Source organism: Pseudochaenichthys georgianus, chromosome 23 (assembly GCF_902827115.2).
Source record: "Pseudochaenichthys georgianus chromosome 23, fPseGeo1.2, whole genome shotgun sequence".
Classification (NCBI taxonomy): domain Eukaryota; kingdom Metazoa; phylum Chordata; class Actinopteri; order Perciformes; family Channichthyidae; genus Pseudochaenichthys; species Pseudochaenichthys georgianus.
Window position 1 is genome coordinate 20950863 of NC_047525.1, and position 72089 is coordinate 21022951.

Consider the following 72089-nt stretch of genomic DNA (forward strand, 5'->3'; position numbering starts at 1 on the left):
CTGCATGTAAAACAGCATTTGTCAGAGTTTAATTTGGTATCCGCTCAACAATGCGATGCTAGAGCCTTGCCCTGGGCATCTAATTAAATGAAAGCTAATTAAAGTCATTTAGGCAAAACAAACCTATACAACACAGGTTGCTTGTACATAAACAAAGGGGGACGGTGCGCTGCCTTTGTTGGTTTTATCACCATGGTAACAAATCCAGAAATCCCGACCAGTGAAAAGGTTGACTGTGCTCGGCATGAACTACCTTATTGCAAGGGATCCAAACAAAGGTCCCTTGTATTTACGTATGATCATGTTTATTGGGGAAGATGTTGGTAACCTGACTTCCTATAAATGTGCAGATTGAAGTAGCTGCTTTTTGGATGTTTCCCTTACCTGTAGTGTGTTATATAGCTTTTGGTGCATGTCAATTAACGTAAGTGCCTTTCAGAGTGAGTTTCTCTCCTCAAACATGAAAGCGTGTAAGCATTTCACAGAAGAAGTTTCATTCATTACTTCAAGCATTACTTACTTCGAGTTCAATATGAAATATAAGTAGGTAGATGAAAGTAATAATACAGCACACCCCAGAAGCCACTTCATCCCCTATAGAAGTCACCAGGCAGCCTATATCCATATCGGGGATTTAATAATACATTTCTGCCGCATGCTAAAAATACATGCACTTATGGCACTGCATGTGGCTTTGGATAGCATATATTTGCCAAATGACTGCTATTAAGTTGTTAGCCTTCTAAGTGCAGCATTTAGCTATAGAAAGACTGAAATATGGGGCATTATCATTGCCTGTCTTTGTGTCATATATGCATTCATCCTGTTGTGGTATAAATGATACTGTATGGATAGTATATTCTGGGCAGGGATAAGTATTTCAACCTTATGCGAAGGGCTGTTTTAAAAGGAGGAGAACAAATGATACATGGCAGAAGGAGGAGAGAGGAAGAGAAATATAGAGGAAAAGACAGTCTGCGAGTTTCAGCACGGTGGATGCTGCAGCCTGCTATCCAATCTGCGACACTGCAAAACGCATTAATGCCTATTGAAAATATCCCGGCCGCCTGAAGGGATCCCATAGGAGATATGAACAGTCGTACCTCAATATCAGCTTTTGATCTAATTTGACAAATGGATGCCTATTATACAATTTCCAATGATAGGTGTGTTAGGCAGTGGAGTGCGGGCTGCTGCCACTTTGAATTTAGAAATAAAACATCCCCTTCTAAATTCCTCCTCTCCTGTTCCTGATCCTCTAGATCTGCCTGGATTTGTATGTTATCTCGAGGACGTACTTTGATTAAATTCACGGGAATGCTGGCTGTGCTAAAAAGAAATCTTCAATATCTCTTGACATGTTCCCTTTGTCTGAACCTGCTGTTGGCCTTTCAATGAACTCAACGCGGTGTGGACACACATGATTCACATTAATACTTTAACCGCCATTTTACCATCAAAACACACCCCCACACACTCTTTGTTCATCACACATATCTTCCTCCCAAACGTAATTATCAATTCTGAGTAAAGAGTGGTGTCGTGTGTGACGGGGTCTCTTTATTTTTCCTTCCTTAAGATGTGAATTTACGTGGAGATAATGAATCTGTTTTAATTAGACTGACCCTCTCAGTGAAAGTGTGACAACTGGATTTCATTATAGTCATGCTATTTTCTAAAACTAGTGAAAACAGGGTTGACATTAGGGTTGAATTAATTCTTTCAGTGGCATAATTGTCTTTTTAACAGTTAACATAATCAAAAAAGGTTCCATTCAAGTTATTGGTTAACAGGCACAATTGAACCTAGAGTATTATGTACTGTGTTTAATACCCCACTGCCCCCACCGCCATTTTGCTTTTTTATAGAAATTAAACCCTTTAGTTCATTTAACATTTCAGTGCCCATATTTACCAAATATTATTTGTAAGGCACTCAACATGTAATTTATACTTAGTTGAACAACAGATGCTAAAATTATAAACTGAAAACGTCTCTGTACACCGAGGCCTTGACCAATAGGCTGTAGGATTTGGTGTTACAGTATTTAAGATTTCAACCAATGCTAGTAACAAAGTATAATAGCAAATATATGAGGTTTATAGAATTAGGTATATATCTATCAGTTTTATCAGTATAACAACACAACTTAAAACTACACTGTAAAAATGACTTCAAGGCTCTACTTGTCTCTCCATTGAGACACTGATTAACTTCTGAGACATTTAATCATTTCCCATAGTTTCTTCCATCCGAGCAAAGAGTCTTGTTTCCAAATGAGAATACCCTCTCATGAAAAGATCAAGGGTAAATAATGCACTGCCCTTGTAGATAGTAAACTTGAAACAGGTGTTTTTACATATACAAATAAAAGCAAAGATTGTAAAAAATAAGCAATACAAGTAATGATACGGTAAACTTAAAATAAAAGCATGTACATAAATGAATGTAAACAGGTGCTAAAATTATGATGAGCCTGCTGGCCTGAGCTACAATTACAGACCTTTACGATTAAAGTCTTAAACCAAGATTTCAGAAGATTCAGTTCTGGCACCGGCTCTTAGGTATGGGCTCAGAACAGTCTCATAATACACAAATGCACACAGAAGGATTCACACTTGTATTTCCGGATCCACACTTGTGTTTTTCAATGCACACACAAATGTGTTCCGTTTCATATACATGTAAATAAAATCCAAATACAGACAAAAGTTTTACATATGTATTTTTGATCCACACATATTTGTTTTCCGTTTAAAACCGCTGCACCTGCAAACACAAACCGCTTTCTGTGCACGGATCGCTGTGCATTCGTGTGTGGGTATTTTGAGACTCCCCTGACGGTCAGCCGATTCGTACTTGTAATTTTTTATATCTATAGCCAATCAGATGTCTCCTCAATTCTAAGCCAATCACATGAGCGCGCCCCTACGAGGGTATGATTTCTTGCGTTCATAACGTAGCGCTTCATGTACGCATTTTGCGCTGTCCGGAGCTGACAGGTCCATGGAGCCTGCCTGCAGGCGCTAATGTCAGGATACCTCCACTCTCAGTACATTGCCACTTTCCGAACAGGAAATGCACGCAAATACAAGCCTAAAGTTATATTATTAAGGTACAGTGACACTTTCCGAACCATTGATGAATGCTTGTGTAAGGCAAGGCAAGGCAAGGCAAGTTTATTTATATAGCACCTTTCAACACAAGGCAATTCAGTGCTTTACAAAAAACGAAAGACATTAAGAAAATGGCATTTAAAATCAGTCATTAAAAAGAAAAGATAATAAAAGAAATATTAAAAGAAAAAATTCATGGATAAAAGTTAAAGTGCAGTCTAAGATATGAATAGTTCAATTAAAAGCAGCGGCAAAAAGAAAAGTCTTCAGCCTGGATTTAAAAGTAGTCAGAGTTGCAGCGGACCTGCAGGTTTCTGGGAGTTTGTTCCAGATATTTGGAGCATAATAACTGAACGCTGCTTCTCCATGTTTAGTTCTGACTCTGGGGACAGAAAGCTGACCAGTCCCTGAAGACATGAGAGATCTGGATGGTTCATAATTTAGCAGTAGGTCAGAAATGTATTTTGGGCCTAAACCATTCAAAGGTTTATAAACCAGCAGCAGTATTTTGAAATCTATTCTTTGACACACAGGAAGCCAGTGTAAAGACTTCAGAACAGGAGTGATCCACTTTCTTAGTGTTAGTGAGGACTCGAGCAGCAGCGTTCTGAATTAGCTGCAGCTTTCTAATAGATTTTTTAGTGAGACCTGTGAAGACACCATTGCAGTAGTCGAGTCTACTGAAGATAAAAGCATGGACAAGTTTTTCCAAATCCTGCTGTGACATTAGTCTTTTAATCCTAGATATGTTCTTTAGGTGATAGTAGGCTGATTTAGTAACTGTTTTAATGTGACTGTTGAAACTCAGGTCAGAGTCCATGACTACACCTAGATTTCTGGCTTTATCTGTTGTTTTGAACATTGCAGACTGAAGCTCAGCGCTAGCTTTTATACGTTCTGCCTTGTCTCAAAAAACCATTACCTCAGTTTTATCTTTGTTTAATTGGAGAAAGTTCTGACACATCCAGTCATTGGTTTGTTCAATGCACTTACTCAGTGTTTGAATTGGAGCATAGTCTCCTGGTGAAATTGTTACGTAAATGTGTGTGTCATCCGCATAGCTATGGTAACTTATGTTGTTGTTTTTCATTATCTGAGCCAGTGGTAGCATGTAGATGTTAAGGAGGAAGAGGCCCCAAGATGGAGCCTTGAGGTACCCCACATGTCATATTTGTCAACTCAGATGTGTATTTACCTATAGAAACAAAGTTGTTTCTGTCCTTTAAGTAGGATTCAAACCAATTTAGAACTGTTTTCGAAAGTCCCACCCAGTTTTCCAGTCGGTATAGTAATATGCTGTGGTCAACAGTGTCAAACGCAGCACTGAGATCTAATAATACTAACACTGAAGTTCTGCCACTGTCTGTGTTTAAATGCAAGAAATTACTCAACTGTTGAAAAACAACTTTTTCAATGATTTTACCTAGAAATGGGAGGTTTGATATGGGCCTGTAATTGTTCATTACTGAAGCATCTAGATTATTCTTTTTTAAGAGCGGTTTAATGACTGCAGTTTTCAGGGCCTGTGGAAAAATACCTGAGTGAAGAGATTTGTTTACTATATGAAGTAGTTCTGAGGCCATGCAACGAAAAACATCTTTGAAAAATCCTGTTGGAATAATATCAAGGCAGCAGGAGGAGGATTTCAGAAGTTGAATAATGTCCTCTAGGTTTTTATCATTAATCTGATGGAATTGTGTCATGGTGTTTGAATTGATATTAGGTGGACATAGGTACAACACATTTGCTGTACCTGATGCAGAGGCACTGACTGCTTGTCTGATTTTCTGAATTTTGTCAGTGAAGAAGGAGGCAAAATCATTGCATGCCCTGGTGGATAGAAATTCAGAGGCTACTGACACTGGGGGGTTTGTTAGTCTGTCGACGGTAGCAAACAAGGCACGTGCATTGTTTTTGGTAATGATGTCAGAGAAGAAAGACTGTCGTGCGTTTTTCAATTCCAAATTATAAAGGCCAAGTCTCTCTTTATAGATTTCAAAGTGAACCTGGAGATTTGTTTTTCGCCACCTACATTCAGCTTTTCGACACTCTCTTTTTTCTGCTTTCACGCAGATATTTTCTGCTTTCACGCGGAGATATTTTCTTCCCAGTCACTTCCTTTACCTTAGTTGGAGCAACGGCATCTATAACATTTTTAATTTTTTAATTAAAATGATCTACTAGCTCATTTACTGAGATGTTAGCAGGGGCAAGTGTGGAAGAAAAATTCTGAGTAAATATTTCCCTAGTATTTTCAGTTAAATAACCTTTTGTGGTTACCTCTTTTTGAACATTTTTGTGAACAGAAATAGAGCTCTCAAAGAACACACATGAATGATCAGAGAGTGCAACATCAGTCACCACAACCTTAGAGATATTCAGACCATTTGAGATAATTAAGTCCAGAGTGTGCCCCTTATTGTGCGTGGGCTCCGTCACATGCTGAGTCAGTCCATAGCTATCAAGAGCACAAAACAGTTCTTTAGCCCCTCTGTCCTGGGGGTTGTCAACATGGATGTTAAAATCACCAACAATGACTAGACGATCAAAGTCAATACACACTATAGACAGCAGTTCAGTAAAGTCATCACAAAGCTTGCACAGTATTTGGGTGGTCTATAGATATTTAGGAACAGAGCTCGAGAGGAGCATTTCAGGTGAAGGGCCACATATTCAAAAGAAGCAAAGTTCCCATAAGATATCTTCCTGCATTGAAGGGAATCATTGAACAAAATAGCAACTCCACCCCCTTTCTTATGCGTTCTTTCCTGACTCATAAAACTAAAGTTGGGAGGGGTTGATTCGATAAGAACAGCTGCACTGTTATTTTGTTCAATCCAAGTTTCCGTTAAAAATCAAGATTGTGCTCAGTGATAAAATCATTGATTAAAAATGTTTTTCCTGCCAAAGACCTGACATTTAATAAAGCTAGTTTAAGTTTGTTAAACACACTATCAGTCATGTTTTTTGTAACAAGCTGTGGCTGACATGGAATCACTGCTAAATTAGATAAACTCACACAAACGTTTGAGCTCTTCCTGTATCTCAGATGATTCCCCGCTCTTAATCTATTACCTATCAACACAGATATCGGCAAAGCTACTGGCAGGCAGGGCCCCGGCATGTCCTGGAAAGAGTTGAGAGTGCCATATGCCCTTGAGCCTGGACCCAGCACATATCAGTAAGAGTTTGTTGCGTTTTGTACACACACATCCTTATCAGGCTTCGGAGACTGCAGATGCTTTCTTGAAGGGAGGGGAGGTGGTTGACGTTGGCACGGTGATGGAGACGGGGGAGATGGTGCGGGGGTAGAGGACATGCTGCCAGGGGGGGGAGGTGGTTGACGTAGGCACGGTGATGAAGACGGGGGAGATGGTGCGCGTCTCTGCAGTGATTTTGGTGGGCGTCGTTGAGGAGCGGGGGTAAAGGACTGCTGCCAACCCTGCGTATCGCCTTAGTTTGGTCTTTGAACTCCAGGAAGGAATCGGTGCCAACCCTCTGTATCTCCTTTGTGTGTTCAGCGATCTCCAGGAGGGTGGGCGAGGGTGAAAGGGTGAACGGAGAGTAGAGAGAGCTGTGGAGTGAAGGAAGAGTATCCTCAGAGGTGATAGTGGGGGTGAAGGGCGGTGGAGACTCCTCCATTTGTCTCCCATAATCAAGACATTCCTCAGGCGGGTGCAGTGATAGATTTTCAAGGTTTTCTGAGCGATGTGTTGTGTCTTTCTCTTATTTTGATTCCTCTTGTTGCTTGTCCTTGGCAAAGGGAACAGATTGATGACGTAGGCAGTTGAATACGTTAGAGATAAACAATTTCACTCCTGACTTGTTCAGAAAAACTCCATTTGCCTTGAAAAGATGTCTGCGGTCCCAGAAAAAGTTAAAGTTGTCAATAAAATTGACAGAATGGTCAATACAGACAGTTGAAAGCCAGGTGTTCAGTGTAAACAATCTGCTGAATCTCTCCTTGTGTACACAAAGACGGCAGGCAAAACCGTTTTAAATGTGTGTTTCCTGTATGGCGAATACAGCTGCTTTATTTATGTCTGTATGAAGTTGTTGTGAGTGTGGAGGGAGCAGCTACAGATTCGCTTAGCCTAATCGATCAGTGCACTACGAAGCCAGTGCTAGACAGTGAACTGTCAATGGGGGGGAGCCCCGCCGGTCATTATCGGCCAATATTCACTCTTAATAGTTTGATCGGTGCTCTCTATAAAGGCCGATCAGGAGAGCTGGATCTGATCGATATGGACTTAAACGCGAGTGAAGTATAACCGGACGCGAGAGAGAGATCAGATCAGCTGCTGAGTCTGACGGAGACACACAGCTCTGCATGATCACCTGAAGCTCCGCCCTCTGTTTAGCGAGCTGAATAGGCAAAATGTGTATATGAAGTGTCATGAACGCAATAAATCATACCCTCGTGGGGGCACGCTCATGTGATTGGCTTAGAATGAAGGAGACATCTGATTGGCTATAGATAGAAAAAATTACAAGTACGAATCGGGTGAGCGTCAGGGGAGTCTCAAAAAACCCACACACGAATGCACAGCGATCCGTGCACAGAAAGCGGTTTATGTTTACAGGTTCAGAGGTTTTATACGGAAAACAAATATGTGAGGATCAAAAATACATAATGTAAAACTTTTTTCTGTATTTGGATTTTATTTACATGTATATGAAACGGAACACATTTGTGTGTGTATTGAAAAACACAAGTGTGAATCCTTTTGCGGATCATGAAATACAAGTGTGAATCCTTCTGTGTGCATGTGTGTATTATGGGACTGTTCTGAGCCCATACTATGGAGGTTAAAAACGTTTACAATACATCTTTGGACCAGACCCAAGTGACTCACATTTGTTGTATTTTACTCTGACTGTGCTACTTGATATCAGAGCTGCTGCAAAATAGAGTAGAATATCCTAAACATTAAGGGATATAAGCATGAGTGACTTCCTGCAGATTACTAAATGGTGAAAATGGCCATGGCAGTCACTGATAATGTCAAACTGTGCTTCTTTAAAAAAACAAAAAACTAATCAGAATAGTCCACACTTAAACTGATAAATGTCTTGCGTATCCCAAAACTGATTCACAGCCCGCTCATTTATCAGCGCGATAAGGGAGTAGATGAGGGACTGGCATGGGTCTGGTTGATGGATCGGCACGGTTCACAACCATTTCCAAGATATCCAACAGCGAACGCAACATTTTTCACTGTGTCCCCGTGCCAGAAGCTCTGACTAATGCAGGAGTTGTCGGAAAGATTATCGTTGCTTTAATGTAAGGAGGTGAACCCACACTAAATCTTGATAAGAGTGGCAGGCAAATGAAACTTCAGTTGTTATCCTCCCCCTGCTGTTGATGGTCATGTTTCACAGTGTTCTTTGTTTTTTTCTTTACCTTCGAAAGAGCTTTAATCCCCTGGTCGCTCACAACTTTAAACCCCACCGACGGAGCTAATGGGCTGTTTATTTGCTTAGTGCATATGGTGTTTTAATCTTTAATCTGAATTTCAATTAGCTTTCTTTTCTCATCTGTACAGAGGAAATTGCCAATGCTAATGAGCGACAAAGGAGAATTATTCAGTTAGAGGCTAAGCCAAAATAAATAGTGTTTCATTTCTCAGATAAATTAAGAGTATGCGTCCGCTGCTGCTGCTCTTCTGGGAAAATGACATGTTAACCATCAGCTGAACATAAAATCTTGATTAAAAAGATCCCTTGACTAGATAATGAGGTTTAGCTAATTGATAAGCTATCCAGCCCACAACTCTACTGTTCACTCTCACCATCCTAAGTGTTTCTCAGGAAAAGTTCTAAAAACCATTGTATCCTCAGCATCAACAGACAGAAACAGCTAGCATCTAGCAGATAGCTGTGTGATATTGTGGAGCATTCAGCAGCTAAAGAGCCAGATATAGGGTATTTCCCAAAGAGAGTGCTGCTGCAAAAATTACAAAATGGTGTTTGTATTTGGAGATTATCTTGCTGAACTAAACGTGTAGGTATCATACTTTTTTTCTGAAAAATTACGATATCTAATGGAGAAAACAATAGCTTTTTGTCAAGTGAGCCCTTGCTACGCTAGCGAGTACAACTCTAGAAAAGAAAATACCTGTCTATGCTGCCCCAGAACGCCTCTGGAGATTTTTATTTCCCCATTTTTTTCTTCCTGAGTATGGTGACGTAACCAGGGGGGGGGGTAGGAGCTCCAACAAGGCGTGTAGGACAGAGAGTGAATACACATACTATACAGAGATGCTGTATGAATATGTGATTTTGCAACATTGCACAATGTAAATCTATTCTAGTAGACCTCAACATTGGAATTATGATCAGTAGGAATGGCCATGTCATGGGACCTTTAATGTCATATTGTGTTGACCACCTATTAATACACTGGGACATAATTCATACATGGAAGTACAGTTGGGGGTATTGTTCCCACACTGACATGTTATGTGTTTACTATATATGTTGTGTGCCCTCCTGACTTCACTCTCTTCTTCCCGGACTGCAACCGGACAACATGACCTTAGTTGCTGTTACGTACTCCCCCCCTTTTGTTGTCCTCTTTGTTCTCTCTGCTGTGCAGGTACACCTGGCTCCGCCTTCCCCAGGTGTTCCCAGTTGTCACTCAGCCGAGCTCGGCGCAGGTGTTCCCAGTTGCCAATCAGCCGAGCATAAAAGAGGAGACTGAAGGAGAAGGAGGGAGGCCGATCACTACTCCGGATGTCTCTGCTGTGTCAGAGCTCTTTTGCCTTTTTGTTGTGTTTCCTGGAGGGCGTGTTAGTATTAGGTTTTCGCGGCTTTATTTCTCCCGTTAGGTTCTGTTGGATTTTGGGTAGCGGAGGAAGGCTCTGGATCCTACAGCCCTTGGTGTGGTTGGCCCAAGTCCCCTCCGTCTGTTTGTTTGTTTTACCTGTCCTCCAGTGGAATGATTTAGTATTGTGGCAATAAATGTATGATCACAGTTTAGTGCCTACGTGTTGTGTACTTTTGTTTTATGTTGCGGACTGCCTCACGAGCCACTACTATTGAGTAGGGAGGCGGGTCGTAACAGTTGCTCTCTAATAAAGTACCCTTTTGTACCTTCCTTGCACCGCCTCTCACTCCCTATCTCTCGGCACTACAATATGCACATAAACTACAGTGTAGATTATGTAATGGTATAAGGAAATGATCAAAGTTAGATTCGACAAATGTGCCACATCAGAAAATGCTCTTGTACATGGTTTTGGAAGGGTAGGACAACCAAACTATTTTGTGTTTGTGTTAAGAAGCCTAAAAAACGTTTCTATTCCTCTGCTTGATGAGAAGGCGTCAGAATTAATGGATGGAGAAATTGGTTTGCTGGCTGATGTCGAAAGCCTGCGGGGACAAAAGTTCAGAATCTAAATGAAATGCATGGTCTTGGTTTCCCTCCGTCGCTTGCACAGCTAAAAGATGACAGTTGGCTGAGCCAGCGAGGCGAGTCGAGACGACACTCGTTTCTCACTTCAAACAACGTTAATCAGTAAATTAGCTTTCAATATAGATGTTGGCACTTCCACGGGAGGTTATGATGATCGGCTTTGTGGCATTTCTCGACAGATCTTTCCAGAAAGAGCTGCTGCGCGGCTCAGACTTGCATGAATGCTGCTGGAGTCCCTCTGTGATCGCGCTCCGATGCACACTGATAATAAGCAGAGTCTTTGAGATAATACCATTTCCTCCGATAGCAGCTACGTAATATCTGCACAGCCAATAGATAATAAGATAGCTGGTTGTACTGGATGTTAAGATGTGTGCTATTCCCTATATTTGACGGTGGTTTAAAAGAATAAGGCCCGTGAAAACTCGGATTCATCTACCCTTGGGTGTTACCTTCTGTGGCAATGTCATTGACGAGGTTTTAAATATTTATCAGAGGTATCTGTTAATTAAAACAGAGAGGGGCTGCACTCTAATCCATTTTAACGAACATCTGCCAGCGTTGCATAAGAGAACATGTCATTAAATTTAGCTGCAAAAGTATGCTGCTTTCTAATCTCCTCCCAACTAAAACCTCTCTGAATTATTGAATTTATTTTGATAGCCACGCACTTTAAAGGAAAACTACTGAATATTCTTCGCCCAGAGCATCTTATCATTTTGTAATAAACAACTTATAGTCTATGACTTCTTATATAGAAATAAACATTTGGTTCTGAAAAGTTTTAGTGTCTTTAAAGTGCAATCACAACTTTTAAGTGAAACAATGCTAGAGCACAGAATCTTCGAACAATCGCCATAAAAACAATTTTGTTAAATTCTTCAGTAATTCCTGTTTGTTTTTCAGTGCATCTGATAATCCAGTGTAGTGCCAGGCAACTGTAAGATTTACCAGCCTAACCTTTCCACATATAATTCATGAAAAGAAGCAATTATAGATTGGAACAATGCATGAAAGAGAGCCATGACCACATTGCAAGACTCGCTTCTTTCTCAATAATGGAGTAGATAATCCTATCAAAAGTAAGAAACATTTCTGAGGTCAAACTCTCAAACTGGAAACAAGCGAAAGGTCTTTTCTGTGCTGTGTTCACAAAAGAGACATGTTGAGACAAGTCGCAGCTTTTTCATTCATTCCTAAAATGTTGTGGGCTCCTGAGTTTTGGAATTCATTTCACACAACTAGTTAGTCGAGTAAACGATGCTTCAAACCCTCCATTTACAGTAGCCCATCAACATCGCAGTTCTGAAACAATAAAATATCAACTAAACGTTCAATTCCCCCGAGCACTGTGTGTTTGTCATGTAATTTATGAGACTGCAGGATGTGCTGCTACAGCTGACGATAAGTGAAGCAAGGTTTAACAAATGAGAGGGAGGGAGGAAGATAGGAAGACGGGGAGAAAAATCCTCTAACTTTGATTTACAACTGGAATGAAGAGCAAAATGAATGTGAGGCTGAGAAGCTGAGACCACCCATCTGCTGTGCTGTAGGACAGAGGCGAGCCATCTGTGCCTGAATCTGCTTCAATATTTACATTTAGCTGTGAAAGATTGGCAATCTAGATAACAGGCCCGAGATTATACAACCTGCTATTACATGTAGATGCATACTATATCTTAATATACCCTACTGTGGGTGGGAATTTCTGCCATTGGTAAGAGGTCATTTCATTTTTCATTTGCAATGCACAACATATTCTAATAACTCTCCGAGACATTATTTCATAATAAATGTAGTGCTGGTTATTTCATGAACTCGGTTATGACCATGATCCAATCCCATTCATTTCAAATATTAGCAACTCCATACATTTCAATTGCATGAACCAGTGGCGTTCAGATTTGAAATGATAATTTCTCGAGAAGCAAATGTCAGGACTCTACTTTAAAAATCTAATCACATCTTTCCTGCCACCTCCACTGGACCTTGGGTCTATGACAAATGTCTCATATTTGAACACTTGCCAGACATCACTCTCAGATTCTGTCTTTGGCCACACAATGTACAAGGACAGAGAAAGAATTGAGGCTAGATTAGAAGAGATGGATAGACAGAACAGATTTAACTTGTGTTGCTTTGAATTATCTTTAGATTTGTCAGCCTTTAACCCTTTATAGGCCTACTACGATGACCATGTTAATTCAAACAAATACATAAATGTTTTTCTTGCAGAGAAAACAATAAGAAAATGCATACATCTTGGAGCATAATCATGTAAAGATAGAGACAGCTACATAGATATTAGATTTGAGAAAGATAGCTACAGTAGTTAGCTAGCTACACCAATACTGAAGATGTGGATAGATAGATGAAAAGATAAATACCGTAGATAACGAGAAAGCTAGCAAGTTGTCAGTTAGATAACTAGGTAGCTGGCATTATTGACAGCTAGCTTGATAGCTAGTTGGACTGTTAAAAGATATTTGATAGCTAGTTGGCATGAAATATAGGTAGCTTGATAGCTAGTTGGAATGTTAAAAGATAGTTGATAGCTAGTTGGCATGATAGATAGGTAGCTTGATAGCTAGTTGGAATGTTAAAAGATAGTTGATAGCTAGTTGGCATGATAGATAGCTAGCTTGATAGCTAGTTAGTACCGAACCCCAGGAAGTGCGACAGCTGTTGATGCAAATTTTCGTGGCAAACGGTGATACTACTACAAATCAAATATTTAGTAGATGATTCGATAGTTAGTAGGCATGATAGATAGCTACCTTGATAGATTATTAAACAATTATTGAAAGAGTTGAGTAGCTTTGCAAAGTTAAACACAATTTAATAAAATAATTGAACCAAATTCAAGTTTGGACCTAGTTTGGAGTAAACATTATTAAACCCATATACATTCATTTTAAGTAACAGGATGTTTAACAACCAATGACTTCAGAGGACGGACAACATCTATCTGCAGAGAGAGCATGAGAAGGACAGGGAGAGACAGATAGGGGGTGACTTTAATGCCACATATCACCCGGTCGTTGGATTCAGAGGGAGCCACCCCGTGCAGATGATTCACATTGTGAGATGCAATTACCAGCATGACATTTCCTTTTAATTGGGTTACCAATGACTCCTCTCTGAGGCAAAGGTCATTTTCTGGCACAAGTCAAAGTCTTCTTCCGCCTATACTGTATTTCAATGGAGGGCTGATGAAGGATGGGTGTAAAGAATGACAAACTCACACGGGTGCTGACAGTGATAATAATAACACATAATTTACAAGCTCTTTGGTGATAGCAATTACAAAGGCCATATCTCATATATCAATCCCTATGGAAATAACTTACTGTCATGTGCATGTGCTACAGCAAACACATGATGTAGGCAAAGGTCAAACTCTTTTTATGAACATGTGCTTTACAACTGGGTAGTGAAATTACAATAAATACAACTTCATAATAGATGTTAATGATTGCAGTGTGCTTCATTTCCACCTTACTACTTCTATGTTTCTCATCTGGTGAGATTGATTGTGCTACCAAGATAGTAAACGTGGTTAATTCATCATTCAGGCATTGTAAAAAATGTTGTTAAAATAAATCTGCCTTAAATCATAATTTCTAAAGCAGTTATAATTAAATTGTTCAACATGTCATTTCATTAACGGTGTATTTTGGTCATGCTTTTTGAAAACTGATATGTTTTCAAGGTTAGAAAACAAACTTAAACTCAAATTAACTGCAGTTAGCTACTTTCAAATTTCACTTATGCTGGTTATGCTCAAATTAGAAACATAACATACATTAAGCCAATGTTTGTACTTTTATTCCTAAACTAATCTAAGGCATGAAAAAAGTCCTATTTTGTAAAAAGAAAACACAAAAGTAAAGTAGTTTGACACTGTCCTTTAAGGAGAATATGTATTCAAAAACATCTTAAATGTATACTTTCTGTTAAAGGGACATTTCAGGATTCAAGTTAACCCAAATCAAAGTCTTACAATTAAAGTGTTGACACCTACTTTGAGACTGTTGGTAGCTTCCTACATGTATTTCCCCTGACCTTGTTAACCGTATAATACATTTGAGGTGAAATATATACCATTGTTCATCCTTCCTTTTTTCTTGTATAATTGTCAGGGTTGGACTTTAAAGGTGATCTACAGAAGCTTTATGGGGGTACTGCAAATACAGACAATCGGTCTTACCAGAAAGACATGGAATATATGCAGTCATGCTAAGGTAAATAATTCCAAAATGATTTATAGATTTATTTAACCTACTATCATCTACTGGTCTTTAGCATTTAGCTATCCAAACAAGATAAGCCCCAAAACTATTTCACATTGGCATAAACACGTTTTTGTTTGGAGTACACCAAAGTTATATAAATTAGTGAGGTTTAGATTGTTCCAGTCGTAGTGCTAAGCTAGTGTAAGTGAACCCACTGCTGGCTGGTATTAAACAGACAGATAAGAGGAGGTCATAGTCTGCTAGGCTACACACACTTTCTTATCCATGTGTTCAAACAGGCTTACTAAGGAAGTGGTTTTAAACAGTCATCACCTGCTCAATACTCAGGAGTTACAACCTGAGCGAGTCGATGACAGTTCGAGCAATTTTGCCACTTGGTCACTTTTTGCAATTAACTAATCAGGTCAGATACTCAGGACGCTGGCCCCAAGGTGTTTCCTAGCAACCATGTCGCTGCGGTCGACCTGCAGCGTTGGTATGTGTGTGTGTGTTTCTGTGAAGAGCGAGAGTTACTGCCGCAGTAAAGCTGTCTCTCGGCCCATAAGTGATTTGTGACTTCCCTCTCTTTGCTATGCCAATGTAGTGGAAGGCACGCTCCGCCTTTTGTTTGAGCAAGCACCCTTTTATTACGAGGAGGAGATTGGCAGGTGGTGCAGGATCCTACTTACAGTACAACCATGCTTCATCAAAAGGACAGACCGGCTCCTTCTCACTATGAAATTAAGAAGTTTAGGTGCATTTCAAGCAAGCCTGCGCAATATATTCTGCTTTTATTGTCTTTGGCACATGTTCTTTATGTGGTAAACACATCGCAGCGGGGCAATATCACACTCGGTCGGATCAGAGTGCCGGTAAACAAAGTTTCCATGTGGCAAACAAAATAACAGATGTGCATACTCACATTCAGATTGCATTATCCTTTTATCTGGGATCAAAATCACAGTGTTTGGGTTTTTTGAATAAGATTTAACTTCAGCTATACTGTGGTCTAAATGGAAATATCTCGACTGTGGAAATGATCGGATTCCAAATAAAAAGTGTCATTCATGTCACCCTCAGAATGAATTTCTAAGAACTTTACATTTTAAATTTAAAACCAATACATTAGTTTATGACACAATTCCTGCAAAACAGATATTTACCCATCAACCATAACTGTGTGTATTCCTCATAGCAGGACGCAGGACTTGGATGAAACACAAACTCAATTTCAAATACTTATTACAATATGTAACCACTTAATCACTCACTGCATATTTCCTACATCTCATTTTCTGTACAGGCTGAAAGGTCTTCCATTCTATCTCTCCAGATGAATCATGACATCATTACAAATGTAGCTGTCTTGTAAACTAAGCCATCAAGCTACTGTGTGAAATTATGCAATATCAGGCATGCAGTGTTTCAATGGCCTCCCTGCATGTGCTGAGTGCATGAGTGCTGATCAACCTTAAATTAATGGACAATTACAGTAGCATTTTATTGCACATCAACAATATGGCCAAGTGGACCGCTGGGGATGGCAGGCTGGTCACCTCGAGGCATGACAACAGTACAGATAATGTGGGGGAGAGATTGTGTGGCGGAATTAAATGATCCAAAAATAAGGAAACATTGATTTCCTTGCTTGTTGTTTTCGAGAGAGACTGTGAAATCACTTCCCCCTATCACTTCCTGCTGCTGCTCAGCTTTGTAAGACAATACTGTAACAATGTTATTCTTAGAATTAGCTGTGAACAACACAAAAAGCGCTGTCAACTTCATTAGCTGCCGCCTGCTGCTGATCTCGTTAACTGTTCGTGAGCTTAAGAAGTCGAAAGTGATCCTGACTCGGGACAAAGCTTGGCTTTGATCAAAATCAGTCATCCCGGGAGGAGGCTGGCTCTTTGTCTCCATGATATCTTGACAACAAACCCCACAAGTCTGTCCTCTGAAGTGCTCACATTGGTGCTTGTGGATCTGTCTATTGAGTGTTTGAGAGCTGGGTAGAGTAGGAGTGTACGTGTGTGTGTGTGTGTGTGTGTGTGTGTCAGTTTGTGGGCGTGTGAACTGACATATCTGAAAGTGCCTTCGATCTCCCTTCGGCACCGGCTCCCGCTTGCAGCTCTCTGTCTCCGTTGTGTTTTTAGATTACAGAGGCCGTTGATTTTGGAATGTTTCTCTTTCAAACTTCAAAGTTTGACTGCTTGCAGTGAGGGACTGAGCCACTTCAATCTTTCATCATTATTTTCCTCCCTTCCCGTTTTCTCTTAACATCTGTCCGCAAACGCAAACAACGTGTGTATAGCTGCTTCCATGATAAACTGGACAGTTCAATCAGGCTCATACAGCTTTGGAGTGAGCGCTAATGCGAGGCAGCGAGCGCTAACCCCCTAAACGCACCAGGAGCGTCTGCGCCGCGTTTAGGCGTCTGCGAGTTGCCGCAGCAAAGTAGCCGCATTAAAAATCCATCCGAAATTAAATAGAACAACTCGAAAGCCTTTTAAGAGAGTTGAGAGTTAGAGTGCATTACTCTGTGTAAGTAAGTAAGTAAGGGCTGGTTAGCGGTAAATGACATTAATCAGGCACCCACTCAGTGTGTTGTCATGGAACCTTTTTGAAGAAGTGTTGCTAAGTAAACGCTTGGAGAGGAAAGGACACTGAATAACACTTCCTGTCAATCACAGACTAAAACCTTAATTATATTTTCTTCCAACACTAACGTGGAAAGGAGTTTAATGTTCAGTATTTTGCTGTGATCAATGCTTCTTGTCCTGCTACCTATGTTTCTATTCTGCATGTGCTTGATTTATTTAGCCTATTGCACATTAATGATGCCTCTGTGACTGTTCTTAAGCATCCGCTGGTGGTAATTAAGTAACACCAGATGCATCAAATGCATTACAGATCAGACTGAAGCTACACATTAGCATAATTGCTACATTTCAGTGGTTGGAGAATTGATGTTTAAAAGCCATTGCTGGTGGTGCAAGTGTCAGGTTTGACATGAAGTGATTGAATTAACGGTACGAGCTAGGCCTTGTGTTGTTGTGTAATCACGCTCATTATTTTCCTAATCCTATTGGACCTCTAGATTAGAATCACGTTCCTCTGATCAAGTCAGAAAATCAAAGTGGGATTACTGCGGCCCTATCATTGATTTCTAAAAAGATTAAGGGCTGAAACACTCATTATAATCTAAGAATATAATCCATTTCACTGATTCATTTTTGATAAATGCGGAAAATAAATGTGTTTTTCAAACCGACAGTGTCCATACAGTAGCAACAAAACCCTGCAAGTGATGCTCTTGAAATCTGACAGCTGAGTGGTGTGAACATTTTGGATTTCACAGTCTGTCTGTCTATTATTCTTCTCCGGAGAACAATCAGGTTTGAGATGATCAGATTTAAAGCTATCGTGTTGATTTGAGGAGAGAAGGATTCGGGAAGCATAGAGAGAAGAAACAGCAGTGCGATGTGTCAATCAATCAATGTTTATTTATATAGCTCAATATCACAAATGTTACATTTGTCTCAGTGGACTTCGCAGTGTGTACAGAATATCAGTATGACAATACGACACCCTCTGTCCTTAGACCCTCACATCGTACAAGGAAACACTTCCAGAGAAAACCCACAGTTTAAAGGGAACATGGGAGAAACCTCAGGGAGAGCAACAGAGGAGGGATCCCTCTCCCAGGACGGACAGACGTGCAGTAGATGCTGTGTGTAAATTGAAGAGATAATACATTTGACAGCGTAGATAGACCAAATATGTATAAATGAAGCAGATCTGTGTTTGCATTCATCTCGTATTACATATGTACATATAATTTCCTCCACCCTCGGAATCGGTCTCCCGGCGTGCGTAAATCAAATTAGCTGAAGAAATCGGTGTCGAACATCCTGCAGAACTTGTTAAACATGCTTCCCAACAAACTTCGGGTGTGTGTAATTAATCATGTGGAAATTAAAATACCGGGAGAGGGCTTTGACCTTGTCCTCAGAGAGTTAACCCGAGTCCTCGGCTCACGACTATTTTTACATTACTTTCAATTATCGTCTGAAATGGACAGGGACCCTTGAGGAAGGTAGCCTCGATTTTTGCCAAGTCCCTGTCATAGGGTCACATTACCACGTTCTTTATATAGCCGCGCTGTGGAAACACTGTCAGCTGCAGGAAACAATGTCCTTCACTTCAGTGCTGCTTGAGATGTGAGGCTTGATTCGACAGAAATGTTGGATTTGAAACACTAGATCTGAACACTGTAGACAAAATGGCTGATGAGTTAAGTATCAGAAACTAAATTACATTCAGGCTTGGGGAGTAACAGATTACATCTAACGATATTACGTAATCAGAATACAAAAAAAGGTAACTGTATTCCCTTACAGTTACATTCAATCAGATTACTGGGGATTACACGGTAACTAATGAACTATATAGGTTTGTTGTAAAAGGAGCGGATTGTATTTATTCTTTGTAAACTGTACTGTTCTGTAGGCTAATAATTAGTGGGCTAATACTCTCAAAAATTCAGTAGGTGAACCTATATGTTCATACAAAAGTGTGTGTGAGTTTCACTGTATGGATTAAATTAAAACGGCGCATTTTCTGTCAACTCAGATTTTATATCTGGTTTTTTTGTACTGTAGTATGTGCTAAATATCTCGGTTTCTTATTTGCTACGGTCACATTGTGCTGTTGTCTTGCATTAAAAACCTAAGTATTCTTATTTGTATTCTTATTCTTATTATTCTTATATGTGCACTAAACGCTGCTAATATTTAAATTATATAAACCTTCCGTGCAATACGAGGGGAATCGTGCAATTTTAATTTATCTATTATTTATTTATGTACATATTCCCTTTTTTTAAGTCCCATTTATTGTTTGTATAGTGTCTTGTTGTTTTGATAGTGTATTGTTGTTTTTATATTGTCTTGTTGTTTTTATATTGTCTTGTTGTTGCGTGTTGGCACCTTGAGTCTGTTGTAATTTCGTTGTACTTGTACAATGACAAATAAAGTTCTATCTATCTATCTATCTATCTATCTATCTATCTATCTATCTATCTATCTATCTATCTATCTATCTATCTATCTATCTATCTATCCATCCATCCATCCATCCATCCATCCATCCATCCATTTCTTGTATTTATAGGCATTGCATTTGATATTGATGCGATCCCAAACTAAGAAAGTAATCAGGTTGCATTTCTTTTATATCGTGATACTCAGATTATGTTACAGATTACTAGTAACCCTCCTGATTACATACATGAGCAGAAAGACCAGCGTCGACAGGTACATCCCCAGATGATGATTTAATAAAACTACCTTGCCTGAGAAACGTTGTAAACAATTTCACTTGAGTAATAACATAAAAGCACTCCGCTACCCATGTAGTGTCCAGGATAATGACTTTAGAGATACTGTCTTGTTATGCACCAAATACTTCTTCGTTAAGTGTGACAGCCTCTTAATTAATACACACTCTGGGGGTGCTGGAGTGGACTGGGTGCTGTGGTGATTGACAGATAGATTAATATTGTCAGACCCTCGAGACAAGTGTCACATTCCACCTGAAGCTATTATTACTTGTTTCAAGGACGATTTCCCCACCTCGACTTCTTTTGTATTCCACTGTTGATGCACTGAGAAAGTCAGTATCATTGAAACCAAAGACAAATGCAGAAGTCAAGTAGCACCCACGGGAGAAGGTGCACTTTGTATAAAACATACTGACACGACACCTCAGTATTCTGTGAAAACTGCTTTTACGAGAAATAAAGTCAGCGTTATGAAGTGAAGCAAGAACCCTCACCATCTGCTCTGCTAACTAGCTTCTACAAGGTGTTGGTGTATTGGTGTTAATTATGAATGAACAATTCACTAAGCCCCTCCCCCAAACACAGCTTAGCAACCGTTACTGCAGGCCTGCGAAGACTTCAACATGGAAGAGTGGCGTTAAGCAAGGCAGATCTACAGTGTCAGTAAGGCCATTGTGTTGCCTTTCTGCATCCAAACCTACATAAGAGAGTATGTAACAATAAGCATCAAAACAGGAAAATGTAACTAATTTACTGAGTGTATACTATTTATTGAGTATTTTTCAATGTATGCTACTTTAAACTTCTACTCTATTGATTGAACTTCATTTGTTTAATACTCAGAGTTAATAGCTACTCTTTACATATAAAACACATTGATGCAGTACTGTACTATCTATCCAGTATTTTACTCAATATCTAAAATTGGGTCAACATTGACAGATTACAAATCAAATTAAATCAAGTTTTATTTATATAGCACATTTATAAACGATAAAGTGCTGTACATAAAATAAAAATAGCCTACAGTAGAGACACTTTACAGCAAATACAACAGCACAGATTGTTCAGAATATCAGTATGAGAAAAATACAACAACATTAAAATAATGATATTTACACTAGTTAGTGATAAAAACATGGTAATATAATGTTCAATAATAATATAGAAATTGAAAGAAAATGCTATTCTGCATATTTAGTGCTATTACTTTTGGTACTTTAGGAACATTTTGTTGATCATACTTCTCATCATACAAAAGGGGCCCTATGATGCCCATTTTAGGTACCTTGAATTGCCTGGTGCTGAAAGGTGCTATATAAATAAACTTGCCTTGCCTTGCCTTGCCTTGCCTAGCCTAGCCTAGCCTAGCCTAGCCTAGCCTAGCCTAGCCTTGCCTTGCCTTACATATTTGTATTTTGTGCCCCTTTTGTGACATGTTTCCATGCTTTAATGATCAAAAAGTGCTTTATTTTGCTCATATAGCCGTTCTTTCACCCTGTCTGAAACGTACAGTCTTAGGGTGCGTTCACACCTGCCTTGTATAGTCCGGTTGAATCGAACCCTGGTGCGTTTAGCCGCTTGGTGCGGTTCATTTGGGTCGGTGTGAACTCAGTCCGAGACCTCTTAAGTGAACTAAACAAACGGACTCTGGTCCGCTAAAATAGGTGGTCTCGGAGCGCTTGCTTGCGAATTCTGGAGCGGTTCATTGCTGGTGTGAACGCAGTCCGCACCAAAACATAGGAAGCGCAGTATTTACGTGTCACAAGAATGCGGATATCTTCAAAATCTTTAGCGAAAGAGTCTTTCAAGACATCCGCGGTTGTTTAGTTAAAGAGTGAAGCAGAATTAAGTGTTGAACAGTGTCGTGTAAAGTAAACATTCTCCGTCAGCTACATAAAAGTAAGAACACCTGTCGTCGGTGAAACACCCCTCCTCTGCAGGACGTCTCTCATGGATAAGCAGGAAAAGAACACCGACAGGCTGATCAGGAGCCCGACGTGAAGCGGAGGGATCTAGATCGGCATGAAGGTGTTCTTTTCCCCATAATGACCGCGCTGCTGCACATTATGCTGCTTATTACATGGCCACATTCTCAACAAAGTAACGACATGACTCACAATATTAATTGAAATGCTTTTGTCGATTTAGAAAATTATTTTATTGATTTAAAAAATAGTTGTAGCCTATGTATTTAAATGTACATGCATCCGCTAAGAAAAATAGTCCGTTGTTACTGTTTGAACTAACGTAGCAACGGCAGGAACTGCTTCGATAGCGTTTTTGAGGAGCTTTCTGATTACAGATTTGAAAATCGTTGCTTGCTTTAAAAGTAGCACAATTCATTATGTCAAACCTTGGGAAGTATCTAGATATCCATATCTATAAGTAACTGGCAACTGAATATGTGTCGCCGTCTAACCTATGTCTGGACCGCTGCGTAAAAAGGAGGGTTTCTACCCGTTACTTCTCCGCTGTTTTCTTGTCGCTCTTGTCTTGTCAGTTAGTTTCAGCCAAACTGTATACAGTTAAATCGAACGGACCGATGCTCCATGGCGGAGGCTCCGCTAGAAATTGCCGGGATTTGCGTTTGTACCCCCTTAATGTCTGACCAATGGTTGAACAGCATTTCCGAGCACATGACTTGTGTTTAAAGTTTATAGTCCCTTTGAGTTTTTGCCAGTGTGAACGCAAACCGAACCTTCTGAAAAATGAAACAATGTAACAAACTGTGGTCTGGTGCGCACCAGAGAGCGGACTATTAGGTGTGAACACACCCTTATAGTCCTGCTGTACTTGAATGAGAGGTGGCAAATTATTCTTATCCCGAACTAATTTAGATGCTATCATTGGAAGTTTGTATTTGCAAGCTGCAGCATTTAGAGGCCAGCGTTAAAATAAGCTTTGCAAGGTTGACAGCTTGTGAGTGGCAAATGCTGGGCCAGAATGAAAAGCTAGACAGTGATATGTATTAAGATTGAAGGTCGGAGCTTGGCTTTAGTTTTACAGACACACTGTAACTACTGGGACAGAATAGCATTGCTTGCTTCCAAACTGTGGGATTTCTGTCTAATGTAGCAACATTTAGACTAAATGTGACGAATTGATTCACCACTGATAAGCATTTTCGAGGTATCCTTCTTGTTTTCATTGTTTTTGAGGTGTTCAAATAAATAAAATCAAAGACATTTCGCACACTTTAATTCCACCTTGGGCTATGTTTCACTTCTCGGACTCCACATTTATTTCCTTTTTTTCCCCCTTTACCTTGTTCCTTTCCCATAAGGGTTCTCCTTCATGTTTGTACTCTGCTTCAACTCAGCCTTAGGCCCAACTCTAGAATGAGTCTGTCTCTGAGAGATGATTGGCGGTTGGGTTGCAGCGAGGGACAGCTGGGCTTTAAGAAACTGTCGTGGTGTTTGGAATACATTGACGGCCCCCACACTCAAGGTGCCTTGAGTTAGTTGAAGAAGTCAGGCTGCCTTTGTCACTCCATTTTCTTTCAATATCTTGTTTGACATTTGGGATGTAGATTTATTTATTTCAGGAATTTATTCCATCGAGTTATAATTTCCCCCCGCCCTGTGCTTCTGCGGCGCATTAGAATCCTATTAACACATGCATCTGTCACTCACAGGCAGACGCATTTCTCTCGTTTGTTATGCGTTCGTGGAAAGCACAGGATTACTTAGCATCCCCCACAGTCAATACAAACATTTTATTTATCAGGGACTGACAGATTATGCCCCAGAGTTTTAATGCCGCATTTGCTATCATCACTTGATTGCAGACTACATGTTTCACACTCCACTGGGCCATGGATGATTAAAAATGGCTTCATTTAAAATGACTGCTGCGCCAGTCAATAAGGGAATCCACACTCTCTTCTGAAGCGGCATTCTCAGAATTCAAAATGATAAGGAGAGTGAAGGGAGGATATCATTTCCAAAGACGTTCTTCCTGAATATCACTGCATGTCCCTGAGTATCATAGTTAAGTGTCATAGTAGTTAAAATGCAAGAATGTATTTATAGTTTATATGATACCGACAGTGTTGTGCAGTAACCCATTAATGTGTTACAAAAATAGGATTGTTTTTCTCCGTAATAAAAGGAATAAAGTCACTCGTATAAACTCTATCTTTCAAAATGTGTCTTATTTACATGTTTTACCTTCTTAGCTAGCTTGCTAATGTTAGCCACTGATAATCCTACATTAAGGAGTGGGGTTTGTGTTCAAAGTGGCAGGGTTTCTGAATGTTGTAGCTTTGACAGGACTTTTAAAGTGCTAGCAATCTTTGGAGCTATTACTAGGCTTACTGTATAAATGCTTCGAAACCATAGGCTGGCTGCTTGTTGAGACCGTGTATTTTCTATTTCTAAATAGTTGTTCAATTGGACATGGGTTTAGACGTTGTTTAAAGGTACCTTTGAAAGTAATGAGGAAGTAATGTTACAAGTGATCTAGGTGAGTCATTGCCCCCCTTGTAATTAGTTTTAAGTATACATTGTGAGTAATTTGCCTGGAAACTAGATACTAACTGGACCACCATCAAAGAAAGAGAACTAGCTGGCTACGGTATGTGCAACACATCTTCTTCATCTTACATTTTCAGTTTGTTATGTAGACGGTAAATTGTTTTTTGCAAGGTCTTGCCAATGGGAATAGCATTTCACAACAGTAATCAGAGTTATATGTAACTGTCTGTTGTGAAGATGACATTGTTGAATGCATTGCAGTCAAGGACGCCCCCCCCCTTTGCTCTGTAGCCATGTGCTGCCCGGCTTATTGAAGTTGCCTTTGCTGCTTGGCAGGTGAAAGTATATGTGTGGCCAAGTCCCACAGTGAATGACCTCCGTGTCCTCGACCTGGCCAGAGCTGCCATCTCTGTAATGGCTATCATATCTCAGCCCCACTGTTCATGCTCTCCAATTGTGCTTTACTTTCTCTCCCTCTCCTTTTTCCCTATCTCTGCCTCAAGTTACTGTGAATTTGGTGTTATTAAACATCAGCCTGTTGAAGATATAGAAAATGACAGATTTTGTTCCCGCACAAACCAATTTTAAAGTGAAATGTGTGTTTAAGACTCACTTAAGGGGAATTTAACAGCAACAAATAGTCAATATTAGCGCTGATATTTTGTCTCTGTAAAATAACCACCAATTGCTTCAGTGATAATTGAGTTCGCGTGCTGAAAGATAGCTAGGCCGAACAATAGAGGTACACACTCGCCAGAGGCAGACTCGTCAAGTCAAATAATGTTTTAACGATACATTTAGTTCTTTACAGTACATTAGGCAATTCGGTTTCCCTACCCGCTTTGTAAATATACCAAAACAGTATCATTCACTGCAAGCAGCAAGAAACAACTCAGGATCACTAATGCAAATCGAGTTAAGTGACCTCTTTGTTTCGAAAAAAACTAAGCTGTAACAGTGGGCTGTGGTCTGTAGTGTTCCTATTCCCCTTAGGAAAATAGTTATGTTCTCCATGGTTGTGCAAATGGTTTCACTACTGCAAGGTTAAAGACTAAAACACTGGATTGATAATAAGTGACAATAAGTCAGCTCCATTAATATATGTTTGCTGCAGCACGTGGATCAATGCGGTTGCCCTCTTGAAACAACATGTTCTGTTCACTGTTTGTGTCTGGTTTTTGAGTGACTCGACTACACTTGTGTTGACGTGGCCAGATGGCGTTATTTGTTTGCTGCCTCTGAGCATTAGTGAAAAAAAAACCCTTGCACTGTAAAAGGCTTGGTCCATTTTTTGGCAGTGTACTGCATTTGATACAGATCCAGAATAATGTTCAGACGAGAATTTTGTGGTACAATGACTTAGTCATTCTTCAGTGTTTTCACAAATTATTTGAAGGGAAACTTATTTAAAGTGTAAAATGTAACTGTCATAAGATCTGAATATCAATATCAAAAGTGACAATTGGGTAAAGCACACTAAAATGGCTAAGATTGTTTCTGCCAATATAATGGTGTAACCGAACATGGTCTGTAATGCAAAGTACTACATAAGCCGCTTTCACACCAAGTACTTCGCCGGTACTTGTTCCCCTCGAACTCTTTAGTCCCTGGAACGGTCCTAGTAGATCGCGTTCTCACCGGAATAAGTCCCTGAGGGAGGATTAGGCAAATGAAGCTGCTGACATCACTTCTTCTTCTGCTTTGGGTTCACAACACTTTTCGGAGTTTTACGGGGCGTGGTTTGTAAATCTCCCAGCCAATCAGAAATTGTTAGTGTGGCCGACACACCCACGAACCATTTCCTCCCCCGGAAAGTATACCTCTCTAGCAGGGACTATCTGGGGGTGAAAAGGTTCGCACGAACTAGGGACTAGTTCCAGATCCTTTTTGGTGTGAAACCAAATCTTCCCCCCATCGGCCTAGTTCGGGGGGAAAAGTACTCCGGTGTGAAAGCGCCTATTGTAATAATGGTATATCCATATACTGTGATTATTTTTGACTGATATTGAAATGCGGTGATTCACGATAATGGAGGGGTGATTATTCTTGCATCATTATTCTCATTGTCATTCAAAGATATAAAATCATATCATATAGTGATATTTTTAAGAGGATCTGAACCAAATAAAGACATTTTATTTAGTCTGTGTAATAAGATTTGCACAACAGGACTCCTGTGCAACACATAATCCTTAATTCAAAAAGTTATTTGACATATTTTACTTGTGGTAAATAATGCGCCTCATGCAATTGAAAAAATGCTCTAGTCCAAATCGTGATTTTGATTACATTTAGACTCATTTTTCAGCCATTACCAGCAGTGGCGTAGCCAGGAATTATTGTGTGGGTGGGCCTGGAGAAATGTAGGTGGGCCAGGGGGAGACATATTAAGCGTGGGGTCTGAGCTGAAACTTCATTAATGATTTTTGAATGCACTAATAGAACATAAGCATAAATTAGCAGTGAAAACAAACATAGGCACGGCGGCCTCAGCATGTGTGTAAAACTGACATCCACATAGGGATGGGTATCGTTAAGGCTTTAACGGTACTACTACTTTTATCGATAGCGTTTATGCTTATGCTCCAGGTTCAGTACCAACCACATCATAAAGTACGCGGACGATACAACAGTGGTGGGACTCAGCAGGGACAACAAGGAACAGGCCTACAGGGAGGAGGTGAAACATCTGACAGACTGGTGTAACACCAACAACCTGATCCTGAATGTCTATAAAACAAAAGAGATCATTGTCGATTTCAGGAACAAAAAGCACCGTCACCCACCACTCCACATCAACGGCACAGCAGTGAAGACTACAGGCAGCACCAAGTTCCTGGGGGTGCACATCACAAGCAGTCTGACCTGGTCCACTCACACTACATCACTATTTAAGAAGGCACAGCAGCGCCTACACTTCCTGCACAGCTCCCCCCTCCCATCCTCACCACGTTCTACAGAGGAACCATAGAGAGCGTGCTGACCAGCGGCATCTCCATCTGGTCGAGAGACTGCAACGCCAAAGACCGGAAGTGTCTGCAGAGAGTGGTCAGGACAGCAGAGAAGATCATCGGAGTTTCTCTCCCTCCCATCAGAGACACCGCTCAGAAACGCTGCCTGACAAAAGCCCAGAACATTTTAAAGACCCCACTCATCCTCACCATGCTCTGTTCTCCCTGCTGCCCTCCGGCAAGAGGTTCCGCAGCATTAAGAGCAGAACAGCAGATTCTGCAATAGCTTTTTCCCCCAAGCCATCAGACTGCTGAACAGCAAGTAGACCAGTAACATAAAGATTACATTATTATGTAAAGAGCACATATTTGTTATATAGTATGTCTATTTTATTTATATGTATAGTAAGTCTTTATATTTTAAATGCACACTTTATCTTTAATTTTATCAGCACCACGTCACTATTATTTATTTCAATGTACAATTTTAGCAAGTTTTTGTCCTGTTCCTGTAAGCCAGTACAACGACATGTCGTTTTAATAGTACACTCTGTGTCTTGTTGAAATGACAATAAAGTATGTCTATGTCTTATCGATCCGGTCCTTTAACATTACTTTTATCGGTTATTTTGGAGAAAAAAATAAGGTCAACTAACTAAACAAATTGTGAACAAAACTAACATTGCTTTTTATTTAAATTAAATAAATAATATTTCACATCAAAAGAAACAACAATGTTTTAACAAATCATATTAAATACTCTGATGACAGAACTGTAAACAGAATAGCTGAAACTTTAACAAAATAAATAACTCAGTTACCCATGTTTGTATCATGTAGTTAACTCGTGTGTTGCTGCTAGCATACATAACACCTGACGTGGAAACGTTCCTCGTGGATGGAGCTACAGAGCTACTAGAAAGACAGTCCAACCCGGTGCATTCCTCCGTCTGGATGTGGAGCACTTTTGATAAATGTTTAGACACATTGCTCGTGTTACCGCCCTTACATGCTAAACTCTTATTCCACTTTTGGTAACGAGTATTGTCCACATCGACGCGGCTATAGTTTAACCACACCTCGGAGCGCGTTCTCTCCGCCATCTCCTCCGTGTGTGTGTGTGTTGCTGCATGTTGTAGCAGCTGCGTGTGTGTAAACTGCCCCGCCCCCTCGCACACAGACGGGGGATAGATCTCTTAAACGGAGTTGGCGAAACTTAAACTGCCAAAATGTAATGTTTGTGTAGCAATAATACATACAACATATATCGGGGGCACAGGTTGTTTATCCTTGACAGTCGCACAGTGGGCACACACTGACGGCCCGTCCACACAGCGGCGTGCGCTGACGCTTGCCGGCGGGCGTGTCTGAAACTCGACCAACAACCAATCACATGAATCTCCCGCCCCTGACACACAAGCAGCGGTTTGATTGGCTAGAGCTTGTACTGGCATATGATTCGATTGGCTGACGCCTCGCCGAGGCGTCAAAAGTTGAACATTGCTCAACTTTTGCAGCGAGCCACGCCAGCTACGCTCCACGTCGCTTCCCACGATGCATTTCGGCTAAAAGTGACGTCACCCCATTCAAAGTGAATGGGGAAGCGTCAACGCACGCCGCTGAGTGGACGGGCCGTGAGTGTTTTCATATTCAGCTAATGTGTACACGCTAAATTGCAGACCTCAAGAAGAAATAATACTTTCATTCACTCACGGCAAAAGTTACTTTACTTACTATAAAAACTCACGGTAAAAAAATGCACTCCCTATTCCATTGTCATGAAGGTGGAATCTAACTATATCCAGAATAAGTTTTATTGGATCCAGGCTAGAAACATGTTTATTTCTGCCGTACAGTTGGGCATGTTAACATGGGGGTCTATGGGAATTGCTCCTTTTTGCATCCATCCCCTGTCGGCCACTAGATGAACTGCAGTTTGTGGCACTTCCTTCTGGGCTTCCCAGGCCCACCCGGGCCCACCCACAGCTACGCCGCTGATTACCAGTAGTGTGTAGGACTTGCAGACCATTTATAGGACTGTGTGAAAAAGTTCCCCACTGTTTGTTCTGTCGAGGTTTAAGTCAGAAATTGTAAGTGTACTGTGTGTTAGATGAGGTAGTGCTTACACACGTTCTTCCTCTGCCAAGATGAATGCAGGACTCTGCTTCCAATTGGCCTTTTAAATTACTTAATGTGATCTTTATATCGTATTTATTGTTTATCGTTTGTCCGATGGTTATGTGGTCATGATCATGGTTACAACAAATGGCCCCTTCAGGGATAGTAAAGATATCCGCGATCCTTGATTTACCAGCAGTTGTATCCCATAGGCTACAATTCTTCTAACAATCAGACCTAAATCTAACCACTGTCCTGGTGGTCAAAGTATATAAGATAAGCAGCAAACAGGGTAGTGCATGGGTAGAATATTGTACGGTTGAGGTCTATAGTTTAGGGAAAGATCAGTACTCCCACTTTATTTGTATGTGTGCACAAATCATCAACTCATGATAATGCTTTCCCCCCCTGGAGCTTTGGGCTCGAAAGAATACTGGAATTCTGCAAACTTCTGAAACTATGTTTGAGTTGTTTTGTATACAATTGGTGCATGTGAAGCGTTTTGAAAACCTTCACCTTGAATATATGGTAAGTATTAATGCAAATGTAAAGCCTTTGGAGGTCTCGCTTACCTCAGCAACACTATAGCATCACAATATTAACCATACCTCTGTACAGTAAACATATTTAAGTGCATCAGGATCCAACGCACTCCAACATTCACAGATTAGCCTGCTCCCTCCTCCTGAAAGGGTCTTAATGATATGCTTTTAAGAATAATTATTCTCAAAGGCACACAGATGAAGCAGATAAAGTACAAAAGAGAGGCAGAGTGCCTGTATGTCCCGACCTTAGCTGCGATTAGCATAATTGAATTTCAAACGATCAGGGCAGTATTGAGGAAAAGTGAAGCCATTGAAAGTGTGTAAATGGTCCACAGTGTGCACACCTTGGTGATCTCATCAGAGTGTGGATGTGGTTGCCTGGAGGGTTGATGAGTCAGGCTAAACAAAGTACACTAAGTGAAGACATGAGAGAGGGTCAAAAGGTCATGTAGGTATTCTTTATAACTGAGCCTGTATATGATTGAATTACCGCGTCCAAAACTCTTCAAGTTTATATAGGTACTGGCACTGACATGACCTGTATTTCACATATTTGAATCGATCCACACAAATGTATACTATCTCAGTTAAAGTATTAGTTTAATTAAAGCGTTTTACTTATGTTTCAAAAGGACAGTATTATTATTGTTACCATGATGACAATGGTAACCTTCACAAAGTAGTGATTTCAATACAAACCATAATGTTGCCTAACCAAAATGAATTAGACCCAGACAACAAACCAAATTAAGATGTTTTTGTGTGGAAATCTCACTAAACATTATCCATTTTCTAATGATGTCCTCCTGCCTATTGATATCCTGACATTCTGAATGGTTAGAGAACCATCTGCGTAGCTTGCATTAGGCGCTTTCACACCAAGTACTTTCCCCAGGAATAGTTTCCGGAAATCTTTAGTTCCGGAACTATCTAGTAGATCGCGTTCACACCGGAATAAGTCCCTGAGGGAGCCGCCGACGTCACTTCTTCTTCTGCTTTGGGTTTACTGGCAGGCCGCAAACAACTTCACGGCGTTTACTGCAACCCGAAGTCCCCGGCCGGAAGTCCCCCGAGTTGGGGACTGAAGCCTTCCGAGTAAATCGCCAAAAGCGCAGACACCTCCTCATCACTCCCATGTTTTCTTTTGTGTTGCCATAAGATAGTCTCTCTCCGTTGGTGCGCTGGGCTAATGCTAATAATGCTAATGCGAGCAAATAAAATGGCGGCTTCACAAAACTTTTCAGAGTGTTACGGGGCGTGGTTTGCAATTCGCCCAGCCAATCAGAAATTGGAGCCTTTTTCTCCCCAGGAAAGTCCCTGCTCTCTAGCAGGGACTTAAAAGGGGTGAAAAGGTTCCAGATCTTATTGGTGTGAACGCAAAATCCCAGGAACTATCGGAACTATTCCTAGGAAAAGTACTCCGGTGTGAAAGCGCCTATTGTAAACTGTTTGGAAAAGGACAGGCACTTTCAAGTACTTGGCAAGTGATTGGATAAACAATCTGTCATTCTAACTCTTCCCCAAACGAGTCGAAAGAAGACGAAAAAGTATTCTCTATCATGAAAAGCCTTTAGTGCTGTTCTCGGTACCTTTTTCAATAAACAAATAGTCTACATTTCTGATGAAATGCTATTGCAGCAGCTAGGCTAACCTCTTTAGGTGCTGCCATTGTTTGTAAGACATCTCTCACACACACCTAAACCACGCTTGAAGCTGCAGCCCCTCAAAGTACGCTGATTGGTCAGATCATTGGTGATTTGGACAGAAATGTAATACTTAAGCCTGACAAGATGGATTTTCCATTAAACTAAATACCCTGCAAGGTAAGTCGATAGGTTCGATCAGAAAACACCTCAGTGTGTGATTGTAAAGGGCAAGTATTTCAAAGTAAAATGTTGAGGTCTTCTTGGATATTTAGGTCCAACCTTCAAAGTACTTTCTAAATGTCAGCTATTTTCCCGTTCACTGTCTTTATCTTCCCCCCAGCGTTTAACCAAGCTATGCTATCTTTAATTCTTCCCACCTGTCACTTTTCTGTTGACACGATGTCCCCCTCCATGTAAGTGGAGAGGATATGATCATATGGAGATATTCTCCGCTCTCTGTGTCATTATGATGAATGACCAGAGGAGGTGTGGGTAGGGCAGGTTTCTCCTTGTGGAGCTGTGCGCTATCGCTCAAACAGGCTCTCTGGAGCTGAGATGTCCATAAACATGCACATAAAATCAGATTCCTCAGCAGGTGGTATTCTGTCCTTGGCAGAGGAAGGCATACATTAAAATGATGGCTGCAGTCCCTGAGGACTAACTGTTTTAAACTATATGTCACTATTCAAAAGTCAGAGCCTGCTTAAGAAGAACCTTATGATAGGAGAGGATTTTCGCCTCATAGGAGATTTAACGTAATCGTAAAACTTCCAACAGCTGCTGCCCACCTCACAATGCAGAGAATCGCATGAAACCCATTAAAGAACAGATTAAAAAACTACAGGCAAGACAATAGAAATCACAGCGTCGCCCAAAAGCGGCAATTTAACTGTTATTTATGTTTCATAGTTGTTTAAGAGCAGAGTGCATTATGCATACAAATAGCAAGTCATTTATCTTAATGATTAACCATTTCTTAACACACATCTCTATGAATCCTGCATAATCTTTATATCCAGGTCTTATTTTTAAAGCTGCAGCACAGCTCATAAACAACATATGCTCACAATAATTATGGTTACTCGGGAGGCAAATGTAACCTTGAGTCTTTGCAGCAGATGTTGTTAAAAAGAACAGAGATTGTAACAGCTTTGGATGCATGATTAATTGGCATTGATTAGCTCTCATATTGGTCACTGTCGTCTGCCACTGTGCAACTTTTCTTGGGTTGTTGTTATAATCTGACCAATACCATTTCACTCTTTGTTTTAAATTTGTTGACCCATGATCAAACAGAAAAGCATGTTGTGTTTTTTATAACCTACACTTCCCAACTACACCACAAGCTAGCAGCTGCTAACATTAGTATACCAACATGCTATCAATCTTCAAGCTAACAAGCTAAAGTTGAGCGGGTATAATGTTTACCATCTTAGTTTAACACGTTAGCATGTTAGCATTCACTGAATCGCACTAAACAGAAAGTACAGCTGTGGCTAACGGACATATTGTTGCTTTAAAAAATGCATTATTGATTTGCCAAGTAGAAATAAACTGTAAGCAATATATGTCTATCTTAGATAAGTGAGTTTACCAAAAGCCTATTTTATTTTTAATGTTTTGAGATCATGAAGACTTGAGAAAAACACCTGTATGCCAATCCTCATCTTTTCGAGTGATATCTCTCATTGTTCCAGGTGTCACATCAGAACCCTCCATTATAAATAAGTGTGAGCTTTCCTTCTCCTCTACAATGTAAAATAGGTTGTAAAATGGTAATCCAGTCTCATTCCAGTAAGTAAATTAATTAAAAAAGACGTGGCGCACTCTTTTTATCAAACATTCAAATGAGTTACTGCCATAGTTTGGGTCTTCTCTATTATTATCCTCAACCATTATGACATACATTTGATCACATTTAGAAGTGTTTTATGAATATTTGCACAAGAATAAATGACATAATGTTGTGTCTGAATTAGCCTTGAGGAGTTGATGAAATGTTGAATTCCAAGTATGCTATAGGGCCAGGCTATACCTGACAGCCTTCATATGCCAGAGGCGTTGATCACTTGCTTTATATCTTAAATGTCAGTTTTGGGAGGAATCTTGGCAGGATGACACAGTAAAACATTATTGGTCATAAATTGCTATGCAGACTAAGATATAAATGGTGAAGCTGAAATGCAAATGACATTTTTAGGGTGACATTTCTATTTTGAATGAAATGTCTCTGCAATTATCAGATGGATTGCCATGAAATTGGGCACACATTCCAATCCCTGTCAAAATGAATTGTAATAGCTTTGGTGAGGCCTCAATCTTTCCTCTAGCTACATCATCAGGCTAACATTTCAATTTGCTCATGGACAAATTGCAAATACCCACAAATGTGATAGCATTCCCATTAGCATAAGCTGTCCTATATTTTTAGAGCTAATTATGATACATTAACAGGCTAAGTTTTAAACGTAGAGATTGTGACTATGACAAACATTAAGCCTTTGTCACCATTTTAACGCTGATGTTAGCGTTTAGCTTAAATCACCAGTGTGCCAAAAGAAATATATGTGCCCATTATTGCTGTAGAATCCTAATCTTGTTTTATACATCTACAAAAACTGCACAGTATATCAACGGCGGTTATATTGACAGTCTCCATGAGAGCTCGTTTACAAAGGAAATATTTTGCTCATTTTTCAGGTTCACATTTGTATTGTGTCTCTACCCACACTTGTTCAGCTTGGGAGCTACTTTTAAAATGACCAAGCCCAAATGATCCCTGCCCAATCTGTGTCGCGAGCGGGGGGGTGCTAGTGGACTAAACGGCGGATAAACTGTGGCGCGCATTTGCGCTTCAGATGAGGAGGTGAGGCCCCCTCATCACCGCATGAACCCGTACGGCACAATACATTTTATACCCTTTCTTTAGTAGAATTGTATTAATTGGCTAACTAGGTAATCAGCTCGTCTGTGATTTGCAGCCCATGCGTGGTGAACAGCGTGTTAGAAAAGATGAGATCTCAGACTGGCTTACCTGTACGTCAATCAAGTGGCAAATGCCATAGTAAGGATGGATGATAGGCTAACTTTAAAAAAAGAAAATGCCATGCGATCTATCCACACTACCGCTGCGATCGACGTATTGGGCACCCCTGCTACTGGGACATGTCTCCGTGCTTTAATGTTCAAAAAGGTCTTTATTCTTCTCATACTGCCTGTGCTGCAGCACCTCTTTTCACCCTCTGTCTGAAACCACAGCCCAGTCTGATCTGATTGGTTAGCTGGCTGGCTCTGTTGTGATTGGTCAACTGCTAAGAGAGATTCTGGTAGAATGGACAGTTTAAAGAAACTACCAATACATGGAGGTTATGAGATTTCAGTACAAAAAACATCGTCATTACATCAGGACATATAAATGATATCCCTGCCAAACGATAAAAGCTTAAGACTCAGTATATGCATTCATAATAAGAACACAGTGGCAGTCCAAATCAATATTGACAAACAGTACACTGACACCTGAGTGTACATCCTTTCCAACGAGCCTCAGAAATTGCTTTAACATATCATTCTTGTTGCACACCTTCAGATACTGAAGACGTTATGAGAGCATGGAGTTCTTCTGATGCAGCAGTTCCACACTGAGCCACATTTCTTCGCACAAATCTTTCACAGAATGACACGCTTCAGCCTCAGGACTTATATATTATTGAGTGTAACTACTTTATGCTTCACTTGTCACCGTTGCTTTCTCTACAGCTGCAACCGCACTCTAATGTACAACATGCAATCTGAATGCTGTATTTATGTGTTGTGTCTGAACAATCCAGTGTCCACAGTGATGTATGTGTCATGCAGTTTTACTGTAGTGGGTTTTTGTACTTGTACGTTAACCTTTGTTACCATGTATTGGCATTTGAGGATCTGTTTTATTACCACAATGTCTGTGTTTCCATAGTTTTAGACATCCTTCCTCTTATAGTAATTATAAGATTATGGTAAAACTAAGCAAAAACACTAAAAACGTTTGGACGGAGGGTTAAACGCAAACATCATAAAGTTCATGTTTCAAACAAACCCCCAGGTTAGCCAAATTTATCTGGGTAAAAAATAAAACTATAACCCAAACTGGCTATTATAGTCCTATTTTTGATAAAAGGAAACTGCATGTGACACTGTATGAAGTGGTCTTATGAACTCTTGACACCAAAAGAAGAGTTAGCAGCTAGCAGCATCATGAGTCTCTACTTTGCTGTGTTTTGAGAATAATTCGGCAATCCGGCAAAATATGTCAGCAATTGGCTGACTGCATCGCCAGTTGTGTTATTGGCCTATTTTAGTCATTCTATTTTGCTTGATTATTGGTTGCGTCCTAATGATTGTGTGAAAGCTGCATCTCAGCGGGAAGCTGCTAATGTTCTTTTATTAGACCAAAATAGCTAAGATTACTTTCTACTCAATGAGGAGCTACAGTACATGAAACCAGAAGGATCCTTTGTAGCTGCACATCAATGTAACCAAGAGACACCATCCTCGAGTTCTTGGTCTTCACTACCGTCATGCTTTTACACAATATGCATCTCAGGACGGATGAGTGTTTTTTGTAAATCCAAACTGTAATTCTACAATAATCATTGTGCATTGATGCCATATTCCCTATATGAACAAAAGCATCCATGCAGCGGCTGACACATCTACAATAGTGTTTCCTATCTCTAGATCACAAGATCCAAAGACAGCTCTCAGAGGGGATCTGTGCTTCTGTAATAACTCTGTGTTCACTCCAACACGGCTGCCCATGTGTAGGTTGAGGGTTTCCTGTTTCTCTATGCTCCAAGTACAGTTTGATGGATGGAGGCCGGGTTGAATCCCGCCGCACCACAATGCCAAATTGCAGCTATCTGCTGATGGTGTTTAAGAAATAACATTCTCCATCTCGCCCTGTCGGGGCGCCAGGCTGTTTGGCCTGGCGGCGATGTATTAAATGGTATATTGATAATTGAAATCTTCGCCGCCCCAGCAATGCCTTTCTGCTGACTGTGATCTTTCGGGCAGATGGTCTCTATTACTCATGTGCAATTGGAGAACAGAGAGGAGGGGGAGGACAGATAGGGCTTATGTAAAATGTGGATCTTATTATTACAGCCATGTGTTAAGATTCCACAAGACATTCAGAATGCATTAACACCTGATTGGACTTTTCAAAGCACATCATCTTTAGGAATCCTTGTATTTCATTTCCTCCATTTAATATTCCAAACATACTTAAGAATTGATAAATGTTGACCTCACAGGCTCCTTCTGACTATGTGCATCGGAGCTATAACCAGATCACTGCAGCGCAAATGAGAGACCTCTTTTCATTTCCATTGCCTCCGAAATATCACATTGAAGGGTAATAGCCCATTTCGTTTCGATTCCAATGGACTTCGCGAGTGTATTTTCACCCGTGGCGCTCGGCTGAAATAGAAATAGAACAGACTGTTGACAGTAACCAATGTCACATAATCTCCCCCTGAAGGACAAGCATCAAAGATCAATTTATTTTCCTAAATGCTATTCATATATCCATCTCTGCAGAGCGCCAGGGGACATTGCATATCAGAGTTTAAATCTAATGTTGCACGAATGGATTCTACGGAGGGGCAAAAGACAATACAGACAGAGAAGGCGGACATGAGAGAGAGGTGACAAACAAGCTCATGGGAAACAACAGCATAAATTGAAAAGCGGTAAAGTGACGTGGGAAATGAGGAAACTGTTTGTTTTCTCAAGAAAGCTATTTGCACGCCACCTAGAGATGGTTGCCCCTGACAAAGAGGCAGTCGTGGAATAACAACAAAAAAGGTGAAAGTGCTTATTTGATGTATTTGCATTGCATAATTAAAGCTAATTGTAAGTGTTTCTTTGCACGTACTTTTGTGGCTCAACGTTTTTTAAATTCTTTTTATAGTTTAAAAACCTGCTTCTTCTTGCACTTCATAATTGCTCTGCACACATGGGACAGCGAGGCTTTGTTTACTGTACCACGAGCCAGCAGATCAATTTCTCTCCCACTTGGCCCCCTTTGATAATTGCTGAGCAGAAGATGTGTGTTTCGCAGTTACAATTCTGCCAGCTCTGAAACACGTGGGACAGGAATAAAAAGCGAGAGGCTCTGAGGTGCACGGGAGAGACGAGAGAATAAAAAGCTGGCAGCATATTTTTGAAAATGCAAGGCCTGATATGATCGGGGACAAATCAATACTATTACAAATGAGGGATGGGCCAACAGAAAGCCCTTCAAAGTGTCAGCTTCAATAAAAAGATGGCACGGGTATAATTAGCCAGTGCCACATATCTCCTGCATGACCTTGTGAACAAATTAATGCTCGAAAAAGATACGCTAACAGAGTGAAAGGAATCGACAGATTTGCAGTAAATCTAGCTAGGACGCGAGAGAATTCTAGTATTAATAGAATACATCTGATGTCAAAACATATTGGTTTGAGATCATTGATCTCTTTTTCAAGGGAGTCCTGCTCAAGTAGGTTCCACATGAAACATAAAAACATAAACAGAACAACAAAAAGGACATCATACAGCATCATTACAGGGATTACAATTTACATAACTATCCACATGAACAGGTACCAACAGCTTCCGATTGAGTAGCATCCAACCGAGCTTTAAAAACATTTAGTGGCACCAGATTGCTCAGTTCCCATTTCAAATGCAGACTATTCCAAGACAGAGGAGCTGCGCATCTAAAAGCTATCTTCCCTAAGACAGTCCTAGCAGTTGGCACATTTAATAAAACCACAGCATGCGATCTCAGGCAGTAGCCACTTACAATTCACCTTGAGATCAGGGAGCAGATGTAGAACAGAAGTTTCCCTAACATGGCTTTGTATATGAAAATGTACCAGTGACTGAGCCTCCGTACAGTTAGCGAAGGCAAACCAGCCCTTGCATACAGGGTACAGTGATGGGTTAATGCTTTACAGTTTGTCACAAATCTCAGTGCGCTGTGATACGCAGCATCTAACTTGACCAGGCAATTGGCAGGTGCATTCATATACATCAGATCACCATAGTCCAGCACAGGTAAAAAGGTCACAGTGACTAGCCTTTTCCTGGCCTCAAGCGAGAAGCAGGACTTGTTTCTGTAGAAGAAACCTAGCCTAACCCTCAGCTTTTTAAGCAGGTTATTGACATGACGTTTAAAAGTGAGACAATCATCAAGCCAGATACCAAGGTATTTATAACAGGTAACCAGCTTTTGAAAAGAGCATTACCTTGGTTTTATCAACATTTAAAAGAAGCTTTAGTTCAGAGAGCTGAGTCTGAATAATGTTAAAAACTGCTTGCAATTCAACAACAGCCTCCTTAATGGAGGGACCTGCACAATACATCACAGTATCGTCCGCATAAAAATGTAAGGTTGCTCCATCGACATTTTCACCTAAACTATTGATGAAGATGGAGAATAAAAGTGGACCTAAAACAGAACCTTGAGGAATACCATTAGTGATGTTTAACCACTCAGAAGACAGCCCATCAAAATGAACACATTGGGACCTTTCAGAGAGGTAGTTCACAAACCAACCCACTGCAAGGCTGGATATGCCTGAGTAGCCTCTGCTTTAAGATGAGATGATTGACGGTATCAAAAGCTTTGGATAGGTCAATAAATAGAGCTGCACAACTCTGCTTATTATCTAAAATACTAGTAATGTCATTCACCACTTTCATCGTGGCAGTGATGGTGCTGTGTTGCTTTCTGAAGCCTGACTGATGTTTAGACAGGATGTCATTTGTACATAAAAATACCTTTACCTGTTCACTCACTAAGCGTTCAAGAACCTTAGTCAGAACTGACAACTTAGAGATGGGCCTATAATTATTTAATAAGGTGGCCTCCCCTCCTTTCAGTAAAGGCAGGACATACGCTGACTTCCACAATTTTGGAATTGTGTTTGAGCTGAGGGAGAGGTTAAAAAGAGTAGTGAGAGGTGGAGCAATAAAATCTGCAGCTATCTTTAAAAAGAAAGGCTCTACGTTGTCCGGGCCAGCCGGTTTCTTAGGATCTAACTTGGTTAAAGCTTCACGAACAACATCAACAGTAAAAGGAGTAAAACTAAAAGGGTTTTCAAAAACACGTTTTTCAGTCACATACTGTGGTGTTCACAGAAGCAGAGTTAGTGACAGAATCAAACAGAGAACCACAGGACACAAAATGCTCATTAAAGCAATTTAGCATAGTGGCCCTGTCCGATATAGAGCCAGATACTGTGGTAAGGCACAGAGGTAGCTCATTACGGATATCACCGGTGGATAATGATTTAATGGCTTTCCAAAATGTTCCAGGATTATTCAGGTTTTATTCAGTGAAAATGTACCTGAAGTTAAAAAGGCCCTATTGTGCTTTTCTGGGTTTTCAATTTCCTGTAGTGTGATATAGGTGCATGTAAATGTTCTGCAAAGGCTCAAATCCCAAAGTTCCCTCCAGTCAGTTGAATTAAAGGTGGGGTAGGTAATTTTGGAGAAACCAGCTCGAGTGCGCTAGGATTTCAAAATACACAGCCGAAGAAAATCCGCCACTTCCTTACAGAGCCCCTCCTCCAACACACACGAACGCGCACATGACCAGTGAGGACACGAGATAAGTTTGTGCACAGGTGGAAGGCTGACAGGCAGGTAGGCCATCCAGTTATTTTAGCCGGGCCGCCTAAAATGATTGGTTGTACTTTTTACAGTACCACGGCTTCCACAGATTTTTTGTCAAAGCACTTCAGATATTCATTGCTATCGGGATGTTAAGAGCATTCCATGGAATATAACAAAAAGTGTATCTCGAGCCGGTTTCTCAAACTTACCTACCCCACCTTTAAGGTTTTATTGTATTATAAAGATTATTTATTGTTTCCCTCTTTTTTATGTGATATGTGGGATGCTTCTTTATTTATAATTTTTTACTGATTACTGCTAATGTTCATGCTAATAATAAATGAAGCTCAAAAACATCCCATGATTAGCCAGATAGCTTTAGCTGAAATTGCTGTTTTGAGACAAATAATCCTGCGCATAAATGTAATGTTTCTAAAATAGAGGTTTGAGTAGCACCCAGCTTTCATGTTGTCTCTTAAAGCTCAACATGAGGAATGGGTAAAGGTCTAGGTAATGAAAATATTATTACCATTTATATCTATGAGGAGGCAGGTGTCCAATCCCGGCTCCTACCCTGCAGATACGGTAGCGGCTGGTTTTTATGTGGCCCCGGAGAGGCCCCTTTAAAGTGACAGTGCACGGGCATGGCAATGAACTTTGTACTTCTTCAGAAAGAGGGGTAAAGAGAGGCAATTTCTGGAGTGACGGGTGCCGGGGATGATGCCCAATATGCTTCAGCTCTTTACAATTGACAGCCTCTAGCCATTAGCCATTAGCCAACTGAGTAAACAGCTGGGGAGCAAAACAGGGTGCTCTGCAATTTCTCCCTCCCCTTTCCACTTTTTTCACCGCTCTTTTTTTTTATGCTCGGTCGGCAATGTCCTTGAGAGAACATACTTTTTAGATTTCTCAGGAGAAATGTATAACTATAGTGCCTTGCCCGCTGTTTGGATGCCAATATTGCAGTTTTTTGCCGCGCATCTATAAATGGTGACGGAGCAGGGTTGTTTACAGGAGGGCATGTCGCCTGTATAAGCATGCAGGGGTTAAGAAAGCTGTCATGAGCAGGTGTTTAATGGATAGTTGTGGGTTTGACAACAAGAATTCACTGCTATCTTGATGCAAGGACATTATTGTGAATCTTTTTTACGATGCCTGTCGGCTTTTCAAGCTAGTACACCAATATAGAAATTGTTATGGCCAACTTCATAATACTGAGCTGTATAATGTATATCTCAGGCTTATAGTTTAAACAAAATGCTTTTCCCCTGTATTGTTTTTCTTCCACTTATTTTAAGAGCTTTCTACTTTATAGTTCTGCTTAATGTAAAGCCTGACTTTCCTTTTTTTGTAAAATGTACTTCATTTACTGCATGGAAAAGGGTTTCATTATTCAGTATACTGTTACGGCCTATAGGATTTTGGACCCCAAAGCAAAAGACTGGAGAGAGATGGTCGATAAACAAAAAGCTTTATTCAAGCAGAGAACAAAAAAATACGGCAGTGGAGTCAGGAAGTTGGCTGGCAAAAATCAAAACAATAATCCAAACAACGAGGAGAGCAGCGAGACACACCGGAGAGTCGAAACACAGAGGAATTATCTGGCAGGGAAGTGGCATGAGGACCGGGCTTTTATCTCTACAGGTGAAGAGGTGAGTGGAAACAGGTGTGCCTCGTCTGCTACTGGGAGGAGCCAGCCAACTCCCTGTCACACACCAGCCCTGCAGAGGAAAACAGAGAAGAGAGGGGTGAGACAGGAAATAGCACACAAAAGCACACAACAAAAATACAACTAAACAGAATCATAACAGTACTCCCCCCTCAACGGACGCCTCCTGGCGTTCTACCAGGCCTGTCCGGGTACCTCTCATAAAAGTCCCTAAGGAGAGCAGGGTCCAAAATCAGGGAGCGGGAGACCCATTGACGCTCCTCTAGTCCGTACCCCTCCCAATCCACCAAGTACTGGAACCCCCGGCCTCGCCTTCGTACATCCAACAACCGCTGGACGGTGAAAGCAGGATGATTGTCAATACTCCGGGGGGGAGGAGGGGGCTCGGCCGGAGGGCTCAGAGGACTGGAGGAAACTGGTTTGAGAAGTGAGACATGAAATGATGGGTGGACATTCAAGGCAGCAGGCAGCTTGAGCCTAACCACAGCGGGGTTAATAATCCGTTCAATGACAAACGGGCCAATGTACCTGGGTGCCAGTTTGCGGGAGTCAGTCTGGAGTGGCAGATCACGGGAGGACAGCCAGACCTTCTGACCGGGCTGGTAGTCCGGGGCTGGAGTGCGATGGCGGTCTGCAAGCCTCTGGTTGCGAGCAGCAGTGCGAACGAGAGCTGCCCGAGCTTCATGCCAGACTCTGCGGGCCCGCCGAAGATGCCCCTGTACTGAGGGGACTGCCACATCCCTCTCCTGGGCGGGGAAGAGAGGGGGTTGGAACCCAACAGAAGCCATGAATGGAGACATTCCTGTGGCGGAGCAAACCAGGGAGTTGTGGGCATATTCAACCCAAGGCAGGTGGGAGGCCCAGGAGACTGGATGGTGAGAAGAGACACAGCGAAGGGCTGCCTCCAGGTCCTGATTCGCACGCTCAGTCTGGCCGTTGGTCTGCGGGTGGTAACCTGATGACAGACTGGCCGACGCCCCCAATGCCTGGCAAAAGGCTTTCCAGACTCGAGAGGCAAATTGCGGACCCCTGTCAGAAACAATGTCCAGAGGAATGCCATGCAATCTAAAAACATGCTGGGTGATTAGTGTAGCAGTCTCCAGAGCAGAAGGTAACTTAGGTAGGGGAACGAAGTGTACGGCCTTGGAGAAGCGGTCAACAATCGTCAGGATAACTGTATTTCCTTCCGATGGGGGAAGACCCGTCACGAAGTCCATGGCGATGTGAGACCAAGGCCGATGAGGAATGGGAAGAGGGCGGAGAAGACCAGCAGGGGCGCGGTGGGATGCCTTACTGCGGGCGCAGATGGCGCAGGCGGCGACATACTTCTTGGCGTCAGAGGACATGGAGGGCCACCAGAAGCGTTGTTGGATGAGGCCTAGAGTCCGAAGTGCTCCTGGATGGCAAGCTATCTTCGAATCATGTCCCAACTGGAGCACTGAAGATCTGGCGTGCGGTGGAACGAACAGCCGACCCGGTGGACAACCCTCAGGAGCTGGATGGTCCTCTTGTGCCTCCAGGACCACCCTCTCAACCTCCCACCTGGCTACTCCCACCACACAGGAGGATGGAAGAATGGTTCCTGCGGATGGCTCCTCAACCGGAGGAGCGAACTGACGTGACAGGGCATCTGCCTTGATGTTCCGTGAGCCTGGCCGATAGGTGAGGGTGAAGCTGAACCGGCCCAGAAAAAGTGCCCATCGAGCCTGGCGAGAGTTGAGCCTGCGAGCAGAACGGAGATAAGCTAAGTTTCTGTGGTCCGTCCATACCACAAACGGATGAGTTGTGCCTTCAAGCCAGTGCCTCCATTCCTGCAGGGCTAAGACTACTGCCAGAAGCTCCCGATTTCCCACATCATAGTTTCTTTCTGCCGGGGAGAGCCGGCGGGAAAAGAAGGCGCAAGGATGCAACTTCTGGTCGGAGGCTGAGCGCTGGGAGAGGACTGCCCCTACACCAGTGTCGGAGGCATCCACTTCGACCACGAAAGGGGCTGAAGAATCAGGGTGAGATAAAACAGGAGCAGAGGAAAACAAACACTTCAACATAGCAAAAGCAGCCTCAGCTTCAGATGACCACACAAAGGGAACTTTAACTGAGGTGAGCTTGGTGAGTGGGGCGGCTGCTCGACTATAGTCACGAATAAACCTGCGGTAAAAGTTAGCAAAACCAAGAAACCTTTGGAGTTGCTTTCTCGTTGTAGGAGTGGGCCATTCGGCCACTGCCATGACTTTGGCAGGGTCGGCTCTGACCTGTCCCTTCTCCACCACAAAACCCAGGAATGAAACAGAGGAAACATGAAAGGCACACTTCTCAGCCTTAACATAAAGTCTGTTCTCCAGAAGTCTCTGCAGCACCAACCTCATGTGTTGGACATGTTCTTGGGGGTCACGAGAGAAAATTAGGATATCATCAAGATACACAAAGACAAATCTGTTAAGCATATCACGAAGGACATCGTTAATGAGTGTCTGAAACACAGCAGGGGCGTTAGTTAACCCAAAAGGCATAACTAAATATTCAAAATGTCCCAGGGGCGTCTTAAACGCAGTCTTCCACTCGTCTCCCTCCTTTATCCTAACTAGGTGGTAGGCATTTCGGAGGTCCAACTTAGAGAAGATGGTGGCTTGATGGAGGAAACCAAAAGCTGAGTCTATGAGCGGAAGAGGATACTTATTCTTTACAGTAATGTCATTCAAGCCCCTGAAATCAATACAGGGGCGTAGAGTCTTATCCTTCTTGTCAACAAAAAAAAAACCCTGCCCCCAATGGAGAGCGAGAAGGGCGAATGAGACCAGTAGCAACAGAGTCAGTGATATAGGTCTCCATGGCCTCCCTCTCCGGCTTGGAGATATTATAAAGTCTGCTCGAAGGCAAGGGAGCACCGGGGAGCAAGTCAATGCCACAGTCATAAGGTCGATGAGGTGGTAGAGACAGGGCACGATCCTTGCTGAAAACCTCCTGGAGGTCATGATACTCAGAGGGAACTGACGTGAGGTCAACAGGTCGGGGGGGAACAGGTTTTGAAGTAACAGTGGTGGGTATGGCAGAGTGTAAACAGTGAGAGTGGCAGAACAAACTCCAATTGACGATGGATAAGGTGGCCCAGTCTATGTGTGGGTTGTGGAGTTTAAGCCAGGGGAGACCTAACACCAGCGGAGAAAGGGGTGAGGGAATGAGATACAGGGAAATTATCTCGTGATGATTACCTGAGAGTAACAATGACACTGGGGCAGTACGGTGAGTTACACGGGCAAGAAGCCTACCATCAAGGGAAAAAATGTTCTTGGGCTCGGGAAGGAGTTCTGAGGGGAGATTAGACTGGAAAACCAGGTCAGAGTCAATACAATTTTCATCAGCCCCTGAATCAACTAAGACTTGGAGAGGAAGGGAAACTTGAGAACTAGAAACCGTACCCTTTAACTGGAGACGATTAGCGTGGGAAGGGGAGACAGAAGTATGGCTCACCAGCGCCCCTCCCCCGGCTGCTGAGCCTGCTCTTTTGGCCGAGCGGAACAGTTGGCTCGAATGTGGCCAGCCTGACCACAGTATATGCAGAGCCTCTGGAGGAAACGGCGTTCCCGTTCAGCAGGTGAAAGCCTCATTCTCCCCAGCTGCATAGGCTCCTCTGGGCTTAGGGATGAGGAGACGGTGGGTGGGTCCCGGTAGGAGAAAGGCTCCAGGCGTTGGTGAGGAGGTGCAGACTGTCCAGGCGGACATGGTGACTTGGGTTGGGAAAAGGGGAGAGGGAATCTCTGCCTGTCTGTTCTCTCCCTACGCCTCTCACGGAGGCGATTATCTAAGCGAATGGCCAAAGAAATTAACTCCTCAAGGGACGAAGTCTCATCTCGAGCAGCTAGCTCGTCCTTTAACTCCTCGTTTAATCCACGGGAAAAAACTATCTGTAGAGCCGTCTCATCCCACCCGCTCTCTGCTGCGAGAATGCGGAAATCAACTGAGTAAGTGGAGACTGACTCAGAACCCTGGCGTAAAGAAAGGAGCCGATTACCAGCCTCCTTACCCTGAAGCGGGTGGTCAAAAACTCGATACATCTCGGTCTCAAACACAGGAAAGGAGTTATAGATAGCTGGGTTACTCTTGGCTATGGCTACCGCCCATGCAGCTGCTTTACCCAATAACAAACTCATAACGAAAGCTACTCTAGTTCTGTCAGAGGAGTAAGTTAAAGGCTGCTGATCAAAAACTATGGAGCACTGGTGAAGAAACTGACTGCATGTCCCTGAATCACCTGAATACCTCACAGGGGTGGGGATGAATGGTTCACGGGGTTGGCCGGGATGAATGACTGGAATCTCAGGAGCTGGAGGCGGTGGCGCAGGAGCTGGAGCCGTCAGAGTGTTGAGCTGGGTGAAAGACTGGTCCAAGCGGCCGCTGAGTTGAGTGAAACCGGTATTAAGGTTGTGGAGGGATTCCATGATACTTTGTAGGGCTTGTTCGTGCTGCCCCACACGAGCTCCCTGTGTCGAAATAGCTTGCTTCAATCTCTCAGTCTCTGCGGGGTCCATGCTTTGGCCAGATAATTCTGTTACGGCCTATAGGATTTTGGACCCCAAAGCAAAAGACTGGAGAGAGATGGTCGATAAACAAAAAGCTTTATTCAAGCAGAGAACAAAAAAATACGGCAGTGGAGTCAGGAAGTTGGCTGGCAAAAATCAAAACAATGATCCAAACAACGAGGAGAGCAGCGAGACACACCGGAGGGTCGAAACACAGAGGAATTATCTGGCAGGGAAGTGGCATGAGGACCGGGCTTTTATCTCTACAGGTGAAGAGGTGAGTGGAAACAGGTGTGCCTCGTCTGCTACTGGGAGGAGCCAGCCAACTCCCTGTCACACACCAGCCCTGTAGAGGAAAACAGAGAAGAGAGGGGTGAGACAGGAAATAGCACACAAAAGCACACAACAAAAATACAACTAAACAGAATCATAACATATACAAGTAATCCAGTGATCCAGGAACATCTTTGATCAAATTCAGCATACCTGTAAAGAAAGTAGGTAAATAGATAGGAAAACATTTTTACTTCTTACTTTATGTAAATTAATTTGTGTTAAATATGTTACATAATTCCCTCTTAGAAAAATAAAGACATGAAATAAACGTTATTAAAATGTTGTTCAACATATCTTTATTTTTATGGATTGCTAATTTACTGAGACAACTGAGCTTGCAATAACTGTGTGTACTAGCCTTGCCTTATTGTGTCAGGTACAGGTGTGTTACTTGGCGTGGCCAGGATGTTATCACGGCTAGCACCCAATCAGATCACTCGATTTGAGCTACCCAAAGGAAAAGAAAAAACTGTCTCAGCTACCTAATGTATTCAGAGCTTCAAATTGTAATGCAATCCAGAATACATTTCCAACAAGAAATGTAATTTATGTCAACTGTATAATTTTAGGCAGAAACGTCTGCATACCAATGTACTGTATTTTAGAAAGTTTTACTTTTGTGAATTTATATTTCCTTTTCTATTCATAAGATCTGCGTATATTGCTTTTCTCTGGGGTTTCTGCGCACGCCAGAGGCTGAACGAGGTCACACAGTCGAGCCTTGCAGGTCAAATCCCCGTCGAGAGCAGCAAGAGAGCTTGTGCCAAACATCTTGAGCTCGGACCTCAAGAGAAATCTATCGCTCACTCTGGTAGTCTGACTGGAAACTTCTTCAGACCCTGACGCAGATCTATAGTGGTGGCTGTGGGGGTTCTCACATGCTGCCATGGCTTTGAGGTCCAAGGGCCAAACAAGTGAACACACAGCAGAGTTAGCTGGGTTTGTCAGAAGGAGCTGTGTTTGTCCTGATTCGCTGCCTGTACCCCGCGCAGAGGTAGCGTGGATAAGGAAGTGGTTCTGTCCACCCACAGGGACGGATCTTAAGACTGTGTGCAGGGAGAGAATGAAATGCGCTGGTATATCTTGTTGTTTTTATGTTTTTCCTGCTGCTGCTGTAAAAGGCTCTAATAATAATAATAATAATAATCCTTATATTTATTATAGCGCTTTATCAATGACTCTCAAAGCGCTTTACAAATACACATTACACATACAGATCATACATACATGTAATGGTCATCTACTGTGGACAATACCCACAACAAAATGGTTGTATAGTGTAAACACAGCTTTAGCAATATTGTCATTGCTTTATTTATATCTCCGAACTGTTGACTGATTCTCAGCAAAGGATGTCTTTTGGAAAGGAATCCAACACGGGTAAATATCTATATTACACCTTTGTTTTCTGACCTTAGTGTGTATTTTGTTTTGCTAACTTGCAGCTTTACCACATGAGGCGGAGAAATATAAAAGGGAAAAACAATGCATATTTCAGCACGAGAACGAATGTGATGGAAATGCGCGATGAGGATGATTCATGCTTATCTCAAATGAATGCCTCCGTTGCGCAACCCTTCAAGCCGGCGTCGAGATACCGCATCAAACTGTTATACTCAGCTTTTAATTTTACATATTGCCCCGAGGGTTGTTGGGAAATGTTTGCATCCGGGACACCTTATGATTTAACCATAGACTGTGTATTTAACATAACAATTGAACTTGTGAACTCCCTTTCCACCTTAGTTTAGCTGTTGAGATTCATACAAGTGAAGGAAAGCTTTACCCAACAGACTGCTTCGGACAAGAGCTACCTAAAGTGTGTGGGAGAGAAACTCCCTCTGGATTTTAGCCTTTGCAGACCATTTACATGCACAAAAACCTTTATAAAACAATACACACAAGAGAATACCCCCCCCCCAAAATGATAGGGCCCCTTTAAAGTGCTGTTAATCAGATATTAGTTTTTATTTACAGCTTTAAGAAGACTTATTTATAATTGACCTGTGCTGAATAAATCTAAGCAAGCACTGAAATCAAACTAGCCACAGATTGTGACGTTTGACGCTTGTTTGAATGTGGAATGGAAACACAGCATTTTCTGGTTAGCCTGAATTATACATTTATAGCAAAGGAGGGGCTACTGTTATAAAGAAAAACAGAAAAAAAAAAAACATTATTCACTGTAGTGAAGTAAACAAGGCATGAAACAAGGAGCATCCATGCAGTTTGTATGGATGTGTGTACATCTCAGCCCTGGGTATCCCTGCAGGGGGCACACCGGATGCTTCACATACACACACACATTCACACACACACACACACACACACACACACACACACACACACACACACACACACACACACACACACACACACACACACACACACACACACACACACACACACACACACACACACACACACACACACACACACACACACACACACACACACACACACACACACACACACACACACACACACACACACACACACACTCGCTGAGTCTACTCTGGCAGAGATTAGCATGATAAACATGTCTCCTGGGGAAGGGTAAGTAACAGGGTAAGATGGACACACAGTATTGGACGCTTCCCAGGACTGTAGTGTCGTTTCATATTCTTATCACACACAGCAACACACAGCGGCGGCAAGCACTGCAGCCACTGCTGCTGTAATTTGATTTAAAAACACACATTCTGAAAGATTTTCAATAAAGGAAAATATATTAAAACTGCCGGAAAAAAAATATATGTGTCTGAAACAAATGTAAATATGTGACTCTTACATAAAAATATGCTCACACATTTACCACTCTAACCAAGGGTGATGGAAACAGCTTGAATTATTGAGAACAGCAGCAGGAGGAAATGTGTGATTACTGTGACACAACAGGACAAAGGAAGACTATTTCTGTGAGCTGTTTATGTATTAACAACACCAGTTGTGGCTGCATTTGGCAGAATTGCTGGGATAAATGATGCACAAGTGAAAGTGCAAGATTAATAAGCAGTTCATCCCCGAAGAGGCAACATCTCCTGCATGTTAATGTGTTCACTCTCTTCCTTTTGTGAAAATAAAAGCACACACGCACAAACACACACACTTAAACAAAAGCATACACAGGCAATTATTTTCACAGGTTTTATCCTTATTTGATAAAATGTCACATTTTGTATCAGACAATTACATAATTAATTCGTCCAATGTGTCTCAGGCAGGCAGGCAGGGGGGGGGGGAGTGTGTGGGAGGGACACTTTGGGATTTAGCCTTTGCAGACCATTTACCCATTTGGGGAAAAAAAGAAAAAGTTTTCTGAAGGAAGTGGATTGTTAAAACCTAATTTTCACACATTAAATATTGTATTTCCTGCCACTAGAAGATGGTTCACTGCAGAAAACAATATCTATTCCAAGAAGCACAGCTGAGGAAAAATGAGAGGAAAAGAAAATGGGCTGATCATTATGCAGTCCCTCATATTAATTGAAAAAAAGGAGACGAAAAACAGCAATTTCTAGAAACAATGTCCCATTTATTCAGGATAATCCACAGACCTCAGCATCAATCTTTTGCATATAGGGACTAATTCTTCAGTTAGGAAGAAGCCAGAGTAAAACCTGGAGGTCTGTGGATTAACAGGGACTGGGAAGACACACTGCTGAGTCTTTTTAAATGCCCTTTTTCAAACCTCTAAGCTCCAGGAACCACATTACATTCATTGTATTGTGGCGACAGAAGAGGTGGATATCTTCAAAGCCGAGCTAAGAAAACCAAATCTATCTGCATTGCTAGATACCGCCACTGCAATTTTTTTTTTTTATGATTTTAGTACTATGGTTGGGATAAATTCCTAGATTTAAAATAAATGAATCATGTTGAGCCCTAAACTGTATCAGGGTGTTCCACGGTATAGGGTCCTACAAAGGCAGCATCACCAGATAGACGGTGGAGTTAGGTTAGGTGTATCAACAACTTATTTATTTCTGTGAAAGTAACATTTAATATTGAAGGGGCAAATTAGCATGTCTGACTCTGCAGCTCTAAATAGGCGCTGCAGTTACTTTTTCTGTCCTTTTCTATTTCGTGATGACGCAGAATATTCTAAGGCCCTTTCTCCACCTCATTTGTTTTTCTAGCATCCAAAATTATCCATCGAGATTGCTCCAATTCCTGTGATCCTGGTCCAAGAAAAATAGTTTGATGTTGAGCGTGGGGTAGTTGGAAATGTTCAGCAGGCTCCAAAAGAATATTTATTGCCATATTTTGAAGTGGCAACACTGCATGGCGGCGCCAGCAGCCACCAACTGTCTCCTCTTTGAAAATGTCCTGGAATAGAAGGCCCTTAGTGGCGTCTAAAGAAGAACAGGAGCAAAGAGGGAATACTATCTATGTTATTTCCTGTCCCACCAATATGATAACTCCTCTGTGACTCATACCACACATGGTGAGTCCACCCAGAGGTGTGTGTGTGTGTGTGATTTGTTCATCAACAGTAACTATTCCTGTTTGAAGATAATTTAACATGCTTCTACTACACCTGACTGGTTCCGCCTCAGCACTGAAATCAATTCCCCCTCTCTCCCCACTGTAGATCCTACTCTGAGCCTCACATCCTCTGCTGCCAGACGGCTCAGCTGTCCGTCATGTAGCAGCCGTTAGCATCCCAGACAGTAATTGGATGTGTGCTGCACACAGGCAGTCTCCTTCATTTATATTAGACTGAATATCTGAGCAGAAAATAAGGCACATTTGCATTGATACGCTTATACATCTAGATGAACTGCTATAGGTGGAAATATTCATTTAAATCCATCTTAATAGGAACACCTGCCTTTGCACATCGATGACTCATGGGAAGGAAAGAAGGAAAAGTGAACACCTCACCTCCAATCTCAGCTAAGGTTTCTATAATGGAAAGTAGGAATAGGTGTGAATTAAAAAATGATATGTAGCTGAGTCACTTGGAGCAACACAAGACTTTGTAATGCCCATAATCAAATGTTCCATACTTTGTTTTTCACATGCTTCATTTGAGAGTGCTGGAGACACATATCAATTGGCATGACCACCATATTGCACTAACAGCAAGCTTGAATAACACCAAAATACTTCCTGTCTTTGTTTGATTTAATGTTGGAACACTTTTGACAGCAATGTATTGGTGCAAGATAAAGCAAAGCAAATCCCCTGCATTGTTTTGGTATTTGTCCTGCAGCTGATTCAAGAGAGTATTAAACTCACTCAATCGTGAAATATTTATCACCGCTTAATTATTTGAGGCTTGGCAGCCATATTCAAGAGCACCTCAGTAGACGAGCCAGTTTCCAAAGGAAAACACATCCTGTGAAGATAGCCATGGCCCCGATTAATATTCCTCTATTGAAAAGCCAGATGATCTTCCCACACATTTAAGACTTGAGCCCTTCTGAAATTCACTGGCTTACTCACAGCCCCATAGAGATGTCTTTAACATTTCTATGTTTCTACAAAGTGTAGAAGTAGAGAGCTGAGGCATGTGAGAATGTTGCACACATACAGTAACTGAAAGCTGCATTGCGGCATTGCTGAATTTTGAAAAGCGTGGGATTTTACTATAAACACAACTCCAACCTTTAATGACTACTTAAAGTACTACTCCATAATGATAGCATCTGCTGATGAAGAATAGAGCATGGTGTTAGTTCAGGCAGAGCATCAACTGTTTTATTCATGTTTAACGATCACTTGCTCATCCCCGAGCTATTTGCCTATACCAGCTGACTACTCATGTCCAATTATATTCACAGCGGTGCACAGTGCAGCCAATATACCGTGAGACTTATCAGATGCAATCGCTATTTGGTGCCACAGCTACTTCTCCATTCTAGAGTCCTTCCTGTTATGAAACTGTGTTGGATCACAGATCGATTGGAGATCAGAAATCTTCGTTACTATTGAGGGGGTCCACATTGATAGAGAGCTCAGTTGACACACTCATGTTGCAACTGAGCATCCATCTGCCCTCCATTTGTTTTGAGACTTTTTGGTATTTGGAATAATAGTTTGCTTGTTTTGCCATATTCCATTTTTGGTTGGTATGAAAAGCTGGTTTGGAAAACAGTTTGAGTGAATTATTGAGTTGGGTTATAACAGAAGGGATGATTATGGGGAAGGGTCCATACCATTTTTGAGTGGTCAACTATTTAACAGGCCAACATGATTGTATCCATCCATGTCAATTAATTATTTGGGGTAAGGGAGCTGTATTGTAACCATCATCTTTATAAAGCTTAATTTGTCCCTTGTCATTTTAACTGATCAATGAAAAACTTCTGAAGGATAGACAGAAGGATAAGGAGGGAATCAGTTGTTGAGTGGTTTATTGTAAAAATATAAAGTGAGAATATTGCGTATAATTTAGAGATGTATGGCTTGACTATCTGTAGCTCTTAACAGAGGGAATGGCTGCTACATCGTGATGCATTGGCTGCTTGTTTTTTTATCTCAAGCTAATGTTCTTATTTAATGTTTTCATTGTGATGTCTGGTAAATGTTCCTTTCTCCAAGACAATTTTCAGCCACGGTAGACTATATAATAACCATAACCTTTATCATTGCTGACCTGGTCCCCACCGGAGAGTTCGGATCAAGCCCTGAATCAGTTCTCTATCTTGAGACGGCATCAAGCCTGAGGCTGAAGAAACTGGCATTCACAAGGCTACTACAGGCTTCAAAAAACAGATGGCGAGACCAGGCAGCCTGCCACCAAAAGAGCAGTACTGACACTCCCCCATATTTTTGAGCTTTTCTTGTCCGTACGTTGGGCTGCTAATTTATTCCTTACTAAAAACGGCCAAGTTATTTCTGTTGACTCACCCTTTTTGCAGTATCCAAAGCACTTCCATAGTCTAAAACTGCTAAGATTTCATAAACTTACAACATTCACATGTTGGCATACTTAGAGACGGTATTTGAAGACTGAAAAGCTAATCATAAGCACATTAGCTTGTAGCTTAAATCACCACTCTGCCTTCATACTTTAGCATGGGTTTAGACTCTTAAGGCCCTGACACACCAAACTGACACCAAAGAACACGTCCCGACAGAACCGACTTTTGTGTCGCGTCTCCTGCGTCTTGGCCAACAGTCGCACTGGAACACACCGCAAAGACTTCAGCCGACGGCCAAGTAGCACGTACGAACTGCGAATGCGATAGTGGCAATAACTCTCCTTACCAGCAGGCGGCGGTAGTGTGTATTCGTCATTCAAAAGAGGCAACAAGTGGAAGATAGACTGTGTGATACACTGAGAGAAGAAGAACAGACTGCGTGATATAAACAAACAACAAATAGCGTGTGCGTTCCATTTTCACTCTACAGCGAGAAGCTCACGGGGCTTTCCCGAACCTGAGTCGAGAGCTGGAGTTAAATGAAATCTCAGATTTGCCTTCTTAATAGTTTTTTTGGGTCGCTCACTTCCGTTTCGCTTCTCATGCACTGATTTGCTAAGCTGAACAGCCAATCAGAGTTATTTATTTTGCCGACAGCCTACCGAATCGGCGGCGGAGGGTGTCGGCACGGCCGAAAAGACACGACGGTGTGGGACACACCAATCTGAGTAGGGCGACAGGACGCTCATCGACGGCCAAACTCGGCCCGGTGTGTCCGGGCCTTAAGTCTTCTTCAATATTTATGTTGTTCTAACGAAGGCACTAAGTCAAAGCTGTTTGACAAGAACAAAAGGAAGATACACCCACAAAAACATGCACACACCTACAACATAAAGGCTGATTGGAACAATGGCACTGGCAATTACTTAAACATGACACAAATCCGATGGTAAGCCCCCAAAGTTGCACATACTTTACATTCCATAAAAACACAGGACAAAAAAACCCATTTCTCTTTTGTCTATCTTCCTTCTCTTTTCTTTTAAAAACCTCTGAGGCCTTGTTCCTGTGACGACAGCACTTGGCAGCCTGCGGCGGTGTCATGCCTGCAATACAACACCAGGGGTCGGTTGCCAGCCTATCGTAGCTCGGTTTCCATAATTTGTGATGTCTCGCTTCACAGCTCAGAGAGTGGACGAAGGTCTCCCTGGCAACTGGACAGATGCTGAGCAGGAGACATTACTGTTCTGAACCCACACACACACACACACACACACACACACACACACACACACACACACACACACACACACACACACACACACACACACACACACACACACACACACACACACACACACACACACACACACACACACACACACACACACACACACACACACACACACACACACACACACACACACACACACACACACACACACACACACACACACACACACACATATATATATCCTACTATTTCACCGTTCTCTGTAGCCCAGGGGAGGCCCAGTGGACCAAGAAGGCTTCTGTGTTTCATGCACTGTTAGGTTGGCTAGGGGCTCTTTATAGCAGACTCCTGCCAGTCAGAATCCTGCTGATCCAGAGGGATCCCATAGCTTCTCATGGGAACACAATGGAAAATAATGCCTACTGATGCATTATCACTGAAGAGAACCTGCTTTTGAGTCTCAATGTAGACAACAAGTTGCATACGAGTGAGGTTTAAGAAGGAAAAACAAGGTGTTAATTATTGTATCCGACAAACCTCAGTGGGAACCGGGTTGATGGAGCAGAAAAACAAACAACAGGTTATATTGTTTTGCATTCTGATTGCTTGTGTGACACCTCACTGACAGCTTGGCTTGCAGCCCCAGAGAGCAAAAGGGATTTTGGAAAATGAACAGGTCCAGATTGAGATTTCCATTATCTCATGCTTGATCAGCTCTCAAATTGCTATATTTCGCCAAGACAAATTTGTTCCTTCATGCTTTGCTAGTTTTAGGTTAGATTGTTTCATTCTGGGCCTAAGTGAAAAAGTCATTTTATGGGTTGTTTTAGCAAATCGTGTTATTCCGAAATGAGCCATTACTTACACTAATATGACACAAAGCTCATTCTGACCAAGGCCGCATATTTGCCAGCCTCACTGAAGGAATTCATATTTACATGATAAAGACTTCTTCATTTAGCGTATCTACTCATATCTACCTTCAAGCCTTTCATCAGTAAGAATGCAATATTTTACTGCTGTGCCCGCTTCCTCTAACCAATGTTCCTCAGATCTGAGGCACTAGAGGCAGGGCTCGGGCGTCTCATTACGCCAGATACTGAATTTTTAATGAGTCCTTATGATGGGCCATTTTCCGACAGCGGTTCTGTCTGTGCGAACAGGTGGAATAGGGTTCCATCAGGTCACTGTCTGCAGAGACAAAATATATCCACTGATCCCCATCTATATCCTGTCTGCCAGATGAAAAGGAAAGAAACCCGACAAGGGATAAAAGCTTGCCGCTGCCATATCAGAGCCGGATCTTGACCTATAATGTCCTTGTGGAGTGGCTGCGAGACACACGGTACCCTTCAAAAGCCATCAATTTATTTCAGGGTGAGGCTAAAGCTAATTTCAACAGCCCTCAAAGGATCTGCTGATTTAATAGATTACCCAGAACAGCATTATAACCTCACTGTACTCCTGTATGCCATTAGACTTATTTGCACTGCATTACTGGTTTAATCTTATTTAAATGTACTCTGGTAATTAGGCCCTGCAGTAATTATAGAGAATGATCGTATTAATGCAAAGTTGAAAATAGAGAATTGACAAATGCAGGCTTATTAACGGACTTCCAAATGCACCTCATATTTATTCAAGTTTTTTTTTATGCTGGTGTCTGTACATCAGAGAGACAAGCGGCAGACCGAGCGCCAAGAGCAAGAGACCATTAAGCCTCAGGAGACTGGCAGCAGAGGGGGTAGAAGAGACAGAGAGAGTGCAGAGTCCGATCAATATTCAAACAGCAAAATGAATTTGACTGGAGCGAGAACTTCTCATCAAATGGGAAAAGAAATTGCATATGAAAGATGACCTGCCATAAAATCCGATATCCCACAATGCCATCTGTCAGACAGCGGCTTCGGAATAATGACAACGGCTAATGAAAGTTGAGCCCTGGTTCGGCGGTGGTTTAAATCAGATCCTCGCTGTGCTGACTCAGAGATCTGTCTGTTGTCCAACCCAGCAGGGTGCCACAGAACACAAGAGCGGGAAAATCCTCCACATTATCCCAAACTGTTCCAACTGAATACGGAGGGGGTAGTTAGTGATGCTTCTCAGGTCCTACAGTGGGTTCGTACTTACCTCAGATTAACAGGGGGTCAGATGTCAGGGTCGGTAACAAGACTGGAGGAGTGGTGGACTCTCCAGTTCTGTTACTTTGCAACACAATTGGGAATTACAAGCAGGATTACAATGTTACTAAAAAAGAGCATATTTTCTTTGTTGTGAAAGGATCCGATTGTATTTCTTCTCTGTAGGCTACACTGTTCTGTAGGCTATTACTTTAAGTGTTCATTTATATGCATATACCCTGACATTTCTTTATGGTTTTCACTTTCTTTGGTTCTTTTGTTATTCAGTAGGTGAACCTATATGTTCATAAAATAGTGTGTGTGAGCTTAACCGTATGGATTAACACTAGAACCGCCAACGGGTAAATTTTACCCGCAGCTGTTTTTTTATTGTATGTAACTTTTTTTCAATAAAATATTAAAGTCTCCCAGTCCGTGACTTTTCCTGAAAGTGTGTTATGTAACACCCTGTGTTGTTAAAAATGGTCAATATGAAGTCAGATTGAAAAAATCGCCAAAAAAATGGATATTTATACCTATTTCCGCCAGCGGGTAATATTTACCTCATAGAAATGCAGCGCTCCTCGCGCTATTGATTTTGCGATCAAAATGATCAAAATACTACGGAGGGAAGATATTTTCATTTGGAGGGGAAGCTCGCGAGTGTGTGTGTATGTGTATACGTGTGTGTGTTTGTGTATTTTTGCGTTTGTGTGTATTGTGTTTGTTTCCCAGAGAAAACCCTCACGAGAAACACCGGCTGTTGTTGTGCCTGCTGCTGCCTGCTGTCAAGTTACTCCGCTCTCCGCTTGTAATTATGCCGAAGCTTCAAAGTTATATTTATCATCTGAATTTGCCGAAACAAGTTTAATATTCTGAAAGCCAAGACTTTGTTTAATTTAAATCAGATGAAAACAAACTGTAACGGACCCTGCCGTGTTATCTATGATTACTTTACTCTTACGTTCATAATTTCAGCCGGAGGGAGGGGGGGGGGGCGGCGCTGCGGCGCTGCTGGAAGAGCAGATTGCGAGTGAGAGGTGCATGTCTTCGTCCCTTTACAAGCTTCAAAAATGTATTTATCGTGTGATTTTGGAAATAAAAGTTTCATATTCTGAAAGCCAAGACTTTGTTTGTTTAAAATCAAACAAAACACCCGAACCCTGAAAAAAATAGTTGTTTACGTAAATCCACGTTTATTCTGAAATGAGCCGTTGCGACTTCCGACTGATTTTGATAGAGCGGGTCACATAATATGAAAAACTGAGAGTCCACAGATTATATTGGTATACATGTCATCCCTGTGCGATCAAAACTCACCGTTCTGTATGGTTGGAAATCAATAGCGGGTAAACTTTACCCGTTGGCGGATATAGGTATACAGCGACCTCTGGCGGTTCTAGTGTTAAACTAAAACGGAGCATTTTCTGTTCGCTCAGATTTCATTTCTGCTTTTTTAAACTGTAGTAGGCCTATGTGCTCATGTGTTTCATTGTTGGTGTATAGGCTACTGCCTGAATACGCTTAATGAAGGGCAGGTTCCTACAAATTAAGATTTCTGAGCAAAGGACACATTTCTGATACTGAATATCTTGTTTTCTTCTTGTCTAAGGTCACATTGTGCTGTTGTCTTACATATTACACTTAAGTAAAACACATACTATTGTTATTTATTTTCTCTTGTATTAATTTGCATTGCATTCAGTATTAAGGTAAACTAAAACAGAAAGTAATTAGGTCAGATTTCTTTTTATTTTGATCAGATTAGGTTACTGATTACATTTTTTACAGGTAGCTAGTAATTATAACGTATCAAATTTCAAAGTAACCCTACTAACACTGTTTATTCCCTAATATATGATGTACAATGCAAAGAAGTTTGGGTCAGGCAATTACACTGTAACATCAAAGTAGATCTATAAATGCTTGATGGTGAAATGGATAAAACGTGTTAAAACTTCAAAAGAGCAATACATGTTGTTGTGTATGTTATATTATTTGTAGACTTAATTTTGTCTTTTTTTACTAAATAAAAACCTCTAGGCAAACAAAGGGCAATTATTAAGACATCAACTCTTTTTGTGCCTTAGTTCCTCTTTTCTATTCTTGTCATATGTTCCAGCCTTCATGTTCATTTCTTGGTGACTTGCAGACTAACATGAAATTCGAAAGGTCACGCTGTCATGCTTTCCATATTTCTCCTGGTTCTATTAACAGAACAGCATGAGATACACGTAAGTAGCAGCAGCGAGCTCCCATTCTTGAAAGGTTTTCATTAGAGAAGTGTTTTCTTTAATCTGGTGTGTTTTCAGCATCGTGGCAGCCGGGAGACTCAGAGCCTCGGGCCTTAAACTGGAACGCAAGTGTCTGCCTTTTCAAAGCAAACGTATGTAAAGTTAATGGTCTCTTAAATAAACTGTCAATCGTGTTGGCTTGTTTTTTTCTTAGCCGCCCAAGTGCACACATCTTCCACCATGAAAGATACAACTCCACTCTGGGAAAGCTTTCTCGCTTCCCCTCTCTTCTTTTACCCACCAACCTATTACCTATAATAATTGATCGTTTCTGATCATGACGATTTACATTCCAATCTAGAAAAATCTACAGATGGAGGCGGGGGAGGGGCAGTCAGTTGAAGCAATGACACAGTATTCAGAGATTGTGCGGGTGCAAGGTGACTAATGTCAGGAGAAAAGGGTCTTATATCTTATTGTCTCATTCAAATATACACTCTGCTGTCGGGCTGTCAGCCTAAATCACGGCACACTGGTTTCCCTGGGCCAGAAGGCGAATTAGCGATATTTAATCCGCAGTCGAAGATAACAGCTCATAGAGTTTGGCAACTTTGGACAAGCAATAAAAGTCGGCACGAAAAAGGATGGAAAGAAGAAAACAGACCAAGTAGTTCTAACAGGAAGAATATGAAGTTCTCAAACAGCAAATAAACCTTTGTGACAACAGTATCTGTGGGCATCTGTTACTGCATTTCAAGTCAGGATATACCTCCAGGCAGTGGCGGTTCTAGACCAATTTGACTGGGGGGGCCACTGGGGAGCCAGTAATTTTCTGAGGGGAGCACAATAAATGCAGGACGAATAAGAGAACTATACAGTATGAAGTAATTGCGCATAAGAAAACAATGCAATGCAGTTATTGGTATTTGTTTCAGTACACTTATTTATTTCAGATAGTAGTTATTACTGTTAGCTTCAGCACACCATATTTATATAAAAATAAAGGCAATGAACAGTTACATCTCTACTTTACATAAGGGTGTCTGCACAATCTCAGTGTACCAGAGTACCAGAAAATATATATTTAAAAAAACCAAAACACTTTTCATTGTTCGGGAGGCCACAGGGGGGTCAGAGGTCAGTGTTAGGGGGGCACTGGCCCCCCCTGCCCCCCCTAGAACCACCCCTGCATCCAGGACCTCTTCTTTTTTTTGCCTGTGAGTATCTAAAAGCAGTTTCCTTGTTAAATATTCATGCTGCCCTTCTCTTTCAAGCAGGCGAAGATATTTTTTGAAGTGCGCAAGTGCTGTATTGGTGTTTTGATGGCTGGGCGTAAATGGAGCGTGAGGACTGCAGATGTGAGGCCCAGGATTCGGATGATAATAGCCGTGTCCGTTACATGAGGGAAGAAAACCGAGGCGCGCACCTGACGACAGCAATCTGCCTTTGTTTGTGTATATGAGACAGGCCGAGGGAGAGGAGGAAGGAGAGGAGGAGTGAGATACTCGCGAGGGAAAAGCCCTCGATAGAAATCTTATTTTGCGAGTTCCCCATTTTTGACCTCGCTCTTACCCACACAGCAGCTCCTTACTTGAAAGCCAGAACTTCTTGCACGTCCTTGAGAATAACCTGCTTGTAATGAGCGCTGTATAATCTTTCGTAGGACTTACTTTAATTGACAAAAGAACCATCAAAGGCAACTTCATAGCTTGGACTAAGCGTAAATCATGTTTTAATTAAGGAGGATATAAGGATTCCTTTTTCCCTCAGCGAGGAAGACATTCCCAATGGACTGCCTTCAAATTCCAGAGTAACATCACTCCAAATAGCTTATCTAGATGCTAATTGGAGAATGTGCTAGCCAAGAAGAGACTTCATAGTTTTTTTTACATCAGTCTTTTAGGCGAAAGGGCCACGGCGGTGCTTTTTTACTTTTCGAAAGGAGCCAAGTTGATTGCTTCCAAAACAGCACTTCCTTTTGGGCAACGGATTTCGCAAACGGGACAGAACAAGAAAGGGATACATTGTAAGTGTCAGCAATTTGTTTGTGGCTTTGCCCTTTGATTTTTCTCTCAGAACTTTTCGTTTGAATAAAAACGAAGGGATGCTGTGCAATGGGAATTGAATGTAAGAATGACATGAGAAAATCCCTGACAACGAAAAGCAGTTAACATCGCAGCAAGTTGGGTACAGTACACTTCTTCAAGAGGAAGCAAAATTATGTTATTCTGTCAGACAAAAGGAGAGCCTAAAACACATGAAATGACTGTATTGTATTCTGTTAAGCAATCACAGCTCACTCAGGTGTATGATACACAGATAACCTTGAGGTATGAATGGAGCCAACAAATAACTGCCCACAGAAGCTATCACGGGTGTACCAGTCATTAACATGTCATTTATGTATATTGGGGCGTGGGGGGAGACAATAGGCCATAAGGGGGGCCAGGTGGATGAATTAAACTCGCAAATCCCTTAGGATCTGCCATTTCTACTGGCAACACGTTAGCAATAAACACAAACTCATTATTGCAGCGCACTTCCTTGGCCTATGAATGTCTTCACAATGGAGACAGGTAATCGTGATGAGTAAAGCCTTACATTGAACTGTTAGGCCAGAAGGGAACCCGCCCAGCATCTGTGTGTTTTCCAGGGGAATTGACTGAAATGGCAGTAGCAATGGCCTGCAAGTTGTTTGATTACGGCTCCCTGTGGACCAATCACGCTGCTACAGAAAGAGCGGAGGGAGAAAGAAGGAAGAGCGTGTTGTTGGCGAGCATTAACCACTAATAACAAGACAGGTTTGCTTTCTGAGTGCTTCAAAAAGCTTGATTCCAATCACACAATACATACAGTATGAAGCTGGAGAGAATTATCTTAGCATGAAGACTGACAAACAATGGTAAACTGCTAAAAAATCCACCTAGAATTACTAATAACCAATTCTATTTCATGACCACATTTTATGAATTTTGCAAGAATAACGGACTAATTTGAACATCTAATTTAAATTAGTGTCATATTCTTTTTTGTGTTTTTGTGACTAATATGTGAAAAAACATAATAATGATGAAAAATGTCCTAATAGTCTTTATTTCAGGCAAAGCTAACAGACATTGGCTCTAGTTTCACATTGAATGCACAGCACAAGCCTTTTTAACAACACTTCAAACTCTCCAGGGTGCCCAACCAGTCGATCGCGGGGAGATTCCCAGTCGATCGAGATGTGTCTAAAAATAGAACAACAATATTCAGTTTTATCTTTAATGTCCTATAACATAATCTTCCTGTGCCAGAATAATGCACTTGAACGCATCAAAGCTGTGTGATTGGCCGGCGTGACCCCACGTGTCGGGGCGTGGCTAGTGGGCAGTGCACTAGTTCGCTGACGTTGTCCGTGTCAACAGGAGTGACAGTACGCACTCCGCACACACACGAGACTGCAATTATGGCAGAAGCAAAAAAGCCCAAAATATATAATTTTCACTCATCATTTTTCTATTCCAATTGAAAGTCCATCTGTCTCATCTGCAATGCGAGCGTGGCTTTATCGAAGAAGGGTAATTTAGGAGCGGCATTTCAAAACAGTGTACAAACCATAGACTGTATATGTACAAACGCTACAAGTCGGAATTCCCTCCTAATTCTGCCCTACGCTCCCAAAAGGGGAGGGGCCTGAAAGGACAGCTAAATGCACAGCAGTCCATTTTCACCAGGCCCAACAACAAGAGCAAGGCTGCTCCAGAGCATTTTATCGTGTCTGTCACGTTCTTGCGAAACACATGAAGTCTTTCAAAGACGGCGAAGTTGTGAAAGAAGCATTCCTGGAGGCTGCCGACTCGCTTTTTGGGGACAGTAAAAATAACAGTAGCATTTCTACAGGTTTTTGATATAATAAAAACTCAAGTTAGATACCGTTGTTAATCAGCTGTAATTTTTTGTTTGTTTGAACTTATTCATTAGAATTATTGTACAAAATGGTATAAGAATGCAAACATTAAGATCTGTTCTGTTTAAATTAATTATAGTCTATTATCAATTCAGGTTAAGAAACTAGTGTTGCTTGCATTCTATTTTAAAGGCATTTCATTTTATACTCTACTAAAATGCAACAAAAAAAGGGTTTAATTCTATTAATTTTGTCTTTTTTATTGCACTTTGGCAGCAGATTCCTGTGTAGCTTCAGATCTGAGTTGTCTTAATAAGCCTAATTTATACTTTTGTAGCAACACTATTTTTATATAATGGCAAAGAAAGGGTTCACAGTCTTTTCTTTTTTTCCTGTGTCATATGTGGCAGCACTGTTCAATGTTTCTTGAAAACATTACCACTGTAGTATGTGACGTGTGAATAAACTCCAACTCTGGTTTAGTGTACAATACTTGTATGTGTGTAGATTAGAATTCCTCATACAAAGGTCCGTTTTATACAAGTAGAAGTGTGTATTTACCTAGTAGGCTGTCAGTAATGGCTCCGCCTCTCTATTTGGACTGGTAGATCTCGGCAGACTGGCAACTTTAAAAGTAACTCTCGGTTCAAAAAAGGTTTGGCACCCCTTAGTCTAACCTGTAGCATTAAGTGACAGTTTGTTACAGTTCATTCATATCCCATATTTGCTTGTAGTTATTATGCTAAAAGAGATACAAAGTTGCCCCCCCCCCCCCCCCTCTTGCTTCGTAGCTGCAAATGCAAAGTGTCCCATCAATTGACAAACAATCTCATCGAGCCAGGCCTTTAACCTTGAAAGCTGGCATCCGATGCAAAGGCAAGTTTTATGATTCGAGTCTGGCCTCCAGAAGAAAAACAGTGAGTCACTGTTCATTTACATCCGTAGCAGCATGCCCTCTGGTGATACCTGGGCAAATGACTGTGCCTAATTCTTGAATGTTACACAATTATAACTGCACCTTAGATTACACAAAAAAGACCTCCATGCACTCACACTTACTTAAAGCCCACTTGTCACATCAGAGCAACACTCACATTACGCCAGGCCACCCAGACACACATCACACGCAGGCGCTAATGATTGGCACCGCTAATTAGCCTTCCTTCCTTTTCTTCTGCCTCCCACTCCCTTAACACAGGATCACAGAGTGTGGGTCGGCCGCTCTCAGTGTGGAGGGCAGACTATTCGCCAGAGGGCCCTTTACTGCCGAAATCACCAAGATGCCGGTGAGCAGCTTGTCTGATTAGCACTGATTACTCTCTAATTGGAGTTCTCCAAAACACGATGACCTCTGCTTTGTTTACTGATGGGATTAATCACAGTCTGGCAGAATTAGAAATCCCAACTGAATTCATTCCTTTCTCATTATTTGCAGGCTGCGTAGCTCGGCGCCCTGCCCCCCACCACCCGATGCTGAGTGGTCGGCAAATCATTTCAAAATGCTGAACAAGCGGTGTGTCAAAACCAGGTCAAACATCAGCCATGTCACCGTCCCCCCTTTCGATTTGCCAGTTTAACCCAGCTGTTAGGCTGCCTCTGTTAACTCTGACTCAAGGAGTAAAGCTTTAGTTTCACATTTCTGCGTCTGCAAAGGTTTAGTGGCTCTATGAAGAACATTAAACACCATTTGGCATACGTATTATGCTCTTTTGGGTTTTCTCCTTCCTGTGGTGTGTCATATTCCAACACATTGTGAACATTTCTAAGCGGTTGACCAATCACAACAGAGCAGACCAGCTAACCAATCAGAGCAGACTGTGCTCTGGTTTCAGACAGAGGGTGAAAAGAGGTGCTTCAGCACAGGCAGTATGAGAAAATTAAGAGCTTTTGAACATTTAAGCATGTATGTAGCATAATACGTCCCCTAGCTCATTTAAATTATTTCTATGTGCGTATTGTGTTAAATAGTGCATATTGTATTATAGTGTATGCCAACACCATTTCTGATGAACAGGGAATTTGATTTAATAACAACTACCCCTCAGATGCCTATGTGGTTTGGGTCCAGCCACATTTGTTAATTAACTGACATTGTAATTAACCAACTTAATCAACATCTGAAAACATACATAACATATAATAACCCAGTGATTTATTACAGACACTAACTCCCAATTAGTGAGGCTGTTTCTCGATTGAGTACTTTGGTGTTGTTCAATCCTATCTTCATCTTCTTTTATACAGCATTACTCTTATCAGTACTATAGCAGAGGCAGGCTCTGTTCACCACACCTCAACACGTTGCACTCACAGGCTGAGCAATACTTTAGAGTTTCAGGTTTTTTGCAGTGTCTCTGTATTGTTTGGTAAAATGAATGACGTGAGATTGATGGTAGGGGGTCTTGCAGTAACTCATCTTATGATTGCATCATTACGTGAAGAACTTGGGGATAAGCCTTTAACAACATCCAGCTGCATTGATTACAAATGGTTAAGTTCAGCCATGTAAGGCTTTGTCAGAGATACACAGACGCAGGACATCTGATGACAAAGAGCAGCACCACTGAGATTGCACACAAAGGGTGAAAACAACAAGTTTGTTTGACCACTTCAGACAAGCAAGGTAACTGACGACATAACAAGAATCCTCCGGAGAGCCCGAAGACAGGAGTAGTTATACATGTAGACAGGTACAAAGACAGAAACACAGATGCATGTGGATAGATCTGGTGTGACAGGCAGGATACCAGGCAGCAAGTGAGAGGACAGAACAGATGCTCTGGGACAGCATGGGCTCGCAGCCGTCAAAACCACAGAGTGTGTTGTCAGTGCAGAGAGGTTGATGGCAACATCACAGATCCAACTTAAGATCCTACTCCGGAGCGTCGGCTGCACCACGAGGACCGAGTTACTGTGGCTGGCAGCGGCAATAAATGACCGGATCCAATAATCTCACTGGCATCTGACACCCCCTGAACTCTGTAGTCCAGTCTACAGTGTAAACAATGTCTGCTGTATAGGCTTTCGGTATGAAACACCACAATTGAAATGTTTGTTATTCTTCTGGAAACTCTTGAAGAAACAGTGTGACGTGATGCTTGATGAATTTCCTGCTGCAAGTTATGTGAGAATATGAATATGCCTCTCATGTAAGTTAATTTATTCAAAGAACCTCGCTAAACATACAGTCTAGAACAGGGGTCTCCAACCTTTCTCCACCTGAGAGCTACTTTGAAAAAATGAAAGTGCCCAAGAGCTACTTGCATCGCATAGCTTACATTTATTCCCATAGCACTCATCAGTTGAATTAAGCTACTATTGTGTGAAATTGCAATACCTAAAGCTTATCTAAAATCTTAACTTCACATCAAGGTCCAAGAAAACGACAATTTCTAACATATTAATATGGACAACATAGTAAGTACATCACTGAAGATTCACATACATATCCAAGAGCAGATTACAATGTTTTCACTTCTTATTATGTATCTTATTATTATATTATGCCCACATAGTAAATACATCGCCTTAATCACCACCTTGCAAGCATCAATGGCACGTGTGTAAAATAAGTGCATTCACTCTTTTTTACAGTCAGTGAGATGAATGGCGCTGCATGGAGTCAGTCTACCATACAGGTGTATGCTGGACCCACTTAGGTTCACTAATAGAGTCATTTACATGTTCATCAGTCGATCTTGTTCTGTATTTAGATTTCATTCATGCCAGAAAAAGCTGCTTCACAAAGGGATGTATACAGAACCAAATAAAGCAGACATGTTCAGTGCTGCTTGGTGAATGTTCTTATAGTTTTCTGGGCGTATACAAGGCTCCAGAAATGTTGTGAGTTTTGCTGAGACTTAAGCTGAACATGATTTTGGAGATTTATAACCTCCATCTCCACAGGATTGACACCGAACAGTGCAGCCATCTTTTCTTCTTCTTCGTGTTGACATGAAATTATAAATTATAAACCATAATTAGCCTCCCTATATCTGTGTGTGACATTTTTCCATCCTCAAAAACAAAAAACTAATACAGCTGCAGTCTAGCTGCAGCTTCTAGCAACGGTCTTCTGTTAAAAAAAGGACACTGAATGTCCTGAATGTGGCATCACACACATGACTTGAGTCTGAACACAACAGGAGTATTTACAACAGCATTATAAAAACAAAAATAGTGCATGTGGGTGCACACTTACATTCTCTGTCTTACTGTTACGTGAATCCCATGAATGTATGAGATTAAGTTAGCTTCATTATATTTCAGTGAATAATAAAGTTTCTATCGGGTCACTGTCAGCCTGTCGCTCATTATTTTCAGGAGGGGGCGGGGCTTGGAGGAACGGAGAGGAGACGGTGATCGCGGAAGCTTTCCTCCTGCCTTCACAAACTGTCCACGCGTATTTATCAACTGAAAATAGCAAGAGGACATTCATACTCTGCAATCCAAGACTTGATTAAATCCACCAAAAACCTGACATTACGATAACGAGTGTTTTTCAAAAACTCAAATCCCTCCCTGTGTGTCTCTGAGCCGCAGCGACGCGGCCTGATTCAGAGCGGGTCATTCTGCTGTTGGTTCTGACTGGTGCTGCTGGAGAAAGCAGACTGCTCCGTGTGTGGTGTCGCCCAGCCGCTGTCAGGTCTGTTCCTTGATCTCTGCGTCACCGACCAATTTTATATTCGTGTGACAGAAAGAATTCTAAAATAAAAAAACTTTATTGTCCGGCCGTGGCCGAAAAATCAAGAAGCAACGTTACTACGCTATAATCGATAATCGAGCGACGAGCTACTGAAAAGCTGCCCGCGAGCTACCGGTAGCTCGCGATCGACGTGTTGGAGACCCCTGGTCTAGAAGCTAAGGGGAAACAGCTAGCTTGGCTCTTAAGGTAAACAAATATGCATACTTACACCGGTAAATCTGATAGACTTTGTGGTTTTTTTAAGGATGTAGGTGGCCAGATGCAGGGACACATGAGGCCACTGCGCCTGGAAGCTGTTTGACACAAAATATCTACAGCATGATTCCCTGTAATACCACAACGGTCAGTGTCTCTCAGTGGATGCATTGAACACATGATATGCTTTAGGGAGCTGCTGGTAAAGTGAAGTGTACTTTTGAACTTGGTACAAAGCTAGGCCAGCTGTCAGCTTGCTTCCAGTCTTTATGCTACGCTAATTGTCTCCTTGCTCCGGTTGGATACTCACACACAAGAGTGGTGTCGACTTTCTTATCAAGCTAACGTTAAGAAAGCCAATAAATAAGGCACATCAAGGCCCTTTTATTTAGTTACAGTTTGTATGCATGTGTTCGACAAAGGTCAAAAAAGTTTTTGGCCATTTTCCAACTTCAGCAAGGCTCTGTTTGTTTTTGTTCAATGTTTACGTAACCTAGCAATAGGTTGAAAGCTATTTTGTTAAGTAAGTAAGTAAGCTATGTGGTTGAGTTGCCTCTTAGCAAAAGGCTCTAGTTCACGACGCGGAGCCAGCCATAATGGCATTCTAAGACTTGTATGAAACACATTTTAAATGGTATCATTATTCTACAGCCAATATATTGTGCAATCATAACAAAAAGTTCATAATGAAAAGTTAAAGCAGAAATGTTATCTCTTAAGGAAATTGGTAGACCATCTCAAGCCATTAGCCTTTTTTACAGTTACGCAAGCATCACCCTGATCTACCAACCCAGTCTCACGGCATTTCGTGTTCACCAACACGATTCTTAATCGATTGATTCGTGTTCACCAACACGATTTGCCCCTTTTTTTCGTGTTGCACAGCACGATTTTAAAAGCAATGTATTTCTACTGCCTGCAGCACGTCTTTTTCTCCGGTCGGGTCGTGGAAGACCGGAAGCTGTGTGGTTCATAAAAACATGTTCTTACTCAATATCAAGCCACAATTATTGCTTTTATTTTAAATCGTATAATTTCGGACGTGTGTCTGTGAGGAAAATAAATGGGGCTCAGAGCCTCAGGATACTGAAATCTGTATTTTTAAATATTTTTTCCTTCTAATTTGTTATTCTTTTCAAAATAACACACTGTTATTTACTCACCAATAACACACAATTATCCTTGCTTTTATTTATTGGTTTAATTCCATAATCTCGGGCTTTTTTGGTGTCCGTCAGGAACTGAATTTCAAAATAAAAATAACCGGAAACAGACGTAGGCCTATAAGGGACATTTCGAGCATCATTGCGATTGTCAACATTTCTGAGTTTAGGATGGCCGAAGACACTACACTACCCATAATCCCCAGCTATCGTTTAGGACTACAGTTCCCGTAAGTTTACGCAGAGCGTCAAACAGCTGTGTGAAATGGAACGAAACCACGCCAGTCTATCCAAAACTGGAATCGAACACCCCCCCCAGAACTACACATGCTGGCTATTGTGTTTCGCAAAATGTTCTATGGGACGTCTCGAATGAACGTTTTCGTTTTTCCCACAATTAGAAGTTGCCAGTATTAAACACATTGGTGTTATCAAATGTAAAACATATAATTAATAAATGGGTGAAAATCGCTTGTGTATAATGCGCAGCATTAATATATAGCATTAATATACCCACATGACAGCTCATTGTTACTTTGTAATTCTACTCCACTACAATTCAGAGGTTAACCTGGTATTTTTACTCCACTGCATTTATTTGAGTTACTTTGCAGATTCTGATTAATTATGTGAAATATAAACAACCCTTAAATCAGACTTTAGTTACACCTGAGTAAAATTCAGGTAAGGTGATTGTCAAGTGCCAACAATCAGGAGAGATATTTGATAGTTGGTGCTTGAGAAGACTAAACATGTATCTGCAATTGACATGAATGGAAACAAGTAATAAAGTATATTCATTACTCGTTATTCTCTACTAATAGTTAATTAAAGACTGTATATTATGGCTATTTTGCACATCCCTTTCAAGATTTTCAAAGGTTTATTGACATATCATACACAACTACGGTGTAGTTATGCAATGAATGAAAAACTTGGGTCACAGCCGGTTCCTCAACAGTGCATTACAAGACATCTATCAATATACCTCCACCATTAAACTGTCATATTCTGCACATTTCTTATTCTATCTACATACATAAGAGTATAATTCATGTGTATAATATCAGTTCAAATAAGTGCTTCAACATAGTTAACATTGCAGGAAAGCAATATATTAGACGTTAAGTACTTTGTTTGTTTGTACCTTAATCTGTTGTTGTTTAATGTTTAAATAAAGGTTAATTCGTTTTTCTGTTTTGCACCTCCTCCTATTAATATCTTTGTACATCCTGCACTAAACTGTTTTATTGTAGAGATCACTTATAGTATCTTCTTAATTTTTTATATTCTATATTTCTATATTTATACTTTCCCCCTATGAAAGTATGTACTCTTAATATTTTTTTAATCAAATATAACACATAAAAACAATAATTCAATAACGTGCTTTAACCACTAGGAGGTGCACACAAGGTGCACACAGCCATAATAACTTTGTATTATTAGTGTGTATGTACAACATCTGAAGATGTATAGTTTCATGCATGCTTTCACATAATTTTACAGCATATTGCTATACTATTTCAGACTCAGTATTTACATTCTTACATTCAAAGAAAATCAGTAATATCTTTGAAAACTACAGTCCTTTTCTATCAGCTGTGCACCGTTATGGTGTAAATATAACCTATCTATGAATTAGATCAAATGTAAAAGTCAGCCGAATTAGTGTTGATACTGCAAGGAGACGTATTGTGTGAAGAGAAATTGAAGATGTTGTTTAATTGTTGATATATTTATGATCCACGTCAAGTATTCAGTTTCGGCGTCATTTCTTCCAGTTTTTCCAAAGGTCTTCTCATCAGGGCTCTCTAAATAAAGAATTACGGCAGATCTGTAATATGTAATGCAGCCGAACCGTGTATTACAATGCCGTTATGTGATGACTTTCAAAGAGAAAAGCAAGAGCACTCGGAATTAAGTATTATTTTATTCTTTTTAAATGTTTTCCGGATTTCATATAATATAAACACCAAATCCCAGCATGCATTGCGGATAACACATCCAATCAGCGAGCTTAAAACCATAGCTGAGGATATTGGGTAATCGCTCGAAATGCCCACGTCTGTTTCCGGTTATATTTATTTTGAAATTCAGTTCCTGACGGACGCCAAAAAAGCCAGAGATTATGGAATTAAACCAATAAATAAAAGCAAGGATAATTGTGTGTTATTGGTGAGTAAATAACAGTGTGTTATTTTGAAAAGAATAACAAATTAGAAGGAAAAAAAGATTTAAAAAATACAGATTTCAGTATCCTGAGGCTCTGAGCCCCATCTATTTTCCTCACAGACGGCAACAAAAGTCCGAAATTATACGATTTAAAATAAAAGCAATAACTGTGGCTTGATATTGAGTAAGAACATGTTTTTATGAACCACACAGCTTGCGGTCTTCCACGACCCGACCGGAGAAAAAGACGTGCTGCAGCCTGCAGGCACGAAACGCATTACCAGTAGAAATACATTGCTTTTAAAATCGTGCTGTGCAACACGAAAAAAAGGGGCAAATCGTGTTGGTGAACACGAATCAATAGATTAAAAATCGTGTTGGTGAACACGAAATGCCGTGAGACTGGGTTGGATCTACATGATTCATTAGGTTCGTGTTTTCATGTCAGAATTTCCTGGAATACGGATTAACACTGAAAAACAGAAGTGAT